Source organism: Benincasa hispida, chromosome 12 (assembly GCF_009727055.1).
Source record: "Benincasa hispida cultivar B227 chromosome 12, ASM972705v1, whole genome shotgun sequence".
Lineage (NCBI taxonomy): Eukaryota > Viridiplantae > Streptophyta > Magnoliopsida > Cucurbitales > Cucurbitaceae > Benincasa > Benincasa hispida.
The window spans coordinates 70690564-70762652 of NC_052360.1; the positions used below are offsets into that span (position 1 = coordinate 70690564).

At 32.1% G+C, this 72089-nt stretch overlaps 2 protein-coding genes across 7 annotated transcripts; one reads left to right on the plus strand and one right to left on the minus strand.

Annotated features, from left to right (window-relative positions):
* Positions 1-9576: 9576 nt before the first annotated feature.
* On the plus strand, positions 9577-25292 carry LOC120092641 (transcription factor DUO1-like). Of its 2 annotated transcripts, none has more exons than XM_039050786.1 (3): positions 9577-11673; positions 24003-24243; positions 24600-25292. In XM_039050786.1, the coding sequence occupies exons 1-3, from the start codon at positions 11639-11641 to the stop codon at positions 25092-25094; spliced, it is 771 nt and encodes a 256-aa protein (XP_038906714.1). In that variant the 5' UTR covers positions 9577-11638; the 3' UTR covers positions 25095-25292. The 2 variants fall into 2 exon arrangements, with proteins under 2 accessions (XP_038906714.1, XP_038906713.1); XM_039050785.1 differs by lacking the exon at positions 9577-11673 and adding an exon at positions 23070-23516.
* A 2726-nt stretch (positions 25293-28018) lies between these two features.
* LOC120068135 (ELMO domain-containing protein A-like) lies at positions 28019-35721 on the minus strand. 5 transcript variants are annotated; one of them, XM_039019835.1, is made up of 11 exons: positions 35494-35721; positions 34991-35219; positions 34707-34804; positions 33412-33521; positions 30555-30623; positions 30244-30359; positions 30077-30131; positions 29758-29878; positions 29255-29302; positions 28934-29028; positions 28019-28571 (listed from the first exon to the last, which is right to left on the minus strand). In XM_039019835.1, the coding sequence occupies exons 3-11, from the start codon at positions 34732-34734 to the stop codon at positions 28470-28472; spliced, it is 744 nt and encodes a 247-aa protein (XP_038875763.1). In that variant the 5' UTR covers positions 34735-34804; positions 34991-35219; positions 35494-35721; the 3' UTR covers positions 28019-28469. The 5 variants fall into 5 exon arrangements, with proteins under 5 accessions (XP_038875763.1, XP_038875762.1, XP_038875760.1 ...); XM_039019834.1 differs by having other exon boundaries at positions 34707-34807; XM_039019832.1 differs by lacking the exon at positions 34707-34804 and having other exon boundaries at positions 35494-35719.
* Between the last annotated feature and the right edge of the window lie 36368 nt (positions 35722-72089).

The following is a 72089-nucleotide window of genomic DNA, read 5'->3' on the forward strand; positions in this document are numbered from 1 at the left end:
TGACTTCGTTCAACGTTATGTCAATTTGTTGGTCACCCTAAGGAAATGAGAGGTGGTTTGTTCTATGACCCTTAAGAAAACAAGGTGTCTATATCGAAAAATGCTACATTCTTTGAGGAAGGCCACATAAGAGATCATAAACCATGGGGGAAATTAATATTAAATGAAGCTACTGAAGAGTCAACAAGAGTTGTTGTTGAATTTGGTCCATCATCAAGAGTTAATGAAAAAGCCAATAGTTCAGGTCAGTCTCGTCCTTCTCAATCGTTGAGAGTACCTCAATGCAGTGGGAGGGTTATATCACAACCTGATCATTACATGAGTTTAATTGAAACTCAGGCTGTCATACCAGATATAATGGCATTGAGGATCCATTGTCCTATAAGCAGGCAATGAACGACGTAAACAAGGACCAATGGGTCAAAGGCATGGACCTTGAAATAGAGTATATGTACTTCAATTAAGTATGGGAGCTTGTAGGTATACTTGAAGAAGTTAAAACTCATAGGGTGTAAATAGAACTATAGAAGAAAAAGAGATGTAGCTGGAAAGGTATAAACTTTCAAAGCTAGACTTTTAGCAAAGGGTTATACCTAGAGGGAATGGGTTGACTATGAGGAAACTTTTTTCCATATTGTTATGATTAAGTCTATGAGAATTCTTTTATCCATAGCCACATATTATGACTATGAGATATGACAAATGGATATCAAGACTGCCTTTCTTAATGGAAATCTTGAAGAGAGCATCTTTATATCTCAGCCCAAGGAGTTCGTAGCCTAAAGTCAAGAGCAAAAAGTTTGCAAGCTAAATCGATACATTTATAGGTTGAAGTAGGCCTGGTAATAGTCAGTAGGTACCAATCCAATCCAAGGTTAGACCATTGACTGTGGTTAAGAACATCCTCAAGTATCTTAGGAGAACGAGGGATTGGTGTAGCTAAGGATTTGATCCTTACGGGATATACCGATTCTGATTTCCAAACTGACAAGGATTCTAAGAAATCCATGTCATGATCAGTGTTCACACTGAATAGGGGAGTTATAGTATGGCGTAGCTTTAAACAATGATGCATTGCAGACTCCACTATGGAGGCTGAATATGTAGCTACTTGTGAAGCAGCAAAAGAAGTAGTTTGGCTTAGGAAGTTCCTAAGAGATTTGGAAGTCGTTCCAAACATAGACTTGTCTATCACCTTATACTATGACAACAGTGGAGAAATAGCCAATCTAAAGAGCTTCGTAGCCACAAACGAGGAAAACATATTAAGAGGAAGTATCACATGATATGGGAGACTGTAGAACGAAGAGATGTGATCATCACAAAGATCACTTTGGAGCACAACATCACTGATCTATTTACAAAGGTTGTCTCGGCTAAAGTGTTTGAGAGTCATCTAAAGAGTCTAGGTCTGTGAAACATTGACATTGTATAATCTAGAGCAAAAGGGAGATGTATAATGGGTATATGGATACCTAGTTTATTGTACTTATTTACCATTCCCGTTGTTTTGGGTTATTAATATTATGTACATCCCACTAACTAGAGTTTTAGTTCAAATTGGAGTTTGTTGGATTTTATGCTCTAGAACTCGTAGATAGTAAATGTAAATAATTGATTGTCATTAATAAAGAGTTATTAATGTTATTTCAATAAGTGTTATTGATTGTATTGTATTCATTTTTCTTAATAATTCTAAATCCAATAAACTAACATCCTAAGCTATCTTATGAGTCTTGAATTGTATGTGGAGACATATAGAGATCAATGTTCAAGATACAACCTAAAGGGTCTATAGTATAATGATAAGGCTGGGTATCTTATCTTGGTGACACAGTGATACAGCCTACTTTGTATGATACAAATGTAATGATTCAATGCATTCGTGTAAGTGACATGCGAGTAGGGGTATCTTATGCAATGAGTTTAAGTAAAATCAGATCGCAAAATAGTAACCACTAGATGTAACTTCATGAACTAGTTAGGTTCCTATTTCAATAAGATGGCCTAGGTAACTTAGTCTTAATCCTCAGTCTATTATAAACTCCTATTCACGAAGGATTATCCTTTGATTTTTATGGTTGAGACTATGTTGGAAATATCCTAAAACTCGCAATTCGTAAATAAACATATTCTATTTATCAATAAAAGTATTATTGAGTATTTCATTCAATAAATTGTTATTGATATTATATTCTGTTATGAAATCCAATAAACAAATCCATGGCTATAATATGAATACTTTAACTTTATGTGGAGACATAAAAGTGGATCAAGTTTTAGTATATAGCCAAAATGGTCTATAAGTATATGAATGAGATTGGGTACTGATGGAATGAAATATCATGCAACGGAAGACTATAGAATCAATAAGTACTTAAACTACATTTAATTTGAGTTTTGAGCATGTTGTACATATGATATTCAAAAGAGGGTTTGAAATACATATTATCTTTGAAGATTCCTCCACAAAATTAGTTGAAAAACACCAAGATCTCGCTTGAATCATCGAGAGGACTACCACCGAGATCTTCTCTATTATGCTCAAGCTAGAATATGTGGTGGAAACACTTGAATAAGTTGAGTTGATGAGGAACGAGAGTAAGGATATCAATGAAGAACTTTTCTTTTCTTTTTTTTTAAATCTCTCGTTGATCTTCATGCATGGAGCTTCAATGTATAGGTAAAAACCATGCAAATGTATTAGGTTGCATGTTGGGCAGCTCCAGCTTAGTGATTCTCCAATAAATATAATTAGTGGATTTTTCCCAAAATATGGAAAAATCTACTAACTACGAATGTTTTCAAAAAAAATTTTTATTTTAAATTAGTTTTATAAAAATCAATTCAAAATAATTAATTATATAAAACTAAAATTTTAATTTAAATATTAAATTAATACAATATCACAAATAAATCAATTTTGTATTTAAATTATAATTTAATTACTAATTGATTTTCCGATTTCGTTTAATTTCAATTAAAATAAATATTTATAATTGTATCATATATAATCAATTGAAAATCCAAAAATTCATATATCAATACTCAATTTGCTATTCTGATTTAATGGACTAGTAGAAGGACCTAATGGACCTATAGATCATGAGCTCCAACGATCTATAATTAATTCGTTAAAACTCTTTAATTGAATTAATCACTATTTGTTAACTATCAAGACACACCACTATAGCTCGATAGTTGTACTCTCCTCATTGTAGATATATTTCTATCTATATAAACTATGATCAGTAAGTCAATCCTCCACAAGTTATTCGTACTTACAACTAGGTCAAAATTACTGTTTTACCCCTGCAAATACATCTTGTTCCTTAAGTTTCCACTAACCCTCTAATTAACAATTCAATTCATAATTCTACTTATGAATCATGTCCTTCTTTATCATGAGAAGGCGGGGCCCCGATTGTTCAAGATCTGGAATCAGTACTTAGAGAACAACCTATCTGCTAACCCTAAAATGGATAGGAGTGCATTCCACCTTGCAGGGCTATGTCCCAAGTTATTCATCTGGTCTTATCCCAAAATGGAAGGCTTATTAAGCAGTGCTATTGGACTACCCTCACCCATGCAGATCAAAGGACAGTTTGAATAAACAGGAGTTCATAGCTAGCTCAGGATTAAGATCGACTTATCCTAGGTTACTTGAATATGAAATAATTAGTTTTAATAGTAACGGTTGTTATAAAGAAAAGTTACTATTTCGTGGTCTAGTCTATATGCAAACTCATTGCATAGGATGCCTCCACTCACATGTCTCTACATGAATGATTTGAGGATCACATCATTTGTATTAACTTTACAAAATGGGTCGCATCCAATAATGTTACCAAGATGAGATATCCAATTTCATCCATACTTATTAGACCATTTAGGCTATATACTATTAACTTGATCTTGTTTATGTCACCACATAAAGTTAAAGTATTCATACTATAGCCATGGATATGTTTATTGGATTTTCATAATAGAGTGCAAAATCAACAACTTTATTGAATAAAATACTCAATAATATTTTATTGATAAATAGAATATTTAACACAAACTGCGAGTTCTAGGACATTCCCAATAGGTACCTCATCTTGGTAGCACTACTGGATGCGGTTCACTTTGTATACTGATATAAATGATGTGACCCCAAAATCATTCATGTGGAGACATGCAAGTGGAGGCATCCTATGCAAATGATGTTTGTATAAGACCGGACCTCGAAATAGTCACTTTTCTTTATCACGACCATTTACTGTTAAAATTGACTATTTCAAAATTCAATGACCTGGGGTAACTCGATCTCAATCGTAAACACTCGATCTCAATCCTAAACTAACTATAAACTCTTGTTTATTCGAGATTATCCTTTAATCTGCATAGGTGAGAGTAGTCCAACAACACTGCTCAATAAGTCTCCCATTTTGGGGATAAGACCGGATAAGTAGCTGGGGAAATAGTCCTACAAGATAGAATTTACTCCTACCCGATTTAGGGTTAGCAGATAGGTTATTCTTTTAAGTATTGATTCCCGGTCTTGAACAACGAGGCCTCGCCCTCTCATGATCGATAGGATCATGGTTTATTAGTTGGACTATAAACCAATTGTTCAATAGAGGTTCAGTAGGAGCTTCAGGAGCAAGATGTATTTACAGGGGTAAAATGGTAATTTTGACCTAGCTGTATATACGAACAACCTGTGAAGGATCAACTTATTGATTATGGTTAAAGTGGACAGAAATATATCTAGAATGAGGAGAGTGCAACTATCAAGCTATAATGGTATATCTCGGTAGTTAACAAATATTGATTAATTTGGTCTAAAGAGTTTAGCCATTTAATCTAAAATCGTTGGAGCTCATGATCTGTAGGTCCATAAGATCCCTCTACTAGCTCGTAAAATTATATCTTGAATCAGTGAATTGAGCATTGAAATTATCAAATTCAAAAATTAGGGTTTTTGAATTTGAAGTTTCAAATTCAATTAAGGTTTTGATTAATTGTATTTGATACAATTAAAACGTTTACTTTTGTTAAAATTAAACGAAATCGAAGAGATTAATATATTTAAATATTGATTTAATATTAATTAACATGAATAGGATTCATGTATAAATTAGATGTTTAATTAATTCAATATTTAAATTATTTTTTGATTAGTTAATTAAATTTGTTTAATTAATTATTTAAATAAAACATTTTTTTTCATTTTTTTTAAATTGAAATTTAGATTTCATTGTTTGATTAAATTTAATTTTAGTGTAAATTAAATATTAAATTGAAAAAATGAAATTAAAAATTTGGAAAATAAGAGTTAGTGGATTAATCCAACATTATCCCTTAATAAACACCTAGCCCACTTATTATCAACTTCTTGAGGTGTCAATATGCTGAAGATTGAAGTGCTTGCATGATAAACCTGCTTAAATACATCAAATTTGATCAGATTTAAGGTTTATGCCAGTTGTAACTCCATAAATTCTGATATACTCTCTCAAACCCTTTTCACTCCCTTCACCTAATTGAGCTATTTTAGAGATTCCACCTCGCAATCCAAGTTAAAGGATAGTAGAGAAGATCCTTTTGGTGGTCTACTGTCAATTTGGAGGCTGAATTCGTGGAGAGAAGCAGAAATTTCAGAGTTTCAACAAAGGTATAACATTCTAAAACCTTTTCTCAGAAATTATTATCTTCCATGTTTTTTAAATTCAAATTAAGTGTAATTAGAGTGCTTATTCATTCTGATTTCTTCCACTGCATGTTAATTTACTCTATCAGAGTGGCCAGTACACCGACTCAATATACCTACCATTTTGGGGATAAGACTGAGTGGGGAGTTGGAGACATGATAAAACAAGATAGATTCCGCTTCTTCCTAACTATAAGGTAAGTAGATGAGTGTTCCTTAAGTGGTGTCTCTAAGACTTGAACAAAAGGCCCTAACCTCTCAATGGTCTAAGAGAGGTTTCTGTTTAATATAGACCATAAAAAGGTTGTTCATTAGAGGAGCACTGGGTTAAAGATAAAGAAGTAACCCAGGGGTAAAATGATAATTTTGACCCAGCTAGTGTTACGAACACTCGTGAAGGACTAACTTACTATCATTGGTTTATACCCGTGGACATAGAAATATATCCGCAGTGAGAAGAGTACCCATAGTTAACGAATATTGATTAATGTAGTTAATGAGTTTAGTCAATTAATCTCCTATCGTTGGAGTTTCTGATCTGTAGGTCCATGAGGTCCTCTTCCTAACTCGTAAAGGGAATTGAGGTAATTATGTCTTGAATTGAGTTCGAAATGTCCAAATTCACTTAGAAAAATAGTATAATGTATAATGATACATTATAATATAAAGTTTATATTTTAATTAAACTTTATAATATTAATTTAATTTAGGATATGATTCAAAATAATTTATGGGAGAATTAAATACTTGAACAAATTCAAATATTAATTTAATATGAATTTTATTCATATTACAACTATTGGTTAAGATTAATACATATTAGATGCACATTAAAACTATAGGTTATGAGAGAAATACAATTGAATATGATTCAAATGTAGACTAAATTAAATATTTGATATGTAATTTGGTAATTAATTAATTGGAGAATTAATTAATTATTAATTTAATTTAATTTAATTAATTTAATTAAATCAATAGGTTATGTGAGAGATATTTCATTTAAATATGATTTAAATGAAATTATTTATTAAATTATATTTAACTAATTATTAGTTTAATTAATTATTAATTATTTAAATTAAATTAAAATAAATTATTTATTTATTTGATTTTTAAATTAAATCAAATTTTAACTCCCATGTCGGGAGTTATCAGAAATGTGGGATTGCTCCCACGTTTCTCCCTCTCTCTCCATTGATTAAAAATTTGGAAAAAATTGAAGAACAAAAGGGTGTGTCTTGTTGTGCAGAAAGGTGCTGTGAACAAAACCCCTCCCAATTTTTCTCATTTTCCTTCTTCCCAATTAACATATTGGTTTCTGAAAACTGAAGGAACCCTAAGATAGGATCCTTGAGCGGAAGTGGGATCGACCCAAAATTCCCAATTTTACAGAATAACAGAAAATTATGCATTTACATAAAGAAACAGTAGTGTGCTTAAAGAAGAGGAAAAGAAAAAGGTCCAGAAGGACTTACCCATGAAGATCTCAACACTTCACATTAAAATCCCTTCTGTGAAAAAACACGTACAAATTGTAAGGCCAAATGGGCACAACCAATAGGTAACCTCAGTATTATCAGGTGAGAATCTAGGAGGTGTGGGCTCTGGTGAATTTGGATGAGAGGGAAAGGAAGAATTTTTCAGAAGAAGTGAGTAATAGGGAGTTTTCTCTAAACACTTTTGTGAGAGTTTTTACCGGAAGAAGAAGACTACCCCAAAACCACTCATCCCATTCACGTAAAAGTAGAGAGAAAAGAGGGGGGAGTTACAACTCCCTCCCTTAATTAATTTAAATAAATTTTTAATTAATATAATTAGTTTATTTAATTTAATTTAATATATGTTAATATGATAACTAACTTATCATATAATATAAATAAACTATATATTATATCAAATATAACATATAACCTATAGTTTTAATATTGTACCATATACAGTATAACCTATAGCTTTTTTTTCCTCTCATTAATGGCATTAAATATAAATAACATTTAAATTAAAATTAATTATATGATTCTAATTAATATTTAAATCATATTCAAATATTTATTTCCTCTCATAAATACTTAATATTATAATGTAACAAATACATTATAGTAATCATATCATATATAATTAATTCTCTCAATTAATTTGAACTAATCCAAAAACTGATTCTCATTTAATCTCGTTGAGCTACCGAGGGGACCTCATGAACCTATAGCTTGAAGCTCCAACGATACGTAAATAATTAATTAAACTCTTTAATTAAATTATTTACCATCTGTTAACTGTCGAGCACTCCACTAAAGACCGACGGTTGCACTCTTCGTACTACAGATATTTTTTTGTCCATTGGATATAACCAATCAACAATACGATGACCCTTCACAAATTGCTCCAGAGTACAGTTTAGTCAAAATTACCATTTTGCCCATGTAGTTATATCTAACTCCTTAAGTACCACTGTTCCCTCTAATGAACAATAAATCATAGTCCAACTATGATCAAACCCCTCTCAGACCAGGAGAAAGTGTGGCGTCACATTGTTCAAGCCCCGAATCAGCCTTTAAAGGAGCAATTTATCTACTTACCTCGATATTAGGGAAGAAATGAATTCCATCTTTTGTAGTTGTGTTCCCAGCTCCCCAATCAGACGGATCTCCAAAATGGTAGGCTTGTTGAGTCGGTGATCTGATCACTTTCACCCATACAAATCAAAGGATTGCCCTCACAGGTAGGAGTTTACAACTTACTCAAGATTTATGTCATGTTACCTATGGTCATCTTGGTGAAATGTAAGTCTCTATTATGGATGGTATTATATAATGAGACAAAACATTTTGTGGTCCAGTCTTATACAAACTCCTTTATATAAAATATTCACGCTCACATGTCCTTACATGAATGATCAGGATTTGTAACACTTAACAACAATTGTAACACCTACAAAGCGGATCATACTCGTAGTGTCACCATGATAAGATATTCAGCTTTATCCATCTACTACAGACCATTTAGGTCATCACTTAAATATGATCCACCCGTATGTCTCTACATACATATTTAAGTTATAAAATAACCTTGGATGTTAGTTTACTAGTTTGTGGTTAATGCAACTAACTTCAAAATAAAATATCAAACATTTTATTACATAAATAAAAAGTTTGTACATTACAAATACAAACTATAGAACCCTACGAGATTTAGGGCATCAACCCCAACACAAACCAGTACCATAATTCTCAAAGAATAGGGAGGTTGCCCATTTGTAGTGTTCGTGGAATCTCAAGGAGAATTGGCTCTTTCGTCTGAGTCATCAACAAGAGCAAGTTTTGTTTACCTTTCTCTGTAGGATTTTTTTTATTTTAAAGCATGCTTAACCTAGAATATAGTAGGTTTAACTTGTTTTAAGTTTATGTGATATCCTGTCTATTTCTAGTATATTGGTATTTCATAATTTCTAAATTAATTTTAAGTAAGGTCCTTATAATTCCACTGTGCTAAGGCTTTTATCTCTATAAAAATAATATATCTTGATTTTAGTTTTATATATGATGATTTTTATACTTTTATCATATAATTTAAAGAAATATAAACTATAATTTGTAATATAAACTATATAAACTATAAAATAATTAACTAATGAAATTCATATATTAGTTATCGACTCATACATATTGTGTAATATGTTAAATCATATAAATATAGTTTAAACTTACCAAATGTTGTTACCTACTTTTTATATTTAATTTTGAAATTTATCAAATACTAATCTATTTCATATAAAAGCTTTTTTTTATATATGCACAGTTGTCAACAATTATTTTAAAAGCTATAACAATCTCAAACGAAGCCTTAATGATGTATATTAGGTATCTGTTGTAAACATTACTGGTGGAATCTTATTTGTAAAGATTAGTTATATAGGTTGGTTTTAAGTGGTAATCGGCTGCCTAGGTTATCAAACCAAATTACTGGTTTAGCTGGTCACTTCTTTATGTATAAATAGGCTTACAGCCTTCCATTTAATGATATTCAGATTATTTTTCTTAAACTTGTGGTGTGTTGCATCAATTTGGTATCATATCGTTGTAATCCAAAACAAGCGTTCTCTTCATTGGATTGTTACCTCAATGAATGTGGAAGCTTCCTCATCAGCCAAAGCCTTGGAGAATAGAATGGCCTCGGTAGAATCGGCCATTGTGAACAAGAAGAATGAGATGAACGACCTTCGAGTTATGTTAGCCCAAATTCTACAACAATTGGACGTTCAAAACCCAGTAGAAGCTCAAGGACAGCAAGCTCATGGCAATCGAAAAAACAAGAATGTCATGCAAATCAATGAAAATCTTCAAAAAAGAGCACATATTGATGGAAATGGCCTAAACTTCAATAGAACAGAAGTCGGAACCCAAGAAAGAGTAAAGAACCTTTCAAGAACCAAGGAAGAACTAATCTGGGTGGACAAATTTGGGCTGACATACATAATTTCCCATAAAAAGACATAATTAGCAACAAAGATTGCGGGCCCCAGATGCTCAAATCCCAGGATACATGATGCAAGACTCAGACTCTTCATATGAGGATGATGAAAACTGCTACTTACCAATTCAAGAAAGGATAGGATTTCATAAGGCAGACCACAATACCTTCAAGAACATCAAGATTACAGGATGAAGGTGGATCTTCCTAGCTTTGATGGCAAAATGGATGTAGAAGCTTTCTTGGATTGGATCTAGAAGATTGAAATTTTTTTCAAATACGCCAATACCCTCGAAGACAAAAAGGTACAATTGATTACATTTAAGTTTCAAAGAGGAGCTTCAACTTGGTGGGATCAACTCCAAACCAACTGAAGATATTATGGCAAGCCACCAATCAAGCTTAGCCCAAACTTCTAAGACTAATGAAAAAAAGATTCCTCCCCCTCAATTATCAACAATTCATGTACAACCAATACCAACTTTGTAGGCAAGGGGACAGATCTATTGTTAATTACACCGAAGAATTTCATCGATTGGGGGCTAGAAACAATCTTCCCAAAATCGAGCAATAAATTATCTTGAGATTCATCCTTAGCTTACGAGAAGATATTAAAGAAGTTCTCAAATTATATCCAGTGGCCTATTTGGTTGACGCCATTACCTTAGCTACCACCATTGAGGAAAGTCAGGAGGCCAAATACCAAAAAACATACCAAAGAAGACAGAATTGAGAGCGGCAACAATCCTCCTTTTGTAGAACGGTAATGGAGCAATCTAAAGTAGTTGATCAAGTTTCTTCTTTAAGTCAACAAGTCAAGAAAGATGACACTACCTTCAAGCAATCGAAACCTAAACCTGTTGAGACCACTTCAAATAGGAAGAACGTAAATCTTTACAACCGGCCAACACTAGGAAAGTGCTTCCATTGTGGGCAACAAGACCATCTCTCGAAGGAGTGTACTCAACGAAGGACTTTAGCCATTCAAGAAGAAGATGATTTTGTAAGGGATGACTGTGTAAATGACAACGACAATGAATCTGCTTACATTGAACCTGAAGATGGAGATCAATTATCATGTGTTCTTCAATATGTTCTCCTCACACCTAAATCTAAAAGTTGCCTCCAATGTCACTCTCTATTCTGCACTCGTTGTACCATCAATAGTTGGGTGTACGAAGTAATTATTGACAGTGGGAGTAGTGAAAACATAGTGTCAAAAAAGTTGATTGTTGCTTTCAATCTAAAGGTAGAGATTCACTCGAATCCTAATAAAGTCAGTTGGATCAAAAAAGGGGGAGAGGCAACAGTTCAAGAAAGTTGCACAGTCCCTCTTTCAATAGGTAACATTTACCAAGATCAAATCACTTGTAATGTTTTGGAAATAGACGCCTGTCACTTGCTTTTGAGCAGACCATGGTAGTATGATAACAAGACCCTCCACACTGGCCGTGATAACACCTACGAATTTACATGGATGAGCAAGAAAGTGGTCCTCCTCCCTTTCGGTAAGAATGACAATAATAGAAAGGTATCTTCTAATCTTAAAAAGTAACTTTTTTTTCCTGAAAAATGGTAAAAAATCCATATAGAAGAATGATAATCATCCTATAGCTTATATTGTTAAGCATGATACTTTTGATACCCCCAATCCTTTCACTCTAGATCCTCGAATTTCCAAGCTTTTAAAAGACTTTCCTCCTCTAATAGAAGAACCTAAATCCTTCCCCTCCCTTTTACAATATACAACATCACATAAATCTTATTCCTAAAAGTTCATTAACAAATCTACCCCACTGCAGAATGAGCCCAAAAGAGTATGTAGCTTTATATGAACAATTTCAAACTCTTTTAGAAAAATGCCACATACAACCAAGTCTTAGTCCATGCGCCGTCCCCGCCCTTCTAGCACCAAAAAAGACGGATCTTGGAGACTATGTGTTGATAGCCGGGCCATTAATAAAATCACAATCAAATGTAGATTCCCTATACCCTATTTATCTGATCTATTAGACCAACTAGGAGGAGCTACACTTTTTTCTAAGATAGATCTTAAGAGTGGATATCATCAAATACGAATTCGGTCAGGAGATGAGTGGAATACGGCTTTTAAGACCAATAAAGGCATTTTTGAATGGTTAGTTATGTCTTTGGTCTTTTCAATGCATCTAGCACGTTTATTAGTCTTATGAATCAAATTTTGTTACCTTTTCTAAATAAGTTTGTTGTTTACTTTGATGACATCCTATTTATAGTTCTAATTATAAGGCACATTTAGAACACCTACATTCTCTTTTTATTGTTTTAAAGGAACATGTCTTATATGCTTAAAAAAAATACTCCTTTCTTCAAATTGGATTATAGATCCTAGGTTTCTTAATAAGTTTACAAGGTATTTGAGTAGATCCTAGGAAAATCTAAGCTATTGTTGATTGGCCACAACCTAAATCGATTAAAGAAATCCAAAGCTTCCTAGAATTAGCATCTTTTTACTGAAGGTTCATCAGAAATTCCAGTACACTTGCAACCCATTAACTGCTTGTTTAAAAAGTAATAAGCCTTTTACTTGGACTGATGATCAAACAAAATGTTTTTCTACAATCCCAAGCCTTGAATTTACATGGATAAGTGTTGTTTTAGGATTTCCAAACTTTATTAAATCCTTTGAAGTCATCTAGATGCATTAGGATTGGGATAGGTGTTGTTTTAAGCCAATGGGAACACTATCTTTTGGGTAGAGAATTTCATTAAATGGAACACTATCTTTTAAGTGGTAACTGGCTACCTAGGTCATCGAACCAAATTATTGGTTTAGCCAGCCACTTCTTTGTGTATAAATAGGCTTCCAGCCTTCCATTTAATGATATTCAAATTATCTCTTAAACTTGTGGTGTGTTGCATCACTAAACCCCCTTTAGTTCTCATCCAGATTTTTAAATTTCAAGGCTTGGGATTGTGACATATCATGATGAGAACAAGGATTGTATTTTGTATTTTTATTTTTCTCCTAGTTTTTTTATTTTTCTCTTAGTTTTGTATTTTGTATTTATTTAACTAGGGATTTTTTTGTATGCCTTCAATATGTTTTTAATGGTGTATTTAGCATATTTTTTCTTTTCTCCTACCCATTGCAGAGATTTATGATTTTAGTTTTGGCTTGAAAATGTTATCACTTTAATCTAGACTAGGATGCTATCACTACTTGTAAAATTTTGCATGCAAGTGAGAATTTTTTTTTTTTTTAGAAGTCTTTAATTTTTATTTTTTATTTTTTATTTCTTTTCTTGTTAATGTTTTATTATTGAGAAAATCTAAATGGATAAATCAGTTAATCTCTAATAGGAACAAAGAATTAATTGAACTTGGAATATTAGATTAATAACTTTGAAACCTCTTAGCTAATAATTTGTTGTATGTGGACTTACTTCACTAATTAATCAAAGTGGTATTTTTTTACGACAACATGGTCTAAACTCTAAAGAGAACGTATCCTCTGTTTGTTTCCATTTAGGTAGATTTTAGGTTTAGTTTAGATTATTTCATTTAAGTTTTAGGTTCTTTAGATAAAACTAGGTTTACTAACTTATTCATGCACTTCAATGAAAAGATTGATGGATAATAGCGAACTAGGCTCCACGATAAGAGGAGATACTCGTAATAGAATTGTTCATTATTCTTTGGTTAAATGGGCTTCTTCTATCGTTGAGGATAGGGGTGTGCATCGGCCGGTCGGTGTCGCCGATAACTAACCAAAAAAAGAGTGTAAAATCCGCCTGTACATCAGTTCAGTCGGTTTGGTCTATTTTCTTTCTTTCTTTTTTTTAAGAATAGTCAAGATGAATGAAAAAGAAAAATGAATTGATAATGTATCATTGTTAGGTTAATAAATTAGCAACCTTTTTAATTTTAAATCAGTCATTTTTTTATGAAAAAATTTAAATAAATCAAGTAATGGTTTGAAAATTAGGAACATAAAAAAAATAATAAATCAATATTAAAATAGTAGGCTTGGACTTGGGTTTGAGTTGGTGGTAATGGGCTTACTTTTATACTTATTTTTAAAAAAAATAGAAAAACAAATATATATATATACACATATACTATGAAGCATATATATTTCATGTGAGGCAAAGAATCCGTATCAGACACGTATCAGATACCGATATTTCCAGATATTTCTATCTGACGAGCAATTTGATGTATCTGTTTTTACGCTTACTTTTTTAAAGAAAAAGACAAACAACTCATCTAATCTTTTTCAATCTAAAACTAGACAACCTATCTTTTTAAGCAAGAGAAAATATACCTTCAATGTATCAGTATCTTCGTTTTTTAGAAATATATATTAAAATGATATAAAAAAAATGGCGTATCCTTCATCCTACCCATATCTTAGTTTTTTAGAAATCGACGAATAACCGTATCTAATCGTATCTGTATCATGTAACCGTATCCCTATATATATACGTCGGTCGGTTGGTTTTTAATTTTTTTCCAAAAAAATCGAAAACCAACCAACCAATCTTAATTCGATCAGTTTTGATCGATCGAATTGGTTTTCGGTGCTTTTATGTACACCCTAATTGTGGGATTGAATGGACCTTTAATTTACCCATGTGGCTGAGGCCGGTTATATGGCTAGCTACAAGATGTGTGCAACTCTTTAAAAAGAGGCCACAATTCACAGTTTCAAAATCAAGTCTTGAGAGTTTATTTGAAGGTAAGTGTTGAACCGAACCAAACTGTCAAATATATAAAATAATATTAAAAAAAATCAAACGAATTGCTACATACTCGGTGTCTATGTGTATACTTTTCAAGAAAAGTTGTATATAGTTCATGTATTTTTAAATATCCCATTTTAGTCAAATACTTTCTTAGTAAGTTTAGTTCTTGTATCTTCACAAATAATAAATTTAGTATTTCAAAATATTTCTTTTTTATCAAAATTGGTTAAATATAATTATAATTTTCATGCATAAAAAGATACTGTGTGAATATATTTTTTCAATTTATATAAGGATTGTTAATTATATTATGACTAGATTTAAAATTTATTGAAAATATCGGGATTAAAATTAGACATTAAAAAATAGAGAAATCAAAATGAAAGAAAAATTAAAATACATGGACCAAATTGATATTTCAACATAATCTTTTTCGTATATTGTAAAATTGATTTGAGAATGATTCACGCAAACATGTATAAGAGAATAAAACTAACATATTCAATATTGTAAAATAAAATTATAAAAACCTTTTTAATCTTTAGGTTTTGGATTTAGTTTCTATTTGATCCCTAGATTCTAAAATGTCACATTTTTAGTCACTGAATTTGAGTTTGATTTTAGTTTAGTTTCTAGGTTTCATGTTACAATTTTACCTAAGATTTGAATTTTGTTTCAATTTAGTTCCTACGTTTTAAGATTTTCACTTTTAAACTCGAATTTTTACTAAATATTCACTCTCAATCTCTAGTTCTAATGTCTATCAATTAATTTAAAAGAAGTATAATTTAGTTTCACTACTTTTTTCATCATTCATTAATTTTTAAAATTTCACTTTGTAAATATTTAAAATTAATTAATGGACATGAATGTAAAAGACTAAATAATTTTGTTGTAGCATTGAACATTTGAAAACTATACAATTCAAATCAAACTCAAATTTAAGGACTGAAAATATAACATTTTGAAGCTTATGAATCAAATAAAAACTAAACCTAAATTTTAAAGATTAAAATATAATTTTTTTTCTCTTTCTTTATTCCTGTTTTCTTATACTTATAATAGAACTACAAAATGCATTGTGTCATGGTCATGCTTGTCCAAGGCCTGTTGCCCATGGCCGCATGCCCGATCCAACTCCCTTCTAGCATACTTTCATATCATGTGTTGTATTAGCTTAGTTAGCTTGCTTTCTTTACATTTTCATTGTAAGTGACCACTCGCCCTTTTGCATATGCAAGAGTGCCAGTTGGCTTTTTGTTCAGAATGCACTATATGGGGATAAGACTAATCATCACTTCCCCATACCCGGAGTAGTACTCTATAAAGCTGTTGTTGTTCTTATTGCTTTCTAGCCTACTACAATCTTTCTTTCTTTATTCACACTCACAAAAACTTCTTACAAAAACCTTTTCTCTCCAAACCCCGTTTTTCTAAAAACCGTTTTCCCTAAAACCGAGGGTGAAGGTTGGAGAAGGCACTCGGTGTGCGCCAACCGGCAAGTTCCGTATTCGGAGTTGGCTGACTTTGTTCGTGAGAGGAACAAGTGCACGCACAATCGCTAAGAGAAGCTTTCCGAAAGAGCGATTGTGACAGTTGGTATCAACCACAGGTTGGCTCATAGAGGGAAAGATTCAAGTGATCATGTCGGCGACGAAGAATCTGAACAAGTCCCATGTGGATAGGTTGGTAGAGATGGAAGAGCAAATGCTCTACCTGAGAGAGGTCCCGGATAATATCCATTTCGCTTAGAGATCGCTACAAGAAGTTGCTGAGAAAGGCGATGGAATTGATGGCGGTAGTGGGCCGCCTAGACGGATTACCCGTCAGAGAATTGATTGATGAGAGTAGAGACCCTCGAGACCAAAACATAGCAACGGTCCCGGCATGCTTTGGAAACGCGGCGATAAGGCTCAGATCGGGCTCTGTTGCCCACGATAGAGGAGCGCGTCGAAGACTAGACGGCTCCCAAAAAGCAATACTTCAGATGGTAACCGATTGTGTCTGAGAACTTTTCGGTCAGCCCTTTGACGTCGTCAGAGCCGAGATAAGCGGATGTGAGCGCAAGGGTGAATCTCACCCATCCGAGCAGGTAGGGAACCAAGCCCCATCTAGGGGGAGCAAATGGCAGTAAGCAAAATAAAAATCCCAGAACCGAAACCTTCTGTGGGGTGCGAGAAGCAAAAGCCCTGGAAAACTTTATCTTCGACCTTGAACAAACTTCAAAGGCGACGAAACCAGTGACTGAAGAGTCGAAAGTCACACTAGCAACGATGCATCTGGTTGAAGATGCAAAACTATGGTGGAGAGATCACGAATTACATGACATACAGGAAGGACGATGCACTATTGATACTTGGGATAGATTGAAACAAGAACTTCGCTCGCAGTTCTTCCCTGAAAATGTCGAGATCTTGGCTCGACGAAATCTTCGAGAGCTGAAGCAAACAGGTAATATCAGGGACTACGTAAAACAGTTTGCAGGACTCATGTTGGACATACGAGATATGTCCGAGAAAGACAAGGTTTTTTTCTTTGTCAAAGGGCTGAAACCATGGGCGAAATCAAAATTATATGAACAAAGAGTACATGATCTCCCCTCTACCTATGCGGCAGCTAAACGGCTATACGACCTTAGCACTGACTCACAAGATGTGAGGAAGTAGTCAACTTTCTCAAATGGGGGAAACAGAAACAGTCGTTCCAGTCCTCCTAGACCTGGGGGAGGAGACAAGAACACAGGGGGGGACCGTAAACCATCCCAACCGAGATCAGGAAACAACTGGCGGGGGTCGCCGCAACAGCATAACAATTACAATTGCCTCCTGTCTTGTTTCATATGTAGAAGGCCACACAGGGCGAGCAAATGTCCAAATCGGAACGCGTTCAATGCTTTTCAAGCCACATTAGCCTCTAGTTCCGAAGACAAGGCTGAACTGGAGGAGACAGTAATCGAGCCAGCTGTAGAAATTGAGAATCCTAGGATGGGGGCATTGAAATTCTTATCTGCCCTCCAGAAGAAAATGGGAAAGGCGACGGAGCCACTAGAGAGAGGACTCGTGTATGTGGATGCTTGGGTCAACCAAAGATCGGCCAAGAGCACTATGGTCGACTTTGGGGCCACCCATAACTTCATGATTGAAACGGAAGCCCGTCGCCTGAACTTGACCTGGGAAAGAGATGCAGGGAAGATGAAAGCTATGAATTCTGTAGCCCTACCGATTACGGGGATAGCGAAGAGAACTCCGGTGAAGTTAGGAGACTAGAAGGGCCTCATTGACTTCGTGATTGTCAAGATGGATGATTTCGACGTGGTATTGGGGATGGAGTTCCTACTTGAACATAAAGTTATACCAATGCCCCTCGCCAAATGTCTAGTCATTACCGGATCTACACCTACCGTAGTTCAAGCCAGTATCAAGCAGCCAAATGGGGTGAGAATGATCTCAGCCCTCCAATTGAAGAAAGGCCTGGCCCACGACGAACCCACGTTCATGGCCATCCCGATAGAATCAGTTGAAACCACTGAAGAGAAGATCCCCCAAGACGTTCTATTTGTCTTGGAAGAGTATCGAGATGTCATGCCTAAAAGTTTGCCCAAGTCCTTACCCCCATAAAGGGGGATTGACCATGAGATTGAGTTGTTACCAGGGGCAAAGCCGCCCGCCAAGAATGCATATCGGATGGCCCCGCCAGAATTGGCCGAACTTCGAAAACAATTAGACGAATTGTTAGATGCAGGATTTATCAGACCGGCAAAGGCCCCTTACGAAGCCTCAGTACTGTTTCAGAAGAAGAAGGATGGGAGCCTCCGGTTGTGCATCGACTATCGGGCCTTGAACAAGCTCACAGTCTGCAACAAATATCCCCTTCCTATCATTACTGACTTATTTGATCGGCTTCACGACACTAAGTATTTCTCAAAGTTGGACCTACGATCGGGATATTATCAGGTCCGAATTGCTGAAGGAGACAAACCTAAGACGATCTGTGTCACGAGATATGGAGCCTTCGAATTCCTCGTGATGCCCTTTGGCCTCACCAATGCTCCAACAACTTTCTGTACCTTAATGAACCAAGTGTTTCACGAATACCTCGACAAATTCGTCGTAGTGTATCTCGATGACCTGTCTCTTATACACATCTAGATGTGTATAAGAGACAGCCCCAGTACTGTTTCAGAAGAAGAAGGATGGGAGCCTCCGGTTGTGCATCGACTATCGAGCCTTGAACAAGCTCACAGTCCGCAACAAATATCCCCTTCCTATCATTACTGATTTATTTGATCGGCTTCACGGTGCTAAGTATTTCTCGAAGCTGGACCTGCGGTCAGGATATTATCAGGTTCGAATTGCTGAATGAGACGAACCTAAGACGACTTGTGTCACGAGATACGGAGCCTTCGAATTCCTCGTGATGCCCTTTGGCCTCACCAATGCTCCAGTAACTTTCTGTACCTTAATAAACCAAGTGTTTCACGAATACCTCGACAAATTCGTCGTAGTGTATCTTGATGACATTGTAGTCTATAGTGCATCGCTGGAGGACCATCGACATCACCTCCAACTAGTCTTCGAAAAGCTGAGGAAAAATCAGTTGTATGTAAAGAGAGAGAAGTGCTCCTTTGCCCAAGAGCGCATAAATTTCCTCGGCCACGTGATTGAATGTGGTCGGATTGGTATGGAAGAGGGCAAGGTGGCCGCGATCAGAGACTGGAGGATACCATCATCCGTGACCGAACTACAATCCTTCCTTGGACTAGCCAACTACTATAGGCGGTTCGTAGAAGGATTCTCAAGAAGAACAGGGTCATTAACCGAACTGCTAAAGAAAGATAGCCAATGGAGCTGGACTCCTGAATGTCAAGCTGCCTTTGAGGGCTTGAAGAAAGTGATGATGGAGGGGCCGGTCCTCGGAATTGTCGACGTGACCAAGCCATTTGAAGTAGAGACTGATGCTTCTAACTTTGCATTGGGCGGTGTCCTCCTCCAAGACGAACACCCCATCGCGTATGAAAGTAGGAAACTAAATGATGCCGAACGGAGGTATGCCGCCTCCAAGAAAGAGATGTTAGCAGTAGTTCACTGCTTGAAGGCCTGGAGACAGTATCTCTTGGGGGCTAAGTTCGTGGTCAAGACCGACAACAACTCCATTTGCCACTTCTTCAACCAACTGAAGTTGTCGTCGAAACAGGCACGATGGCAGGAGTGTCTAGCGGAGTTCAACTTCCAATTCGAACATAGACCGGGGAAAAGTAACCAAGCGGCCGATGCTCTTAGTCGAAAGAGCGAACATGTGGCCCTGTGCATGTTCGCCCGCCTACAAGCAAGTACATTGAGTGCAACAGTACGAGAAACTGTCAAAACTCACTTGACAAATGACACAGCAGCGCAGGCCATCATACAGTTGGCCAAAGAGGGGAAGACACGCCAATTTTGGGTGGAAGACGGTCTACTATACACCAAAGGAAATCGCCTCTACATCCCCAGATCCGGGGAGTTACGAAGGTCGCTGATGAAGGAGTGTCACGACACACCGTGGGCAGGACATAATGGTTGATAAAGGACTTATGCCCTCCTAAAACAAGGCTACTACTGGCCAAGCCTTCGAGACGATGTCATGCAATTTACCAAGACTTGCCTTGTCTTCCAACAAGACAAGGTCGAAAGGGCGAAATTAGCGGGTCTGCTGGAACCCCTACCTGTGCCCTCTAGACCATGGAGAGCATGTCTCTTCGACTTCATCACCCATTTGCCCAAGGGATTGGAGAGTTCGAATCAATCCTTGTTTATCATCAACCGTTTCTCAAAAACTAATGCCACTTTCATCCCAATTGCCAAAAATGTGCACGCGTGATGACTTTCACCAGCTATTCTTCAAACCACATCAGTAGAAATATGGGCGTTCCCCGCGAGCATTGTTAGTAATCGGGACAGAAGATTCCACTGGGGACATTTTGGGACAGGAATTGTTCAAAAAATATTGGGTCAACACTTGAACCATCTCCTCTAGCTATCAATGCTCCAAAACTGATGATGACCAGACGCGCAACGCCTTCGTAATGTATGCTCAGAATATCTGCACTATTATCACTTTATCGAACACTAGTGCAGAAAGAACTTGGGTTCCAGTGTTAGATGTGGCTCAGTTACAGCTTCTAAGCAACAGAGTTCCGCGCCGAGGAAAAACGCGCCTTCGAAGTGGTGTGCGGCTAGACAAGCCACTTCATGCCACACTTGGGTGACCACCCTTATGCAGGCAAAAGTCCTCAGGAACATACACTTCACTAAAGAGTGGAACAAAACCTCTAAATAGCTCGCGCCTACCTAGAAGAGCACGAAGAAGGATGAAGAAGTGGACGCTGATAAGAAAGCAACGGGCCTCGAGTGTTGTCAAGCTGGACAAGGTCCTGATTAAGCTAATGAACGGAACAGTTTCGTTTCAGAGGGCCAGAGAAGCCAACGGCTAGTAAGAAATATGAGGTCCAGGGAGGAATTGAAAGGTCAGGAGAAACCTCTTATATAGGTTCAGTTACCCTCATGGATGAAGATTCATCCTGTCATCCATGTGAGTATACCTGAAACCCTATCATCCCGATCCCGAGGATGAACAACGAAATCATGCTAAGGCGCCCATCAGTCACGATGAAGAATTCCGCTGAGAAAGAAGTTGCACAAATCTTCAATAAACATACGCGTCGTATGGAAGACCTAGACGAAACTGACAGAGTTCTTAGTGAACATGGAAGGAATCTCCCCGATGAAGAGAATCAGTTGGGAGCGGGTCGAGAAGAATTTGAAAGAATGCACGCTCCAGCCATCGCAGATTTTTGAACAAGGTCGGTTGACGGGGACGTCAACCAATTAAGTGGGGAGAATGTCACGGTCATTGCTTGTCCAGGGCCTGTTGCCCATAGCCGCATGCCTGATCAACCTCCTTCTAGCATACCTTCATATCATGTGTTGTATTAGCCTTTAGTTAGCTTGCTTTCTTTACACTTTCATTTGTAAGTGACCACTCGCTCCTTTTGCCATATGCAAGGGTGCCAGTTGGCTTTTTGTTCAGAATGCACTATATGGGATAGACTAATCATTCACTTCCCCATTTACCCGGAGTAGTACTATATAAAGCTGTTGTTGTTGCTTATTGCTTTCTAGCCTACTACAATCTTTCTTTCTTTATTCACACTCACAAAAACTTCTTACGAAAACCTTTTCTCCAAACCCGTTTTCTAAAACCGTTTTCCCTAAAACGGGGGTGGAAGTTGCGAGAGGCACTCGGTGTGCCACCGGCAGTCCATATTCGAGTTGGCTGACTTGTTCGTGAGCGGGAACAAGTGTCGCACAATCGATAAGAAAAGCTTCCGAAAGAGCGATTGTGACACATTGCATGTACTTCTTACTAGTTTATTTCAAATATTCAAAAATCCAAATTGAATAATTTTGAAATTTAGATTAGAAGTAACATTTCAAGATTTAAAAACTAACCATTTGATTTTTTTTAGTTTTTAAAAATTAAGCCTATAAACACACATTTCACCTCATATTTTGTTTTGTTATTTATTGTTTATCCATGTTTTAAAAAACTCGGTCAAGTTTAAAAAACTAAAAAGAAAGTAGTTTTTAAAATTTTGTTTTCTAATTTTGAATTTGGCTAAGATTCAATTCTTTTACTTTGCATGAAATTGAGAGAAAATGGACTTAATTTAAAAAATTAAAAACAAAAATCAAAGAAAAATTACTTTTTTTAAGAATATATATATTTGGTTCATGTGTTTTCAAAATGTTCGTTTTTAGTCCATGAGGTTTTAAGAATATGTTTAAAAGGTTTTTGAAGTTATTTTTTAAATTTCTAATAAAATTATTATATAATGTTTTTTAAAAAATAATTTTAGATAGGAAGATAATTTTAAAAAAAAAAAAATTTAATTGAAAATGTCATATAATGATGATGATGATGTCAAAGACTAAAATAAAGAGTTAGCAAAAATCTTCATAAAACTAAATTAAATATTTTATTTTTAAGAGTTTAGAGATCAAAATAAAATAATATTCAAAGTTTAAAGACTAAAATAAATATTTCTAAAAGTTTAGAGATCAAAATATAATGTTATTGGAAGTCTAGGACCAAAATAAGATTTAAACCATAATAATAAGAATAATAATAATAATAAAAGAAAGAGAAAATGCAGAGAACGTGGGGGAAATGCTCGAGGAGGGACGTGGCCGATAACCGTCTCAACCGCCAAATCGCTTCAACAAAAACCAATTAAACAAATTAAAAAAAATGAACTCAAAATCTTCAAGCATAAATCTGCAAGAACAAACCCCTGCATGCTCAAACACTATCACAGTAACCATTTTTCTGCGAAAAGAAAAAGTTTGAAGATGGAGTCGGGGAAATTTAGTGCTCTGTGAGTGGAAAGCAACAATGGAAGAAAGAGGATCACATGAAGTTTTAAGAAAAGGGCCATGGAAACTTGAGGAAGATGAAGTACTTTTAAACCATGTTAACCGTTTCGGCCCCAGAGACTGGAGCTCCATTCGATCCAAAGGCCTTCTTCAGCGGACCGGCAAGTCTTGCCGTCTTCGTTGGGTTAATAAACTCAGACCCAACTTGAAAAAGTAACCAATTTTTGCTTGACCGCCATTAATTTCCTTTCGTTCATTTCTGCTTTAGGTTTTCTTGATGAATTTGAAGGTGTTTCATGTGGGTTGGGGGTTGAGGGTTTTCATGTTCAGTTTTTGTTGTTTGTTCTATCTCTTTTATGTACGAGTTTATTTGTGTCTGCAAACTGTTTGAGAAAATGACCGGTAGAGTAATTTCTGGATTATGCTTCTTCTGATTGTGGTATGGACCTTTTTTCGGCGAGACTCTGATTTATTTTCTTAGAATATGAACTTATGTGTTTTGTTATTCTGTGTTCCCCTAAATCCGGCAAGTGGGTTGTTTTTGTTGACTGTTTTATCTATGTGACTGCAAACTGTTTGTGAAAATGTCTAAAGAGATGTTGCAATTCATGGCTTTTTCTCACACGAGATTTGGAATTTAATTTCTTAGAATTTGCGCTTATGTGTTTGATTTTTTTGTGCTCCCTCATTTCCGGCAAGGGGGTGCAAGTTCACAGCAGAGGAGGAAAGAGTGGTGATAGAATTGCAGGCACAGTTGGGGAACAAATGGGCGAAGATAGCGACTTACTTGCCCGGCCGGACTGATAATGATGTGAAGAATTTTTGGAGTAGCAGGCAGAAGAGATTGGCTAGGCTTCTGCAGACATCAACTGCTCCATCCAAATTGCAGAGAAGCGCTAAAAAGGAAAAGCCAGTTCATTTTGATGTTCCCTCCATGGAGGTATTTTCTTTGTTAAATTAATATCTCGTTATGTCTTGGATCCAAAATTTCTTGTAGTTTTGTAGTTGGTTTTAATTTTCTCAGAGTTTTAGGACTTCTAGTTTTGATTAAGTTGCAAGAATAGTCCGGACTGAGATGCTTAATGGTCATTTCGAAGACGAAATATGAGCGCTGCTTTTTCTTGTGTTAAAATGGATTATGGTGATTAATGTTGTTGGTTTGATTTGATCTTTATCAATTTGCTAACAAGATCTTATGATCGAAGGGCATTATGACATGGCACTTCTTTTTGTTGAAGTTACTTTAGATTTTGGTGATTTGTTCAATTTCTATAACTGGTTTCTCCTACTTTCAAGGCACCAAAGCTAAGCTCTGCATCAGAGGGGGAGTCATCTTCAAGGCCAATGTCGTGTTCGTCTTCCTGTTGTGCCGACAATGCTGAAGCTGTTAATATGTTCTGCTCGTTGCCAGATCTGTACAGTCCCAAATTATTTGGTTTTGGACAAGACTTTCTTCAACCTGAATTCAACTCGTTTCAGACGACAATCAAATCCGAACCACAAACCAGTTACCCCTCAACCAATTTCCACAAACAACCACTGAGTTCAACATTCTCATCTCAAGGACTCCATGATCCCAACTTTGATGTGTTTCTTGAAGCTTTGGATGTTTCTCAATTAAATAACGAAGTTCAATTTCCATTCGGGCTACAGTTCTACGAACCGATGGGATGTTGCTCAAGTCATGATGTTGTAAGGGAGAACGTTGACAACCCAGAAAGCTTCTTCAGTGAGTTCCCTGCAGACATATTTGATCATATAGAACCACTTCCGAGCTCGCCAGATAACTGATACTTTGTCCCTTTCATTTCTGTAAAATGTTTGCAACTTTGATTTGCATCTGTATCTGTGAAATTCATGTGTAATGTTTTGTCTAATCAATTGGCCTATATTACAGAATGTGTTTGTTTTCTCATTTGAACTTGTAAAGTGAAAAGTATTCAGATTTCAGCATGTTTTTTCCTTTCAGTTGCAAGAATTTTTTAAGCAGTTAAATCTTAACAAGTATAATTATTATATCCTATTATTATTATAGTTTCTAATTTTCTCAATGGGAGAACTTGCCAAATTAATATAATGTTTAAAAGGGAGAAAAGCTTAATGTTTTATATCTAAACTTGTCAAAATTGTATTCATTTTCACCATAAACTTTCAATTTCATCCACTTAAGATCAGTATTGCAATTTTTAACATTTGTTAATTCAATTACTAGTTTTAACCAAAAAAAAAAAAAAACAAACAAACAAACAAAACAATACAAAAATCTTTATAATCTCACTAACATCAATAATATCAAGTTTTAGACAAATTTTAGTTTGATTTATCCGCATATTAACTATTTAACAACTTTACTAAAACCGTCACAACCCTACCCCAATTTACCCTACGCTGCAATTGCAAATAAAGTCTCATAAGTATATAAGTGAGAATATTTAATTGTTAAAATAAAACGCAACACTAACTAATCTAGAAAGTTCTTGAAATATATACAAAATGACGTGTAAATTAAGATTTTCTAGAATTATGTTTAGATATGTAATTGTAAATAAGTAACATAAAAATAAAGATCCAAAAATGTCCTAGGCTTCCTTTAGATTTAAGGAATTCTATAGATTTCTTTTAAGATAAGAATAAACCAAGAAATATCTAGAATATTTAAAATCCAATAATAACCTAGACAGATGCTTTTACTTGGGTTCTAAGGATCTCATGCCTATAATAAGAGGTGTGGCCCCATATGAAAGCTAGAGAGCTAGTGAAGAAAAGTGAGCGAGTGTCTTGAGAGTGAATAAGTAATTTTAAAAGGCACTAGAAGTACTTGTCGTAGAGGATTTTTCTTGGTGAAGCGGTTGCTTGTTTGAAAATACGATTGGAATGAGCTCGTATGAGTTTTGACCATTGGAAGATGAAGATCAAGGATTTCTTAACTTATGAGAAAGTCTGAAAAAGAAATTAAAAGGGATGTTAGATGAAGATTCGAATGCTCTAGATTAAAATGTAGTTGCAATCATCAGAATGTATCTATCATTGAACATGATTAGTCTTGAGACCAATGAGACTAGTATAATTAAGTTGATGGAAGTACTTACAATTATTGAAGATGAATTTTATATATGCTATTTAAATGTGCCTTTGCCTCATAGTCATAGTTGGATTACACACTCAATTTTTCAAGGGTTTGTGATTTGGCTATCATTGAGAAAATCTGTAAGAATGATAATAGTATGGAATCCTCTCTAGGATTAGTTTTAGTTATAACTTTTCTTTTTGACCAAGTAGAGGGATCAAATCTTAGACCTTGAGGTTGATAGTATAAATTAATACCAATTGAGCTATATGCTCCTTACTAAAGGTAAAAATAAACTCAATTCTGGGGGAATAGACCGAGTAGTAGTGAGGAAAATTAAAATAATAGGAATAAGGAGGTAGACTATTTTAATTGTGATTTCAAAAGTCATTTTTGGAAATTAGAAGAGGGTCAAAAAAGAGAATGGCAAATATTGTTAATATCTAACATTTTCTTCAATTCCCGAAAACTTTTGTTCAATAGAATGTTGATAATATCTAACTAACCCTAGAAAACTATTTTCCAAACTTTTTAAGATCGACACCTTTGATTTTAGAAATGTTTTCAAAATTTAAGCAAAGTTTTGAAAACTAAAAATAGTTACTTTTAAACCCTATTTGATAATTTTCAAAACTCTTAAAGAAACACTTGAATGAACTCCTCGATAAATTCTAAAAATAATAACTAAGTTTTGAAAACTACATTTTTTAGATTTCAAAACTTTACCTAGTTTTAAAAAAAATATTAGTAGCATGTAATAAAACATAGGAACTTTTAAATAAAAGTAGTGTTTTAGTTCATGTATTTTAAATTTAGTTGAGTATTCAATTATTTTCTTAGAAGAGGCGAAACCTGAGGGGGAAAACATATAATTTTCAAAAATCAAATTATTATCCAACAAAAACGTAGAAGCTTGTTAAACATGAAATAGGAGTTCACATGTCAGACACTTAAGTACAACTAAACTTGTAACCCTTTTTCTTTGTTTTAACATAAGAATAGCTTAGTGGTTGAGAAATTACTCCTCTTGAAGTCGAAAATTAAAATCTTCACTTTCCTATTGTTATACTAAACAAATAAAAAATTTTAAATTTAATATATATGTATATATATTATTAAAAAAAAGGAAAAAAAAAAAAGTCATTTTCACGTGAACAAGGATGACAGTACTGAGTCATTGGATGCAATTTGGGAATATTAATTGGCTTCCAAGGTATCCATTAGAACTAAATTTTCATATTTCAACATTTGCAACTTTATAACAAAAGAAATGAAGATCAAAGTCTAATTTTTTTTGGTGGGGGGGAAGCATTCATTATAGGAGGAGCGTCCTCAATATTTAAAGTGGGAATAACTTTATGATGACAGACTCTTTTAACAATAAACAAATCAATAAGAAGTCTTTCACCCTTCCCCGATCTAAGGTAGATCCAATTTGCAAAAATAAACTTTTCATCTTTATATCAACCACGATATCGTTCGAAGCATAGTATAGAGATATAAAACGAACACAAGAACGAGATTGATAAAACTCTAACTCAAGTTAAAATTCTTTATTGGCGAAAGTTGATAAGACCACGGGTACATTCTTTCTCATGCATTAGATCTCATATCTCATAGTTTAGATCCCAAAAAACAAAACAAAACAAAACAAACAAAAAATCATTATGATGTTTCACATTCACAAATCATCAGAGGAGGTCTTGTATGCAGAGCGAGAAATTAAAAGCTCATCCATCAAACTTAATTGCAAACAAGTCTCAACCTCAAATTCCGAGAAGAAACAAAGTGGGAAAAAAAAAAAGAAAAAAGAAAAAAAGAAAAAAGAAACCCACAATAAAGAAGAAAAAAAAGTGGAAGGAATGAAGACAGGGCTTCTCTTGGAAGAATTGAAGTGAGAATGGGTGGATATACTACTAGCCAAAGGAACAAAAGAGCAAGCCACTTGGAAAATGAAAATGGGGAAGAGACCAGAGAATAATCATGTACAAAAAAAAACACTAACTATTTAAAAGCTATGGGAGGGCGATACCGTAACTTGCTTTCTTTTTCTCACGAGCTATTTCCTTTAGAAAATGAGATGTTTGATTGTAGACGAACTATCGATTGAGAAGGCTGTATGAGGGCAGTTCTTCTAGTCTTGAAATGTCCTCGATTAGAAGCTCTTTTTCCAGCTGTCGTCGTGTCGCTTTCATTACCGTCTGTAAAATGGCAACAACAAAGGAAACACCTGCTGCTATTATAAGGGTGGAGAATTGAGTATCTAACTTCAAGGACGTCTATAATGACTTAACCAGTTCCACAATCCATGTCATGGGTGTGCATTCACACCTTAAAAAGAAGGTTTTAATTTTAAGGATCAAGATTCCCAACAATTGTATGAGCAGTGGCACAAGTTGTCAAGTTGAATGTTTCAAGGAAGTTTGATCAGATTTTATAAGTCTTAACCTATAGTTTGAGAGGATATTGATCGAATGTAATACGTAAAAACAGGGATCGAGTGCATGCATCAAACAGTGCTAAGAGAGTAAATTTGACAATTTCAAGGTTCAAGACTACATACATTAAAGTCCATATACGATGCATGCATGGCAAGCCATTCATGATCCATTAATTTGAACGTGATACAATAGAGTAGGTCAAATGCTGAATCGTTTTCTGTCAGCAAAAAGGAAATACTGGGATTAGTAAATTTAAAAAGGAGATGCTTGTTTCACATGTATAATCATCATATATCATGAAATCACCTAATAAGAAGATATATAATCAATAGCTACGCGTATTTTGTGCCATAGAAATAACAAGCAGAAAAAGCATTTCAATTGGCATATATGGCTTTCATATACTATTCGTGCAAATACTCAACAAATTAGTTGCACATTACCCGCGAGAAACTTCAAGAAAGTTGCTCCGACAAGTGTCCGTGGCTTGACTGCAAATATCATTTCATGCCATTAGTTGATAAGAGCTGTCACATTTCCGTAAGCTAGAATATCAACCCTAGAATTGAGTATAAGAGAACGCTGCTTTTCAAAAATCATGCTTAGAGGTAGAGGGTGTCTAGTTAGGTCCTCAAATCACATCGAATCAACCATGAAGCAAGTTCAGGAAGTATTTTCAGAGTGAAATGCAGGGCAAGTAAATTCGGAAAATCGAAATAAAAAACAATTGTCAACCACATCAGAAATATCATGGAATACTTTAAGGCATGCATTTGCCTCCACCCACACCCAAAAAATCATACGCGAGCGCACACAAACACAAGGAATCATGGTACATTCTAAATTGCAACGAAATTGAATTTGACGTCAAAGAGGCAGTTGAATTAAATGTGGCAATTGTACATTAAATTTCCGTTGAATACATTGATTCATAGAGACAGCAAACCTGCTTCAAGATCAAGCATTTGAATAAGCATGAATGTAATGTTCACCCCGGCTACAGCAAATGGGTATTCCCATAGAGACCGATCTCCTTCCTGCTTTCGAAGGAGATCCTGGAATGACTTCTGTAATGAATATCCAGAAACTTTAGGGTTAAAAGACAATAACTGGAAGCATATATGCATTTTCCAAGCTAAAGGTTCCTATGGTAAAATCAGTATGTTCAATTTTCATTTAATAACTTTAGCTTTTTTCTTTTTGCCAAAAGGAAACTAAATCAAGACTCCAAGGAGTTAAAAGCAAGGAAAGAGAAAGTTGCATACCGGGAAATTTCTGGCAAAGTACAACAAATTCTCCAGTGAAATAAAACCACCACCCCTAGAGATAGCACAATAAATAAGAATTAACGCAGGAATAACTTTAACGAGAAAATATAAAAGCAACTCATGTTAACTGTTAAGTATGAAGCAACAACGTAAATCTTAATTACCTAAAATCTGTTGATGGATCCTTTCCTTGCCAACCCATTTCCTTCCACTGTTCAGATATCAGACCACGAAGTTCTTCCTCTGGGAAGGCCACATTCCATAGAGTCCTTAGAGCCTCCTATCAAGAGTCCAAATCTTCATAAAGGAGAAAAACTAAACAAAAATAATCTCAGGTTCTCTCTCCACCAGACACAGAAAAAAAATGGCTTGGCAGGTTGGTAGTGAGATGTGTCCAAGCTTCATCTCCACCAGACACAGAATCTTTACATTTTACATTATATAGAAGGATAAAAACGTTGTACAGGAAACAAACCTGGTGCTCAAGGATTGAACTATCATAGGCAATATCTATGCGGTTCTGCAGTCTCAGCAAGCATTCTTCCTAGTAACAGAACCAACATGAGCTGTGATTATGAGATGCTGATTCTAACCTAAAACAGTTAAAAAAAAATAGTTTTTCTGTCGTTCTTCTAGAGATATGAAATTACAAAGGAATGCTGCAAAAGTGTCGATGACCAATCAAAGAACAATATTCCAAGTTAAAATCAATTAATAATTATCGAAGCACACTGCATATAAATTGTTAGCACCTCAAAGATTTAATTTTGCATGCACAAAAATATTTTATAGGTGAAGAACTAAGTTTAAAAAGCTGTGGATGAAGGCAATAAAGACTTTCTATGAAATTTCAAAAGTTGATCATGGGTATTCCAACTATGCAGAGAGAGAGAGAGATGTTTGTGGTTGAGGGCAAAAGCTAGTGTTAGAAATCAACTTGCAATTGCTCCACAGCATGAGAAAACATTATTCATGAAAAGGAATTCAATCGGCCTCCTCTATAAATGAAGGGATTGGTACTTGGCTATTTGACATCCATTGAAGTATGAAAATATTAAGAACATAAAGAATAGAACAGCCTTGGAGGATTTGTAGCAAATCACAGAAGAAAAGATGAAAAATGAGATGAAAACCATCAACTCAATTACACATCCATCAGGCTTTGACTTATCCAACTATGTCTACTAAAATGCTAGAATGAAGCCTTCTTAAAGTTAGTGGATGAGAGAATATAGAGGATGGTTGAAGAAAAATACTCCTCATGACATGTAAATGGATAAAACAAAATAAGGAACACGAGCTGACCAACAAAGACAAGGTCTCAATGCCATTTTCAGGCTATCTCACCCAAGGAATTCAAATGAATAGATACGTCCATATTGTAGATACAAAAATTCTAAATTTTGATGGCTCAGTTTCAAGACAAAAAAATGGAGATAGGTGAGAGGTCTCAGAAATTCTATGCTAGATTTAATAACATTGTAAACACCTCAACAAACTGGCTAGAGAATTTTAGTAAAAACAAGTGTGGATATGGAAGAAACTACTCAATGACTAAAATGTTTAAGAGTATGAAAAAAGCATTGGAAAGAGTATCAAAAGGTTACAAAATAGCTTCCATATGTTTTTACGTAATTGTACATGAAATTCAGTTATGATGTAATTTTATATTGTGCTTATATGTTTTTTTTTTTTTTTTAATAGAATTGTGAAAGAATACAAGGGCATACAAAAAAACAAGCTCACAAAAGTAACCCCCCTAAAGAAAGGGTTTCTAACTAAGTAAGATGTTACCTAGAGCATAATTACAAAAAACCTTCGAAACCGATGCCCAAAACGACATATGAAACCTCACTAAGCACCAAACCTCACAGGGTCCTTATCCAAACCTCTAAACACCCTATTGTGCTTATATGGTTGAAAATTTGAAAATTTGAGTCCAGTATCTAACATCGTGTAAATATTGCATGCCACTAACATCATGTAGATATTGCATGCCACAAAAATTTAACTTAGTATAAAATTTATCTACCTATATAATATATTATTAGCTCTAAAATTTAGCTTTGAGTCTATTACTTGAAGATATCTACATTAAAGTTTTATAAAACGCTCTTAACCTTTTTTTTTTTTGTTCCAAAAATTGGTCAAGCTCTATTATTGATTATCATTATCTAATCTATTTCCCCAGTAGATTAGCTTTTAGGCACCTTAACATGTGAAGGGCGAGAAAAAGTTTGTTAAAATGACAATAATTACAGGGGAAGAAATAAGAGAGAGAGAGAGAGATCGAAGATTGAGCTTCGTACAGTTGGCCTCTTTCATAACAAAGTCTAGGACATGATGCATTGGGTTTTATTAAGTTGGAAAAAGGTCAAAGAATTTCTAACTTGAAGATCAAAGAAAATATAGAATGGATGTGTAGTCAAGCTGAAAACAGCAATAAAAAAAACGTATATCCAAAGTCAGCAAGAAAATTTTGAGAAAGGTGAAATGTGAGAATCCAGAATTTGTCCACTTGGAAGATTCTTCTTTTCACAAGCAAAATTAAGATCAAAATAAAGCAAAAGAAGGCAGTAAACGCATAGTGAGTTAAGAAGGAAATCTATAGGTCTCTTCCAAAACACTCTATACACAAAATATCCATGTGATCACTTTCTTAGTTGAGTTGTTCCTAGCATCTGTGGCTTGTCCCTAGTGTAAAACTTTTTTCTTTATAAGAAACGAGATATTTATAATAACAAAAAGAAAAAAGAAACAACCTAATGGCCATGGGTAAGAAAGCCAACCAACTTTATTTCGTATCTAAAGGTAGACTGAAACTTCAAATTCAATTCAAATAAGCATATGCCCACAAGCTCTAAAAACTATAATCAGACCTCCATCCCGATCATGGCAAACAATGAAAGAATAACCCATTACTCTACCATATAGACAGTTTTGTGAGACACTGAGACACTCTTGTTACTTCACAAACTACTCACAAAAGAACATGCAGCAGCACAAAGAACATGGTCATAAAGGGCTATCATTTGAATACTTAACAAAGGATGACAAATATGAGCATATAATTTGTCTTGTAAAAAAGAACAAAAGAAAAAAAAAAAAAAAATTAAATAGTATTATTTTTCCTTTCCTTTCTACAAAACACACATTGCTAGACAGCTCCTTTAATAGTCCATCTAAGTGGTATGAGCTTTGAAAAAGCAAACAGCAAAATAAACCACTACCTCTTCGGCCCCCAAACACTTCAAATCAAAATAATAGTTAAAATAAGGCTCCTTCCCATTTAGCAAAATGGAAGTTAACAGTCATCAAACGCATGAAGTTACCTGTGCAGGGGTTAAGTCAAACGATGGGCGTGCATCACTTTCTCTTCTCTGTGCACAAACACAAGAAAGACCCCGGCCAAGCCATGCAGCTGATCCTGCCACAACCTCAGCTGAAATAGAACAAAAGCACATCAGCAACGAAAACTGAAGTTTTCGATCTATCAATTTCAAAGTCCCCTAATCCTGCAGACAGCTATTAAAGTGTATATGATAAAAAATATAACACACAACAATTCATGCATTCAGTATTAAACTTAATTTCCTAGCTAGTTGCTATACAACTTATTCATGGTTTCCCGAGCATGAATATACAGTAAAAGTAATGAGAAGTCCCATGAAAAGCCATAATTCATGAGAGGGCATCCAGTACAGGTTTCCGGCAACTGCCTAAGAGGATCCTAAAATTGCAAAGATATTAGATAACGATAAGGAAATGTCACTTCTACACAGCAAAGCAAAATTGAAAATGGAAACAAAAGAAAAGTAGAGAATATTGTCCTACTAACACAGGATAGGGTGGAAACATGAAGGAAGCTGTTTATGCAAAAAAGAACACGAGTTTGCAAAACAATTAATAGCACATAACACATACTGAAAGCACTAATAACAAAGGAGATTCGATCCTTACACTTCCTTTTTCCTTACTTGTGATTTGTTCATGAAATATTATTACTTTACTTCGCAATAATCTCTCTTTAGATCAGTCAAGTAAAAAACAGGGGTAAGTACTGAGTAAAAATGGGCAGAGATCTTAACTCATTCCAAACCACTAACTGTAATTGCAGAATATTTCTCCCACAAGCAAAAAATAATAATGAAATAAAATAATTTGGCACAATATAAAAGAAAAAGAATAGTATTTGCCAAATAGCACAGTAAATAATTAGACTATGCAGGAGAGTTAACGCTATCAACGAAGAAAAATACACACGCCTTCGAAGGTGTTTGAGTTATGTCAAGCAACTAAGGCAACCTTGAGTCCTGCCATCACGTTCATCCAACAATCTAACAGTGCATAGGAGAAAATAATAATCTAATCAGACTGAAACGTGGATAATTAATGAGTTTCATGATTTCTGCCAGAAAGATCTATAGTTCCCACAAATTTCAATGGACAACGTACAAATCAATAAATTTTAAAATATGTACATTATATATATAAAATGGAATCCGCAACGAACGTGAATATCAAAATCAAAAAACTTCCAGTACTTGATCACAAATATAACATAAACGAAGAGTAGAAGAGGAGATGAAAAAATAAAAAAATAGAAAATCCCACTGAGTAGACCCACCAAGACAGATTTGAATCTCAGCAAGCATGAAGCCAGTAAGAGCCTCAGTATAAGCAGAGCTTAGCGCACATTACTCAAGTTGAAGTCACAGATCTAAACTTCTAAACCAAAAAGTAAACCATAAATCAAGAATTAAGATAAAGAAAAGGAAGCAAGAGAGAAGAGAGAGAGAGAACTTTTCAGCGAAAGAAAAGCAAGGACGAAAATTCTAATTTTAATCTAAAGTAAAAGTAGTGTGAGAGAGAGACGGAGAGAGAGAAGCGGAAATTAAAGATAATATTCACCTGAAGTTGAATGGCAAGTATTTCCTCGCTCCAGACCTTGAGAAATCCTCCTCACAGCAACAAACGATCCACCACCTCTATCATCCATCTCCCCTCTCCTCTCCTCTCCTCTCCTCTCCTCACCGCTCTCTACCTTAATCCGCCATATCCCTCACCAACACCACAGCAAGTTCCCACTCCTTATCCTTACAACAAAACCTCTGGAAATTGAAATTCATCCACCACAATCCTGAAACGAAAAAACCGATCAGAATTACAGTATTAGAACGAAGCTAAATCCAAAATCGCTAAAACACTTCAAAACAGAGAAAATGCAGAACAAAAGAAACAACAAAAAAGGATCCAAAAGTAGTACATCAACAGAGCACAATTACGGCAATCAGAAACAACAAACGATACAAGTAGATGAAATCAAGGTGAGAATAGTAAAAAAAAAAAAAAAAAATTAAAAACGACAAAAAATAGAGGAATCGAATAGAATGAAAGGAAGAAGGAATTGAAACCTGGAAAGCGGCTAGGGTTGGAGCAAGATCTGAGAGTGAGAGTCCATGGAAGTTGGTTCAAAGATTGTTTGTTAATGCGAATGTGTATGGATTTGCAATTGTATTATCTTCTCCTTCTCCTTCTGCTTTTGAGAAAAGCGTTTTTTGTTTGTAGAACTGAAAGACTAAGAAGCGTTTTCTTTTTTTTTTCTTTCTTTTCTTTTTTTTTTTTTTTTTGGGAGAAGGGAAGATTATTTTAAATGCGAAGCAACTCTCGAGTATTACAGAAATGTAAAGGCAATTTTCCTTTTTGCTTGCTGTAATTAAAAAAATAAATGAGTTACTTTTTATTTATTATTTATTAATTAAATTATTTTATATATATTAAAGTTTTTTTAGATATAAATGTTGATTAACGTCTAAATTATACGTTTTTGCAGCTACAACTTTTGAAATTGTACTTAATAAATAACTTTAAACAGTTATCTAATATGAGTCGGTTACAAATATAACATTTAGTTCAAAATATCAACAGATATAGTAACACAAATAAATTTAGAGATATAGTAAAATTTAAATTCAGTGTCTCGAAATCTAGGATACTATATCCATTGTTAATAGGATTCCATAATAATAGAGTCTATCATGGATAGATTTTACAATATTTATACTTCTTTAAAATTATTGCTATACACTAATTATTAGCTCTAGGAGTGTTATCAATTACAATTATCTTATCTATGATAAGGCCAATATGTTCGAGTTTATAGTCTTGATCAGTTAGAGTTTTGTATCTTGTCACTTTTACATATCGTTAAACTTTCGAAAAGGAGAAAACAAAAGTGAACATAGCTCAATTGATATAAAATTTGTATTATCTCAAAGTCAAATATTTGATTCCCCACCTAACATATTATCAAAAAAAAAAAAACTCAAAAAAATTTACTAATATGTTTCTAAAGTTAAATTTTGTGTTAATAGATTCCTTCTTTAACTATGTCAAATAAACCTTCCGAAAAAAAAATCAATTTTGAACTCTAAAATTATCGATTTCAGTTGAAATCCTAAACTTTGTCTATATCATTGGTTTACCACAAAATCTTTAAATATTTGTGTTCATGCACATCAAAATGTTTAAATATGAATTTAATGAGTGATATCTATGAAATTCAAAATTCAAAAGCTTGTTACAATTTTTATTAGTCGAAGAACTAAAAAGAATACGACCCTTAAAATTTTAGACATCTTAACATATTTTTTAAAAGTATTGGTAGCTATACGGACACCATTCTTAGGTGTTGTTTGGTGCTCTAATTTGGAATAGATTTAGTGGGCTACAATAGTCTACTCATGTTTGGGGCATGTATTAAGAAAATCCGAGTAAGAATTATATTAACCCCTGTTTTGCAACACTATTTATAACTCAAGTGGTTAAAGAAACCAATTATAACGCCCTCCAATGTTTTCAATGACTCCACCCTCCACGTAACCACCTTCGATGACCAGCTCTGGCGACTAACTCCGAAGACCACACTCCAGTAGTCAACTCCAACAAAGAATACCTCTAACGCCCAATTTAATAGTGTTTAATAATCTTCTTTTATAGTTTTTTTATATTAATAGAAACACTTTGAGTGTATAACAAATGCAACGAATTTGTATATAAAAATACTTTTGAAAAAATGTAAACTAAATATATGAGTATTTTTACTTTAATTTTTTTTAAAAGAAAAAGTATTTAAATGAAAATGACTTTATAGAAAAACACATTTTCTAATCAATCGAAACAAAATGTCCTAATATATAACTTGTTTTATGAACTTATCCAAATTTAAATCAAGAAAATTGTGTATATGTAAAGGAAAAAAAAGGTCATTAACTAAATCCAACTAGAGATTAAGATATGAAATCTCTCGAAGGCATTATTTTGTATGGTGAGATCAAAATGTCGGGTCTCATAGGAGAATCAATCTAGTCTTCTCATATCCTTTACCCTAAGTGGTTTCAAAATTTGGTCCAAAGACATTATTTTGTAGTTCTATTTTTATTGTTTTTCTCAAAAAAGAATAAAAAATAATATTTATCTTTTACAGCTATTTTCATTTTAATTCAAATGCATATAATATAATATCTCACTTTAGTATTGTGAGATCCTCCTCGAGAGCAGATTTGATGAATCCTTTTTCTTAAACTACTTTTGAATGAAAACCTAGCATCATCTAAAAAATTGTGTGTCGTGTGGTGGCCTATATTTGAAAACTATCACTCCTAGATATACTTTTGCAGTCTCCAAATCTGAAGCTTTTTTATTTAATCAATTATTTGAATGTTTAGTCTAATCTCAAGTACTTTTTACATCCCAAAATATCTAAATAGGCGAAAATAATGTAAGTTAAAATCTAAAACACATATTTAAATGTTGGTGGAATAAATCTTTTTATTTCTATTTATAAAATATGATATTTAAGATATCGGTTTTTTTATAGAATACAAAAAAAAAATTGAAAACAACCATAAACCCTAAACTCATACTTAATAATTCCGTACTAAACAAATAGTCATTCCAAACACGTGAACCTTACACTCAGTTTAAAATAATTTACATTCCAGACATATATTTCCTAAACCTACACTAAATTACTTTACAACCCAAACATAACTATCTAAACATTTATAGACTATCTGAAATCAGACTAAAGTAGTTTGTGCCCAAATTAAGCACACTATCTAAACTTATACTAAAATATTTTGCACTCCAACACACAAATTATTCGATAAATTTACAAACTATTATAACCCACGGATTATAATAAATACATATTATTATAATCAACTATATATTCCAAATTAACCCACAAAGTTTTTAAAAATAAAATTTATATAGTTGAATCCTATACTACACTTTTTCCACTTTTTACGTTAAAATACGAATTAATCTTTCGACTTTGACAATAATTGAGTTTATTTGTTTTTCAAACTTTAAAGATTGTTTTGGTCACGTCATCAATATGTGCAATTGTTATTACAACTAACACTAATAATTAAATGATTTGTATAAGTTGTTTGTCAATGTAAATATAATATCTCAATTGATTAAAATATATTTCATCTATCAAGAGATTAAAGATTCGAATCCACCAATTAAAAGTGCATATTCATTAATATGTTACATTAATTAAGAGATACACGTAACATATCTAAAGATCAACGTCATTTATTTTTTTTATTTTTTTGCTCTGTCCTTCCTCATCGTTTTGCAAAAACAATCTTTATTTTGGACACTTCGCAAGACTACCCAAATGAAGATAGGGTCGGCAAATTTACCGTAGGTCGAGCTCGAGCCGCCCAAATTCAATGCATTTTTATATTAGTTTAAAACAATGATATTTATCTTAGTTATCAAAGTGGCTATCCACGGTGGTATGATACTTTAACCTCCCTCAATACGTCCGTGTTAGACACATAATTAAAAATTCAGAGATCTATTAAACATTTTTAAAGTTCAATGACTTATAAGATACAAAATTAAAAGTTATGAACTAAATTTATAATTTAATTTTTTTTAGAAAAATTATTTTAAATGGTAAAACTATTGAAATATTTACAATATATAGCAAAATTTTAGAATTATCAATAATAGACATTGGTAGACTTCAATCCGTGTCTATCAGTGTTAGAAGCACTGATAGAAGTACTGATAGAGTACACGGATAAAAGTCTATCAGTATCTATCAGCATCTATTATTGATAGTGCTAAAATTTTGATATATTTTGTAAATATTCTTATTTATTTTTCTATATTCAAAAGCAGTCTTTTTTTATTTTATTTATTATTATTATTTTTTTTTTGGCTAAACTTTAAACTCTCACTAAACAAAAATTCTCATCCGCCACATGATGGCCAAGAAAATGTTGTTTCTTTTCTTTCTTCCACTTCATAAAAATTTCAAAGTGCATGATCTCAACTATAGACTATATTTATAAAGTTACTAATGTTAAGTTTGAAACACTCTACATTAATTTTTTATACATCTCATAAATAAGTTAGTAACGATTCTATTTATGAATGGAGTATTAACATTATGATAACTCATTTGATTTTTTTTTTCAAGCTTTTTGAAATATGATGGAAGAATCTAATCTTGAAACATGGCATGTATCAAACTCAAACATGTGATCTATCTCGAACCATAAATGAATAAGATAAATAAAGATTCGAAATCTTTAAATTAAAAATAATATTCCATCTATTCTTTCGATGATCGAATAATAAAATTAACAACAATGTTCTTTTAAAATAGAAAGTGCTTTGTTGGAAATAGTTGCTTTTCATTAATTGCTAGGAGAAGGCTAGAAGTAAGTTTGAAGTTGGAGTGCAATGAAACACTAGAATTCAATGTGTTGTACTTGGATTTCTTTGATTCACACAACATGTTTGGTTGTGACATATTACTACTAACTTTTATTATCATCTCTATAATCTAATTTATTTAAATATTTTTGACTTTTTGTCATGGTTTATAAAAACGACCGTCACGATCACAATAATAAGTTGATAGTTAAATTATGATAATTGTTTCATAATGACATTGAGGTCTTTCATCAAAATAGTATATAACTCTTGAGACAAAATTGGATATAATTCTAAAACGTTAGAATAAAACTAATTAAAATAGCAAAGTAAAAATGAAAGGAGAAGGAAAAATATTAAATTAGAAGAAAAAATTAGGTGTACTAAGAAAAAAAAAAAACAAAAGGATTATTTTTAAATATAAGAAAATGAATCAAAATATTTGCAAATATAACAAAATTTTACTATTTATTCGCAAGATCGCGATAGACTACTATATGTATCTAAATGTGTCATGATAGGCACAGATAGTAGTCTATTGCAGTTTATCGCAGATAGATTGTGATATTTTACTATTATTTAGTATTGTTTTTAAATATAGAAAAACAAATCAAAATATTTACAAATATAACAAAATTTCACTGTCTATCGTACATAGACTGTGGTATTTTGTTATTATTTTTTAATATTTTCAATAGTTTTGTCATTTAATATAATTTATCTGAAACGCAAAAATTAGGTACTTTATTTAAGGAAGAAGATGATTAGATGGTTGATTGAGTTAGCTTCTAAATGAATGCACCTCTAAAACATTTTTCTTATCTCGATGACTTGGAATAATATGACGATATTTGGTCTCAATTTTTATTTTAAGACACATCTACATTGTTTTAGATCTTAATGTTGATCCAAACTTTTAATAGATTTCAATTCAAGTGAGAGTGGAAATGTTTGTGACCAAATAATAATATTGCGAATTCAAAGATAATAATAAGTAAACTTTTAAAAGATTATAGATAGTCTTGAAAAAGGCAAAGCTTTTATTATTTTTATATATATATAATTTAGTCTTATATAAGTAGTTTTATTTCAATGAATAATTAAATAAAAGTAGTAAGAAGAATTGTCGAGTAACCAAAACAATCAAATAAAAGTTTACATTCATTTTTTCATAATTTTTCTCTCTTTTCTAAGGTATATCTCAAAAGATCAAATTTATAAATACAACAATTTAGAGATATAAATTTTAAAAATCTATATAGCTCTAGATTAATATTTTCTATTTACTACGTATTATTATTTTAGAAAGAAACATTCTAGTCAATATTTTTTTGATTAAATTATAAATTTAGTCTCTATAGTTTAGAGAAATTAATTTAAAATTTAGCCATTAGAATTTAGTTTCTATAGTTGGTAGAATTATCATAAATAGTCCCTATTTACTACTTATGAGGTTATATCTAACCATATGGACTATATTCTAACTTTTAGAACTATAAGGACTAAATTTTAACTTTATCTAAAATATAGGGACTAAATTTATAATTTTATTTTTTTTCTTTAAACCTCACAATATTGGTATATTTTTTCTATAGCAACTTTTGTTTCTCTTTCTCTAACTAATTATTCTCTCTAATGTAGGCATATTATCCCTTAAAAAAAAGATGAAACTTTCATAAATTTGATTGATGAGGAAGTACTTGAGATAATTGTGAGTCAAATCAAATTAGACATATTGTTTTAATGAATAATCAAATTATAGATCAACTTTAGAAGGCAACTCAACACACAACATTGATTATTATTCTTGCCCATTTTCCTTATTTTATTTCTATAGGAGACTAGTTGGGTTGTTTACATTAGTATTAAAAAGAATAATTGCAATGAGTAATACTTTTAAGGATGATAATCTAGTGTATAATAACAATTTTTAAAAAATTGCAAATATAGCAAAGTCTATCAGCAATAAATTTCTATTACTTATAGACTCTTACCAATCCAGTAATATGGTCTATCGCTATCAAACTCCTACCAAAGAGATGGTCTATCGTTGATAGACCATCTAAATTTTGCCATATTTGTAATTTTTTTTACTTTATACTATATTTGTTGATACTTTAGGTCTGATGGCTATATTTACATATGTCCATGTTAAAAGGTTATCTTTGATTCATTATTCTTTAACATCTTTCTTTTGTTATATATCACTTAATTGATTAGTTAAAATAAATATAAAACATTTATCTTCCATCATTGGGAGAGTTACCTTTCATTTATTTTTAACCAACAATTAAATATGTTGGCATTGAATTTACGCTCTTGTTCTTAAAGAAAGAGTTGTATTCAAATATAAGAAAATTGACCAACTTATTTATAAATATAGCAAAATGTCACTATCTATCACACATTTTACTATATTTAAAAATATTTTCAACAATTTTGTTATTTAAAATAATTATCTTAAAGAATACGTTAGCCACAAATTAAAAAAAATTACCATCTTTCATTTTGACATATTTTTATCTATTTTGGTCCAATAATCCAGTAATGGACCAAAATTACTTAAGAAAACAACCCTAATTTAGGAGGTGATTTTTTGTCAGCTTGAAAATCATTATTTAAAATATACACTAATATTTTTCTTAATCATTTTAATCACTTTTTTTAATTATCACATTGACTTAATATTTTCAACCAAATTACCTTAGTTGGATCATTTTTTTTTTCTGAAATCACTTATTTAATAGTTATTTGATAATTTAATAAGTGATTTCAGAAAAAGTGACCAAATTACAAGTAATTTTATAGAAAATATGACCTAAGGCTATGTCTGAAATTTTTTATATATAATATCATGCATGCTATAAAAGAGACTTTATGTGCATTTTTTATTTATTTACTTTTATGCACATTTTTTTATTTATTTACTTTTATATTGTTCCTATATTTTGTCTTTATTTTTTAAGATGGAAAGATCATCTTTATTTTGAGACAGAAAAGTATTATATTTTAATAAACTATTTAATTATATCAATAACTCTTTTGGTTGTATATATTTTTATTTTTTAAAATCAAGCGAGCCTTTTAGTTGTTTTATTTGTACTTAAAAAAGAAGGGGGGAAAAAACGCCACCAATTAATTTCTGTTTTAAAGTAGTGTGATATATTATGATCATCCGTATTTGGTTTTTCTATCTTAAAATATGGCTCAATAAGCTGCTTTTTATTTATTTATTTATTTATTTTGTTTCTTTTGCCCATCCTTTAATATTTCATTTTGATTTTTTCAATTATCTAATGATTGTTTTAATTATTTTATTTTTCCAATATTTATTTAATTCATTTTATTAAACATTACTTCTAATTTAATGAAATCAATTTTATGTAAAACTTTTAAGGATATAACTATTAAAAGTTAACAATATAATTATAATATTTCTTATATTACTCTTTCTATGATTTTATTTATTACTTATTGTTATGGTTAATTTTGAATCCAAGAAAATGGTTGATATTAGACAAAGTTCAGAAGTAATTAGATCATGAAAGAGGCAAAACTAAAACTACCCCTTAGGACCAAATCAAGCTTAGAAAAACCCTCGGTATGGTTGAGGCCCTTGTTTTAGTAAATGGGACATGAATTATGCATGGCCAATCTATTCGACTCGAGAATTAACTCAATATGATTTTGAAACTCTAATAATTTAGATATCTTAAATTAAACTTTCCATATAAATACATATATCATTATAACTCTTAATAAAAGTGCGTCAAAATTTTCACCTTCAAACTCTAAAACTTCTTCACCAATTTACTGTCAAAAAGCATCACGGTGTATGATAACTACCACATCAGTGTGTATGTTTCTTTTTCTTCGTAGAACATATCCTTTCTTCTTCAAAAACACATTTATATTATTATCATGCAAATGTTAGATTCTCTGTCTAAATTTTAGCATCAATATTAATAATAGTGCAATTTTTTTTCTAATTGAAAAATATTATTTCAAAGGGAAATAATAAATTTTACTCGAAGATTAATTTTCAATAAAATGTCAAAATTATATTTACTTTCTATTTTAAAAAATTTCAATATATATATATATATAAAAGCTTATGGGGATTACAATTAATAAGCTTTTTAACAATTTTATATTTGCAATTATCTTCTATATAATGTTTTAGAATTGTAATTTATTATAGAAAATCTGAATTTGTAAATAGTTTAATAAAGAAAGTTACTCATTCAAAATCTTCTCTAAAATACTTAATATTACAAAGTCCAAAATAGAATAATACTATAGTTATGAAAATGCATACCATTATAAAAGAAAGAGATTAAATGTCTTCTAATTGTATCCTTTAGCTCCTCCGTCAAATATATATATATATATATGGTACTCTTAAAAATACGATCTTTTCTAAGGAAAAAAAAAAAACAAAAGTACTTCTACGACCTTCTACAATTTCTAGCATTAAACACATTTGTTAAAAAATTTCGTACGGAGTAAAATCAACAATAGGTTAAAATAAATATATAAAAATATGTTTAAAAAATTCATATAATGATGAATAAAATCTATAGAGAAACAAATTCAATAAATAGAAAAAGAAATTGAAATTGAAATCATCTATAATAGAGAGTTCACTTAACGACGTACAATACATTAGAGAGAATAATTGAAGGGAGAAATATAAAGAAGACCTAAAGTCATAGTAGCACATGGGATGTTGGTAAACAAAGAAGTAAAGAAAATGGATGTATTTGAGAGTTTTTTTTCTTTCATTTAATTAAAATATTGGAAACTAAAAAAGAGAAAAGAGAGAGACCTAACAAATGATAATAATAAATAATAATAATATATAATTTTGCATAATTTGGTCCTTTTGAGCAAATAAAAGGCCCTTCTCTCTTGGAAAATGAATGGTCCACTCCACATCCCCAATTAGACATTCCCAATAAAGTTGTTTTCTTGTTGCCTCTTCTTTGCTTTTCTCTTTGCTTGCCTTTCAATATAATCTTTTTTTTAAGCATGGCAACTGTCTTGTAATACTTTACTTTTTCAGTTTCACTTGCATGTGCTTCTGCCCTCACCCATAATTCTCCCAAAAAAAAAAAAAAAAACCTTCGGTGTTTCCTTAAATGCATCTATCTTGGTACATTTCAACTATTATCTAATAAAATAATGTCATGTGACATTTTTTTCCTAATTCTATTTTTATGTGATTAATAAGTGAGGAATATAACGACTAGGTGTAACCTCGTTGTTCTAATTATCTCTCTCACAAAGTTATATATGGTCCTTATTTTCAACTACGTGTTTTATTTTGTCACAAAGTAATGAAAATTTGAATGAGTAATTCATTTTCTTTAACTCTTTAATGATGAATTAACTTTAGCTTAAATATATGGTTTAAGAGTGTTCCGAATGTATTTTCAAGTTTTTAATTTAAAAAATAAATTATTTTAGAAAAAATTAGAGTGTTTGACAACTACTCAAAATACTTTTGAAAAGTATTTTCAACCATTTTTGTCAAAAATATTTAAATAAAAATTAATTTTTTGAAAAACACTTTTTTCCCATGTCAATCCAAACGGTTCTCAGTTGTTTTTGGTATTTGAGTGCATTTTTTTTATTCATGTTACTGATCTTTCGAAAATTTCAATTCTATATTATTTGAACTAAAAAAATTTAAGTATTTGTTATCGTTGATGCAAAGATGTGTATTATTAACAAGATACACAAATTCACTAGTTACACTAAGATGTGGTACTTCAGGATCAAGAAGTTCTTCATTATCATTTCGAGGTCAAAATATATCTTTCTTCACATCTAGAGAACAAACTTCCACTGAAATGTTCAATAGATGTGCTTTGTCTATATAGAACCTCTCCAAAACTTTTCATTCGTATAAGTTGACTGGTGAACAAATATTTCATATGCTAAATGCTCAATTTGCAAGTTAAGACAAAATTTTGCTCTTCCGAGATCTTCCATCTCAAATTCTTTCTTTGCCTTTGAAAGTTCTTTAGGAGTCCCAATTATATTTAAATCATCAACATATACAGTAATAAAAGCAAATCCTGATTGTGGTTTATTTATAAAAATACATGGACATATTGAATTGTTTTGGTATCATTCTTTCAATAAATATCTACTCAGGCGATTGTACCACATTCGTTCTGATTGTTTCAATCCATATAGCGATCTCTGTAACTTTGTTGAATACAATTCTCGGGAATTTGATTTATATGTTTCAGATACTTTAAATCCTTCTGGGATTCTCATATAAATATCATTATCAAGAAATCCATATAAATATGTATGACTACATCCATAAAATGTATGTCTTTATTTTCATACACAGTCAGACCAATTAAATATTGGGATTGGTGTCCTAATTCTCCCGAAATCTCGTAGTTTGTAATCTGTACACATTGTTATGAATAAAATAAGAGTTATTTTATTTGGCATTTACTCATATCCAATAAACAAAGCTTCATGGTTATTTTATGTAAACTTAAACATGTATATGAGATATACAAGTGGATCATGCTTTAAGTGATAACCTAAATAGATCTGTAGTATAAGGATTAAGGAGGGATACCTGATTCTAGTGATACTACGGATACGACCCGCTTTGTAGAGGTTTGCAAGTGTTATGAACTACTACAGATGGTAGATCCTAACCACTCATGTGGAGACATCCGAGCGGTGGTATCCTATACAAAGAGTTTGTATAAGACCGGACCACGAGATGATTCGTCTCTGTATATAACATCGTTGATACTTGAGACTTACATCTCACCTAAATGACCATAGGTGACATGACCTAAATCTTGAGTGTTTTAGGAACTCCTGCCTTTGAGGGCGGTCCTTTGATTAGTATGGGTGAGAGTGGCCAGATTGCCAACTCAACATGCCTACCTTTTTTAGGATCTGTCTGATTTAGGAGTTGGGAACTCAGTTACACAAGATGGAATTCACTCCTTCCCGGAAGCAGAGGTAAGTAGATAAATTGCTCCCTTAAAGGCTGATTCCAAATCTTGAACATAGTGGCCACAACTTCTCTTTGGAAGGACTCAGTCATAGTAGAACTATGACTTATGTTTATTAGAGGGATTAGTGGTACTTAAGCAGTTAGATGTAACTACAGGGGCATAACGGTTATTGACCCAGCTGTACTTACGAGTGATCTGTGAAGGGTTATCGCACTGTTGATTGGTTGATATAGACATATAATATATATATAATAAGGAGAGTTCAACTGTCGATCTTTAGTGAAGTGCCTGGCAGTTAACGGATTGTGGATCTCGTGACTAAAAAGTTTAGTTAGTTATTCACGTAACGTTGGAACTTCGAGCTACAGGTCCATAAGGTCCCCTTAGTAGCTTAATGGATTCAAGTTGAGAATCAGTTCTTTGTGTTGATTTGAAATGTTCAAATTGACAAGAGGTAATTTGATTATATATGATATGATCGGTGTGATATATGAGATACATCAAGTGGATGATTAATGTAAAGGAGATTTACATTAAGTACCATGAAATAGAAAAAGAACTATGGTTTATATGTTTCATGAGATGAAATATTAAAACTATAGGTTATAAATATAATATGGTAAGTTGGTTATCATATATATTTATAATAATATTAATTATCGGATAATTCTATCTTTTTCTCTAATAATCAATTGAGTGGGGGGTTACTGGTGGTTTCATGGTAACCGTGAGATAAAAGAAAAATGTTTTCCTAAATTTAGTATGAAAAAGTTTTTAGATTTTCTATTCTCAAAAAGACTCATGAAATCACTGTCAAATGAATAGGATTCACTAAATGATAGCTTGAGAGAAACTAAACGATCATGGAGTGACACTACATGATAGTTCACTTAGTTGGCCATTAGCTAAACAATCGCAGAACATTTGTTAAACGATTGGGCATTCGTCTATATGATAGACTTTTGTCATCTCCCACTTGCTCAATCGTTTACACGATTGTTTTTCCTTCGATCTCCTCCTCTAACCAAGTCCACACAGAGCCCACACTTCTGGATTCTCACACCGAGAATACCAAGGTAGCCATTGTGGTAGTGTCATACTTAACTCGATAGAGGTCGAGGTTTTTGGAGGCCGTTCGTTGAATTCATGGTGTTCGTGTGATGGTCGTTGTGATCGTGTTGTGTTGCGGTCGCTGTGTTCAAGCGTTCTTATGTTGCAGTCTTAGAGATTGAACGAGCATTCGTGATCGAGGGATTTTGAAGATAAGTCTTTAAAGGTATGATAATCTTTCCCTTGATCTTATTATAAAACATGTTGTAATTTCGTATTATTGCATGACCAGTTTGTTTCCGTTTCTTAGTTGTAATTGTTATTGTTCAAATACAAATGGAATTTGTAATGATTATTCCGCTGCTCATGGAATCATCATGTCTAATTTCCTTCATTAAATATCTTAATGTAATTGCACCACCACTGGAGAATACGCCTCCTCAAAATCAATATCAGGTCTTTGTGAAAAACCTTATGCAACTAGTCTTACTTTATATCTTGTGACCACATTATTTTCATTTTTTTTTCTCACAAATACCCATTTATATCCCACAGGTTTGACACTTTCTGGTGTTTAGACTACTGGTCTAAAAACCTGACGTTTTGAAAGTAGGTTTAATTTTGCCTCGATTTCTTCTTTCCACTGAATCCAATCTCTTCTATGTTAATATTCTTCAACAGATTTTGGTTTAGAATCCTCATTTTTAGATATAATATCAAGAGCAACATTATATGCAAAAATGTTGTCAATAATTACATGAGTTCAGTTCCATCTTTTTCCTGTCATGACATAGTTTATTGAAATCTCATTATTATCTTAGGTATTTCACCTTTCTCATTAGTCATGTCGAGGATTTCTTCATGGGTATTTATATCCCCAATCAAGTCTTTTTCACTATTAATTATTTTTTGTTTTCATTAATTTTTATCTTTGGAACACACTGGTTTACTATGCTTTTGACGTCTTCCAAACTCATTAGTGACAACTTGCTGTGTTGGGATATCAATTTTTTATGGAACATTTGCAGCTGGTATATGTGACTTAGTTACTTTCTTTGCATCTATAACTGCATCTGTTAATTGATTTGCTATATTTTGCAAATGAATTATTTTCTGAACTTCAAGTACACATTGATCTGTATGGGGATCTAAATGAGACAATAACGATGCATTCCATGTAATTTCCTTTTCCAACTTTTTAATTCCTCCCCCTAATGTTGGAAAATTTGTCTCATTAAAATGACAATCAATAAATCGTGCAGTAAATACATCACCCATCAGGGGTTCAAGATATTTAATAATTGAGGGGAATCATATCTAACATATATTCCTAACTTCCTTTAAGGACCCATTTTAGTACGTTGTGGTGAAGCAATTGGAACATATACTTGCACATCCAAAAATTCTCAGATGAAATATATTTGGCTCCTAGCTATAGGCTAATTGTAATGGCGAGTACTTACGATAAGATACTCAATGTGTACAAGTGACACTGCATACAAAATAGCATATCCCCATACAAATGTAGGAAGCTTAGCTCTCATAAGCAATGGTCTAGTAATTAACTGCAAACTTTTTATGAATGATTCTGCTAAACTATTTTGTTTATGAACATGAGCTATAAGATGTTCAATACTTATCCCATTTGACATACAATAATTATAAAAAATTTGGGATGTAAATTCATAGCATTATCAAAAAGAATGGTTTTAATTGTATAATCGATAGATTGTGCTCTTAACTTAATTATTTGAGTAAGTAATCTTGCAAATGCAAGATTTCAACTTGACAATAAGCACACGTGTGATCATTTGTTGGATGCATCTATTAGTTCCATAAAATATCTAAATTGTCCACTTGGTGGGTTAATAGATCCATATATATCACCATGAATTCCTTCTAAAAATGTAGATGATCCAATCCTCACTTTAGCTGGTGATGGTTTAATTATCAAATTTCCTTAAGAGCAAGCATCAAATGATAATTCATTAGATTGAAGAATTTCCTGACTCTTCAATGGATGTCCATTTGAATTCTCAATAATTCTTCTTATCATTATAGACCCTGGATGACCTAATATGTCATGTCAAATTGTAAATATGTATGTATTCATGAACTTCATGTTCATTGTTGCATATTTTTCAATTACTCATATATGAGTATAACAAAATCTAGAAGATAAAGCATGCAACTCTTCCAATATACTTTTTTCATTTGAGACAGTAGATATAATATATAGATATTCCACATTATTCTTACTATCAGTCTTAATATGATGACTATTACAACGTATATCTTTACAACTAAGTAGATTTCTCTTTGATGGGCTAAAGAACAATGCATTGTCAATTGTAAATTTTGTTCCTCTAGGCAAAATAATATTTGCTTTTCCAAAGCCTTCATTCAGGTTTGCAGAACCTGATATTGTATTGACTTTTGCTTCCAGTATTGTCAGTTTGGAAAAATATTTTCTACTTGTAAGTATTGTATATTTATATGTGTAGTTGCACTGTCTGCCAGACATTGATCTTCTTTATTCATTGTTTAGTCACCCAACATTGAAAATGATCAAGGTTTCTTTATCAAAAGAAAATAATTACAATAAGAAAAACAACATTTGGAATATACAAAGGTTAACATCTACTAAGAGAAGAACAAAACACATGGAAATGAATAAAAAAATCAACATTAAGTCTAGATATTTTCAAAGTCAAAAGAAACATTTGATCTTCCATCAATTCTGTCGATTTTCTCTTTAGGAGATTCAAAGAAATCCGCCACAACCAAATTTGTCATATAGGATCGGTCAAATATGTCATTATTTTAGTATGCAAAATTTGCTTCCACATTTTTCTCTTTTTCCTCCAGAGATGCTTGATAGAGATCAACAAAGTGTTTTGACGTACGATAGGTACGTGATCAATGCCCAGTCATTCTGCATCGGAAACATTTATTTTCAACACTTTTTGAACTCTTATCTTGTGGAGTTTTTCCTTTGTGATCATCATTTTGTGTAATTCTTTTGAAATTTGATTGATTAGAATGACCACCACGAAAATAATATTATTTATTCCTCTGCCACGGTCACAACTCAACCGCAACCACAATCTCGACCACTATTATTAACATTCACAATATTCACTTCAGGGAATAGTGTTGTTCCAATTGGTCGAGATTCATGATTTTTCATTGATAACTAGTTATTTTGTTTGGTCACGCGAAGACATGAAATTAGTTTAAAATACTATTTAAAATCTTTCTCTCGATATCCCTACTGCAAAAGCATATTTGAGACATAATATAGAAAATGTGTTCTCTAACATATCATCATCAGTAATTTTCTCTCCGCATAACAACAATTTCGAACTGATTTTAAATAATATAGAGTTGTAATCACTTACTGATTTGAAATCTTGTAGCCTCAAGTGCATCTACTCATAACGAGCTTGAATAACTGTTTTTTATGATCATACGTCTTTTTCAAATTTTTTCACAAGACACGGAGATCTTTTATTGAAAGATACTCCATTTTCAATCTCTAATGGAGATGATGATGAAGGAAAATCATAGTTTTTGCTTTGTCTTGACTGGATGTCGTATTTTCTTCTTTAATAGTCTTTCCAAGATTTATAGCATTCGGGTGGATTTTGGCATCAAGCATCCATGAAAAATAATTATTGACGTTAATATCAAGGACAACAAATTCTCATTTTATAAAATTTTTCATGGCAGCACTATCATAAAATTTGTATTTATATTAGAAATTTAATAGATATTAAATATACAAAATAACATTAAATTTTTTAATTATAACAAGGAGATAAAAACCAACATATCTTTAGGACCTACCTTTAGCGGAGAAAACGATAGGAGCTCGTGCTGATAACGTGATGTAAATTTGAGGAGCACAACGACACACAAAGATGGAGAAAATAATAATATTAAAATAAATAAAACATAATCTATGAATCAATTAATTAAATTAAATTAACAAAATATGAAATAAAAAAAAATCTCTAAAATCTCAACTTTTTCCAATTTTCATGGATTTTGCCCAATGTATGTGTTTCAAAACCCACCAAACACCATTATTTATAAACAATTTGGCGGTGGATTAAATGGATACTAATAATGTATAATATTGAAACACATGGTCAATAGACACTAAACATAAATATCTAATGGATATCTATTATCATAATATTTATAATAAGAAAATAAAACTTGAAACTATTTTTTTTTCCCTTGGTCGGTGGGGCTACAATGTCTCAAAAAATACGGAGTAATAAAAATATATTGTTTTGGGAATCATGGTTTCTCGTACAACTATTAATATTGCCTTTTCTTTTTTAAGATTTTCTTGAAAGGCAATCAATATTATCGGATATTTAAAGAGCTTATTCAATTATTAATCCGACAATGGTCTTGATTAACCAAAATCTAAATATAAGTAATTGGAAATTAATATTAAATCTCGTAGTTAGTCCAATGGTTTGACGATTACCTATAAGATATCAATATTTATAAACTAAAATATAAACTAATATCCAATTCCAAAAAGCAATGCAAATTTACGAGATCCAATGAGCTTTAATTTGTTATTAGAATCTTTTTTGGTCTTATATTGTATTTTAAAAATTTGTCCCTTTTAAAATTAATTAATTAAATTTAATATAGAGAAATTTTCTGTATAGTAAAAATGTCAAACTATTTATAAAAATAGCAAAAAAACATGGATGGATACTGATAGACTGATAGACTTGTTCTATCACGGGTAGTATCAATAATAGATTGTTATCAGTTTCTATCGTTAATAGACACTGATAGACTTCAATCAACCTCTATCAATTTCTATCACTGGTAAACGTTGGTAGACTTTTATTAGCATTTATCACAACTATAATTAAATTTTGTTATTTGTATAAATATTTTTCTTTATTTTTTATTTTTGAAATCCCTTTAATATAATATTTTAAACTATTTTTGAAGCGAGGGAATCAAACATTTGATCTCAAGACAAGTGTTATGTCAGGAAAACTAACTCCCTACTAAAGTTACAAAAACCACACCGCAATTAACCTTGCCGTCAATTCGTTATCGACCTGGGAGTCGGAGTTCTTTTAGACAACAAGTGATTATGAGAATTTGAACATCCAACTCTAAGAAAAGGACTACATGTTAATTACCACTAACTTATGCTTACTTCTTTATAACTTATTAGCAATCGAAGGTTTTTTAGTACAACATTTGCAGGAAAAGGGATCAAACTTTCGACCTCCAAGAGAAAGGTAATATCAATTACCGTTAAGCTAAGCTTACTTTGATTATTAGCAATTAAATTTAATTACGAAAATGTAGGAGTCGTTTGATAATCATTTTATTTTTTTATTTTTGTTTTTGAAAATTAAGTCTATATCATCCATTTTTTTTAATCATGTTTGCATCTTTCTTAAGGATAATGATTGTATTCTTAGTCAAATTCTAAAAAAAACAAAAATAACTTTTTGAAAGCTATTTTTTTTTAGTTTTCAAAATTTGACTTGGTTTTTAAAATCATTGGTGAACAAGTGGATAATAAATGAAGAAATTTGAAGGTGAAAGTAGTGTTCATGGACTTAATTTTTAAAAACAAAAATAAAAAATAAAATAGTTACTAAACGGAATTTAATAATTTTTAATGGTATAATTATAAAAACTCTAGTTTACTAAGTTTAGGGCTAGTTTGAGATTTTGAATTCCTAATTTATTAGTTGCAAATTGTAAACTTTAGTTTTGCATTTTCAACTTGTTGGAATGACCATTTCTGTTTTTAGGTTTTGGTTTTTTCCTTAAATTTGTATTCTTTCAACCATACTTATTTCATAACTAATTTTAGTTCTTTTTATTTTCTTTCAAAAATTAGAAAGATAAAAGAGATGTGGTAGAAAGATATATATATATATATATATATATATATATGGGAGAGAATTTTTTTGGGGAGAGAATTGATGAAAATTTTAGAGTAAATTTAGAGAGACAAAGGAAAGTGTTTAGAGAGACCGGTTAAAGAGCAAAGATACACGTGAGAGAATATTAACTAGAAAAGGAAAATTAACCTTTAAAGTTTTTTTCCTCTAAAGTTCAACCTTTGTCAGTTACAGAATTTAAACATCTGATTTTTTTGATCGAGAATATTCATTGTTGATGTGAAAATTCGAGCAAGAATATGCACTTGATTCACATGTTCTTCAATGGAAAGATTTGTAATTAGAAGGGGAGAGATGACTGGTAAAAAAGGAAAAACTAGACATCGATGTAGTACTTGCTACAAATACTTCGATGCTGAAGTCAGAGATTGAAAAAGTGCAATAAACTTAGAATTTTAGAGTGGACTTACTCACGATGGAGTCATAAAGATGTCTTTATATGAGAGAGTTGACTTGGGCACCCATTTTGGGTTTGAAAATTTGATCGGGATAACCCTCGAATCTCTTGTGTCGAGGGGCAAGCATTTAACATACCCATTTAGTGAAATGTTAGCAAATTGATTAGTCTCAGCCTGGTGAATCCATGCAAGTAGTGAAATTTGGGTTTTGATTCATTTGGGTTCTCGAGTGCAACTTGGATCCGAGTTACATAGGCTTTCTAATCAGGTAGTCTTTGACTGTGTTTAATCTTGATTATGCCCTTTTGACCCGAATCATCCCATAATAAGATATATTACACACAATTACCTAAAGAATTTCTTTTTTCGTTTGAAAAACATAGAGTTCAAATAACAATAAAATAAGTTCAAATATTTAAAAAATTCTTACGTTGATGCCAAAATCTAGACCCGACTTTCACATGACAACGACGGTAAATTTATTTGATAGGAGAAGAGAGTGACCTGCAGAATAGGAATACCTCATGCACACACACAAGCTTTGATGCTTAAGTTAGAGAGCAAATAAGTGCAACAAGTTAAAAGTGTGAATGGAGAATGGACTTGCCTTCGCTAGAGTTATAATAATTTATTTCTAAGAGTGGTTGATATTGGTTGTCCCAATAGGGTTTCGAAGTCGCTTTAGGATAATTTTTCATCTCACCAAGTTGAGGGGTGAGTCCCGTTTTCATGTTTAGCTAGGGTTGACAACTTGCGTTGACACCGAGTACCTTCCCGCAGACCCATTTTGACCCTAGGGTGATGCTTTGGGTCGGGCATAAACAAGACATGCCCTATTTGCTACTTTTTTAGGCTTGGCCTCGACCTAGGCCGAGACCAAGCACGTCAATTTGAGCTTCAACGAGTTAACCCTCTTCTCTAAGCTCAAAATGGGCTTCATGTGCTATTTTTGACCCGAACATTGTTATTGCTTCTATCCTTATTTTATACCACTTATACCTTTCAATTCAAAATCACCTCTAACATGTTGAGAAAAAATTTTAAACATTCAATATCATAGGTATATACCAAACGAAACCAAATCGTTTCTATATTACTTTTAAATTATAGATTAAGATTTAAACTACAAGACATTTGGTGAAAATATTGTGTGTTTTGTGAGAATTTTTTGAAAAGTACAATGCTATTTATATGATTTTAAAAAGTATCGGAAATATAAAATAATGATGATGATGATGCTTCCGAGGTGATGGGAGTTGAATTTTACAAAACACAAGCATCAATTTTATCAAAATTAGATACATTTTTAAGTTTTGTTTTCAATAAATAATATGCAAAAATAGCTTAAACATCATCTGGAAGATTTGGTAAAGATAAACCATGCTACAATCTCTAGATATCTTTCTGACTCTCTTGCTTCCCTCTCAACCTAACATCTACGTATGTAGTTAGGATAATTGTGGTGTATAGCTACAAAACTATACGAGTAATAAAAAATGTCTAAAAAATTACAATATTTACTATTTTGACTATCACGTTTTTAGGGTAGGTGAATGAATACGATTCGCACGAGGTTTTTGGAGAAACATATTGTTAAATTGAACTTGTGTTGATGTAGATGTTGATATTGAATCTTCAGGAGACTTGTGTCATCAAATGATGTGCACTTTCAGGAATTAGAGAATTCTCTCTAGGTTCTTTGGAGAGAGCTCATCTATTTATAGAATTCTCTAGTGGACTTCGTGGGTTTAGACTTGGTTGGTCTGAGCCTAGCCCTTGGGCTCAATTAACTGGATTTAGGTTTTCTTTTATAGTTGAGTCAAATTAAGCATATTGTTTATGCAATTTAACTTTAGTCCAAACTTTAATATTTAATTAGATCAAACTAATTAATTTGATCAAGATGAAAACATGGCGTCATTAGGATTTACCAATTTATGACTTAAATTTCAATTCATAATACATGTCAACTTTTAATTAGTCTCATATTCAATGAAATTTCGTCATTAATTTAATGAATAGTATGATAATTTATAATTGGTCCAAAATTTAGAGATTTCTTTCTACCGATACCTCCGATATATCAATATTTACAGCTACACCCCAACTGCAATATTTATGTAAGGCGTCATTTACCATTTTTGAAAATATAATTAAATGTGCATAAGGGGTCCAAACCTAATAATGAGTTTCTTTAAAATAATGGCAGCTAATGATTGAACTGACTTGACCTTTTCCCTCAATTAATGTAACAAAAAAAAAAGTGTTTTTCAAATCTTGTAATGCTGATCATTTGGGATTCACTGGTTAGGGTTATTAGATTTCATGTTAAATAATGAAGTTATATATTATGGGTATATACTTATATTTAAATTTACATTTATATAGTATACGTGTAATTCCCAATATATACACATATTGAAAATTTATTTAGGATATCATTTTAATTCGTAAACGAGATAAGCTCATATCTAAATTTTGTCCACATAATTGTATATGATGGGACTGAGAATGTCATTCCCTATCCCCATCCCTACTCTTCATTTTATTCCTCATGTCCGTGAAATTTTCCACGGAGATTGGGATGGGATTCCGGGTAGGAATTGAAAACTTTCTCGTTAATTAATTTAAATCACTAATATAGATCGATTTTAATTAAATAATTAACTCTATCACTAAATTATTTATTATGGTTAATTTGACGACAATTTAAATTTAAAGATAAATTCTCAAGTTGTGACCAAAAAGATTAATCAAGTTTTATAGTGGAAAGAAATAAATATAAATCAAATCATTTCAATATATAATTTAAAGTCTACATATTCAATTTAAACATATTAATTATCTTGACCAATAATCAATCAAATAATATTTATATAATAATAATAATAACATAACATTAAATAATTATACTAAACGAGCCTTAATAATTTATTAGAAACAAAAAGAATAAGAAACTTAATTAATATACTCAATTCAAAAAGTCTACCCGTGTTCATCTTTTTGTTAGCAATCTTCACGATGATATCTATGCTGGAAAAAAATTCATGAAAAGTTTCATGATTATTGCACAGAATAATCAATATTTAGATTTAAATATGAATGAAAATTTAAAATAAGATTATCTGAAACTTAGATTATAACCTAGAATCGTAATCTTTCTTAATTATGCAACTCAAATCGTAATAGACGAGTCCTCACTATGAGAATAGAAGATTGAAGAGTCATAGTATTTTTTAAGTTGATTATAGGGTTCTCATAATTCTTCAGAACCGACCTGCTTTGGTACTATTTAAATCATCAATTAATCCAAAAGTTCAAGTTAATAGATGAAAGTAAATTTAATATATCATATTGATTTATTTTCCTATTTTTTGAAAAAATGTAGCAAAATATTGACTAAAATATAAATATATTTGTTCTTTAATATATATATTCGAATTTTGCTCTTTATTTTACATTTATTCTTTCAAAAGTTTGAAAACTACCATGAGAGTAAAAAGCTTTTAGAACTTGAAACTAATTATTATTGCTTGAGATCAATGATTCAATAGGCTTATTAGTACGATAATGTATAGCAATAGTATACCAACTTTTTGAATGGCACATGGTGCCCATGTGACTACTAATATAATTATAGGCATTACGTTACTCTCAGCAACCAAACAATCTAATGCATATATGTTTTTATTCTATTGCAATCGAGTCAAATCAGAAAATATTTTGGTGCATTTCGAGTAACATTTATTGTTATCAGTATTTTCACAAACATATTTCTTTGGCCATCATAAAAGCTTGACGTGACTATATCCTCTATCCTTCACAATTCTTGTCTAGATAATATTACAAAAGAATCAAATTAAAAATTAGGCAAATATTAGTTTTATACTTCTAAACTTAAACTTTGACGATTGTTAACTAAAACTTCATATTAATAATTGTATATGGTATGAAATCCCGAAGGTTTGGATCTAACAGCCTTGCTAATAAACAAGACCGACCCAGAGAATTCAACTCGAAAACTTCAAAACTAGTTTGAAATCAACCCAAAGAAAGTAACAATTAATTGTAAGATCAGTATGACAACCCTAGAGGAGGGTGAATAGGGTTTATTTAACTTAATAAAAACCTTTTACTAATGTGAGCCCAATTTAAAAAACTAAGACTTTTTGCTAACAAGTAATTTGAACAATAATTTCATGCAAAATAATTCAACTCAAAATAATTAAGAAGTTAATAATACTACTTTAAAATACCCAAATTGGTTCTCATAATAAAATTGATAATGGATATAGAAATTCAAGAACAACCAATCAAAATAATCCAATATGAACAATTAATTTTAAGAAAAAAATTGCAATTAATTTCAAGCAATAAAATATAATAACAAATTAATTACAAAACTAAAGAGGAGAGGGATAGAGAAATTGGCACAAAGAATTTTATAGTGGTTCAGTACACAACTGGCCTACATCCACTTCCCAATCTTCTCTTGGATATTTCACTACGAACTTGACTTTTTCCACGACTTAAAGTCGAACCGCTACAACATTCTTTTTTCAGGAGCAAGAATGAACTCGATCCTTTCCATGCACTACTACAGAAATTGGATACTTGACGTTTTTCCAATGTCAAGTAAAGGGTATACCTGATGCTTATAAAAGCGTCGAGTATTCGACTGTCAAGTAGAGTGTGATAACTTGACTCCGAAAAAACATCAAGACAAAGGTTTCTTGATACAATTTTCGTGTCAAGATAAATAATACACTTGATATTGGTGATATGTTAAGTTTTTTTTATTCTCAACATTGATTACGTATCATATATGATAACTCTTGACGTTTTTTATTTGTCAAGTATATGTCTTTTTTTTTTTCAAATTAAATGCCCCAATTGATATTCTCATTTTCTGTCTTGTATTCTAACAATACAATTACATCAACTAAATAAACATTATACATTTAAGATCTATCAACTCAATATATTCACTAAAAATTAGATATGTTCAACTATGACCTTTCATATGAACACTCCTCACAAATTACAACAATATTTCTCGTTCACATGTACATGCACAAAATAAAATCTCAACTATTGCTTTTGTATACAAAACTCAACATTCAACAAACACAAAGTGACAAATTGTTTAATAAATAACCTCTCTACAAAGTACATTATTTAATCTATACATTTAGCTTTGAAGTCTAAAGATCGAGAACTAAGGGTCAGACAAGCCATGTTTAAGCAAGTCAAGCTGCAAAATAGAATAAAGGGCGATAACATCAAATTTCAAAATATAGAAATAAGTGTTAAGATACAACAATGACAAAAAGTCACACAGAAGGAAAAATGTACATGATTTACTTACTTTATGCAATGAAAAAAAATATTATACTCGAGGCTTAAAAAATATCTACAACTTAAAGTTAATGACTTACTAGAATTTCATTCATTCTCTTTTGACCATATCCAGCTTTAGGAGGAACAATTACCTTGCGATGCAAAACAAAAGAATGTGGGAGAGATTTGAGAAAATATAATAAAGAGGAAGAAGAATATTAACAAATCAAGCATATGAAAAAAAAAAATAAAATAGAAGAATGCAGATACCTTTCCCCTAACTTTCACAAGTTACCTTATCTACAAACAATAAAAAAAAATAAAGAATATTGGAAGTCCAATCTTATCTACAAAATTTCATTCAAAACTACAAAATATTAGAAGCCCAATTCTTCAAAATTTCGTTCACCAAAATAACCGATTAACTCCAAATAGATTACCCAAAGTGTGGCTTGATTCGAATGTCACTTCAAAACTACAACAAAGTAAACCAACTAGGAAAAGTTCAATAATAATGGTTACAAAATGCAAATTCCAACAACTATGTAACAATTCCAAAAGAGTTTCAAGGCCTTAATACCTATCAAAACGTTCAAATATCGTTAATTTTTCTGGACAATAGCTCCAATCCCTTGAAATCTTTGAATTAAACATCAAAAATTAAAAATAACTCAATTATTAGATCAATACTTCAATGGGTAACAAAGAACTATTAATATTAACCTCCAAACTTACCAAAACCTTGCCAAGATCGGTCTCAAATCTATTGGATAACAACTCAACTCCTTCCAACACTTCAAAATCAATTTCATCATCAAATATTCAAACAAGCAAATCATTATAGAAGATGCTACATTATAACCCAAATCACAAATTCATTCCAATACATCCAAAACACTTATCCGAAGTGTTTGCTCAAATTGACACTTCACTCGAGCCTCGACCAACTTGCCTGAAAAGAAAAATAAAAGAGGAACAAGAACACTCATAAAACTCTAAGAAGCTCTTACTTAACAGGGGCAACGCAGCTGTACAACGAATCTCGTGGAGGATTGACCGAATCTGGTGGAGGACTGACCGGATCTGGCGCGAGGCTATGCTGGGCAACTAGCATAGATCTGGTGGAGGACTGACCGGTGGGCATTGTACGGTGGCTAACCGGTGGGCGTCTAGTGCGGATCCGATGGCGTCTGGCGCAGATTCAGTAGTGGACTAATCAAATCTGGCATGACTCCAAATGAGGTTGGGCGTCTGGTGCGAGGCTAGGTTAGGTGTCTGGCATAGATCCGGTGGAGGTTGTACGGTGGCTGACCAGTAGGCATCTGACGTGGATCTGGTGGTATTTGGTACGAATGTGGTGTTGGAAGGTACCAATGTGTAGCGGAAGAAACCAGGATCCATAAGCACTCTAATTCATTAATTGACAGAAAAGAAAACATGCTTCAACAGAAATTAAATGGGTTTCATGACATATCTTTGAAGAACTTCCTCTAAGCTTTGATTCAGCTACAAATCTCCACAGAATCTTATAGTAGACCACCCCAAGATCTTCCCTACTATCCTCTTGGAGCTCAAGATTGAGTAGTGGGACTCAAAATAAGCTGGAATTAAGGGAATTTGGAGAAGCTCATAGCAACAATGAAGTAGAAGAACAATATTCTTCTCTCAAATTTTTCTAAAAAATTTTGTTCGACTGCCATCCCCTTAAGACAATCCAATTTCTTCAATATATTGCAAACATTCATGCAAAGAAATTTGCTGCATGAGATGCAGCTCATGCTTAGAGTTAATGAAGAGTTAATGTGGGTTATTGGTGAGCTAGTAGAAGAAGACAAGGGAAAATCTATTTTTCAATTTTTTGTGTTTTTTTTTTTCTTTTTCAATTTTATCTAAATTGATTTCATAAATCAATTTTAATAAAATTGAAAATATTATTAATTTTACAAAATTAATTTTCTTAATAAAGTTAATAAATAATTATTTAAACAATTTAAATAATTCTAATTAATTTAATATCAAATATTAAATTAATTTTTAACACAATTCCATCTTCAAATATTTCAATCATATTTAAATATTATTTCTCCAAATTCATTTAATTCTAATTTGAACACTTCAAATTAACTTATCACGCTATTCTAGAGCTTATCCATTTACGAGCTAGTAGGGGACCTCACGGACCTACAGATCATAGGTTCCAATGATCCGAGATTAACCGGCTAAACTCATTAGACCGATCTAACCCACATTCATTAACTAATAGGTGATTCCACTAAAGCCCATAGCTGAACTCCCCTAATTGTAGATATATTATGTCCAGACGATATAACCATGATTAGTAAGTTAACCCTTCACAGGTTGCTTGTAATAACGACTGAGTCAAATCTCTGTTTTACCCCGAAATTACCTCTTGTTCCTTAAGTTCCACTGATCCCCTAAAGAACAATTGATTTCTGATCCAATCAAAAAATCAAATCTCTCTTAGGCAAATGAAAGGGTGAGGCTTCTTGTTCAAGACCCAGAATTAGTACTTAAAGAGAACAACACCAATCGGGTAGGAGTGAATTCCCTCTTGCACCCTATGTTCCCAGCTATTCATCTGGTCTTATCCCCAAAATGGTAAGTTTATTAAGTAGAGGCAATTGGTCTACTCTCACCATTTGCAGATCAAAGGATAATCCCGAACAAACAGAAGTTCATAGTTAGCTCAGGATTAAGGTCAAGTTACCTAGGTCATCACTTTGAAATAGTTAGTCTTAAACAGTAAACAGCGTTAGAAAGTAAGAGTGACTGGTTTTATGGTCCGATCTTGCACAAAACTCATTTGCACAGGACACCCACACTCCTCATGTCCCAACATGAACGAATTAGGATCACTTCGTTTGTAGCACTTTACAACTTTTTGTAACAACTACAGAGTAGGTCGCATCCAATAGTGTTACCAGAATAAGGTACCCAACCTTATTCATATACTATAGATCATTTTGACTATTTACTCAAACCTAATCCACTTGTATGTCTCCACATAAAGTTCAAGTACTCATATAATAGTCAAAGGACTTAGGTTTATTGGATTTCTAAAAAAACAATATATTCAATAACAACTTTATTGAATTCTCAGAATAAGTTTTAATGCCACGAGTTTTAGGACATAAAACCCAACATATGGTGGGCATCTAGCACGGATCCAGTGGAGGACTGATCGGTGGAGGCTGTACGGTGGCTGACCAGTGCTGCGAAGAGAGGGTTTCAGGGGAGTTTACGAGAGAGAAAACGAGAAAGGGGGAAGTTTTATTTGATAATTATATTTTACTTATTTAAAATAATAAATTAATTATTTTTTATATTTTATTTGATAATTTTGGTAAGAGGAAAAGCAAAGGGGGGAAATGAAAATGTGGGAGGGAGGGAAACAAAAAAATAAAGATTAAAAAAATATATTATTTTAAATATTTTACTTGACATGAAAAATATGTCAAGTAAGAGCTTCTTATACTTGATACAAAAAACGTGTCAAACAAAACCTTATATTACTTTACATGAAAGACGTGTCAAGTAATGGTTCGCGTGAGAATATCTTAAACATTCCATCAATCTCTGCTTTCTTAATCTTTTTACTTAACATTTTCTTTTCTAAAAGGTCATTACTTGACCTTTTTTTTTCAAAGAATCGTCAAGTAATTAAAAACTACAAGTGTCAAGTAATGTAGACTTTGTAGTAGTGACGGTTGAGGATCAAACCATCGCAACAACTTTTTTTTCGGGATCAAGAGCAACCTTTCCAAAATGTTTGTAAAAATAAAGGGCACAATTACAATTCCTTCAATAGAGTGGATTTACAAGTTGTAGCACTCAATGAATCAATCCTCACAACATAAAATATCTCTCTGAAGAAGAAGATGAAAAGAAGAAAATTGAAGCTTGGAGAGAGAGTAACAATGGTGGCTTAATGAGTTATGGAGGATTGACAATGATAAAAATTGTGACGTTAATTTAGAGAAGAAGGTATGTTTAAATAGAGAAGAAAAATGTTGAAAACCACATTTAATTTGGGTCATTAGATCTTGGAAAAGAAAAATCAATAGTGAAAATTTTAAACCCAACTAGCCATTAGACACAAACTAAAAATAATATAATAATATATATCCTTTAAAATCATTTCTTTTAAAACCAACAAAAACCACATGGCTACCACTTGTCCAAAACTAACCCTTAGAACAAACATAAAATAATATTAAATTCATTTTTCTTTTAAATTCATTTTGTTGGCTTTTGGCCCTTAATCTCAAATTAATTAATTAATCAATGTTTTGATGATAACAAACTCAATTTTTAATTACTAAAAATCTTAGTGTTTTAATATGTCCATAGCGTAGAGCTCGAAACAACGATTCCAACACCTCTTGAATCACTCAAATCGGAGCTAAAACGAAGACGATATGACCGAAACAAGTCTATAGCGAAAATACCGTGGTGAATGACGTGGCATAACCAGACCATTTGCATGTAGACATGTGGCAGCATATTGGTTGAATGGTGGATCATTAAGAGATTAACATATGATGAACTTTTGATTTTTGAATTGTTTTAAAATTAAAAAAAATTGAAATTTAAAAGAAATTTAAAAGGAAAATAAATTTAATATTATTTTATGTTTGTGTCTAACGGCTAGTTTTTTACGCATAGTATGTTTTTTATTTTCGGATTAACTTTAAAGAGAATGGATTTAAAAGGAAAATGAATTAAATATTATTTTATGTTTGTGGCTAACGGCTAGTTTTTTACCGGGTATGTTTTTTTATTTTTTAGATTAATTTTTTAAAAAATGAATTTCAAAAGAAAAGGAATTTAATATTATATTTTTGTTTGTATCTAATGACTAGTTTAGTTTAAAATCTCCACCATTGATTTTTCTTTTCCAAAATCCAATGGTCCAAATTAATTGTGGTTTCTAAAAATTTTTCCATCTCTATATAAACCATCTTCCTCTCCAAATTTTAAACCAACAAAATTCATAATCCTCCAAAACTTAAAAGTTCCATTGTTGCTCTTTAAGTTCCCAATTTTTTTTCTTTTCATCTTATTCTTGAGAGAGCGCTATTGTATTGTGAGGATAAACTTGTTAGAGTGCTTAAACTTGTAAATCCACTCTAGTGAGAGTTGTATTGTGTTATTCAAAAATTCCAACATTGTAACGGTTTGATCCTAAATCGTGGAAAGGATCGGGTTTGCTCTTGAACCCGTAAAAGGAGCGGTGGTGTAACGGTTGGCCTCTAATTCGTGAAAGAGTCGGAAAAATTTTATTCAAATTCCCAAAAGGCACTTGGGAAGTGGAGTAGGTCGAGTTTGACCGAACCAAGGTGTCTTCTTCTCTAACTCTTTCCTTTTTATTTTTGCAATTAATTTAAGCAATTTATTGTATGTTTTAGTTTGTTCTTATTTATTTGCTAAAATTTGATAGAATTAAATTATCACATTTTTCATCTTATTTGTTGCATAATTTGAATTTTTCTTATTATTTATAAAAAAAATATATAAATTAATTAGTTTAATTTGGTTAATTTAGAAAAAAAAAATTAATTAAACTCTATTCACCCCTCTAGGGTTGTCATATCGATCCAACACATTTTCCTTTTAAAACAATCCAAAGATCAAAAGCCTACCATGTGCCACTCATCCATTGCTCCAAATGGCACCTTTCAATTTATCCATTACGATGAGAAAACTTATGTCACGTCATTAGCTCGGGATTTTTCTGTTAAGTTTGTTTCGTCTATATCTTCTTCATTTGAGCTTCGATTTGGACTATTCAAGTTAGGTTGGAATCGTTTTCCGAGCTCTATGCAATAGACACTTCAAAACACTTAAAATTGTCAATAAATAAAAGCAGGTTTGTTATCATCAAAATATTAACTAATTAATTAATTTGAGGTTAAAGGCAAAAAAGCCAACATTAATCAAATACCTCATAGGTAAGGAAAATATTGTTTGTTGTTTGAGATTTTAATCACTCTACAAGCAAGATCGATTAAGTTAAATTTGAATGATTACAACCATACAACTTAAACTACAATAAAAGTGGGCAAATTACCAAAAAAAAAAAAAAAAGTTACCTCTAAGCTAAAAGAAAGCTCGAAAGCTCTTCTAATTACTTCAATCTCAATCTCAACTTAAGGGTTAGTAGCTCCCAATTACAACAAATGTTGTAACACCCACTATAGAACTCTAAAGTTATCTAAAAACGTAATAGAAGGTTTAAAACTAAAATTATACTAAAATCAATCATAAATCCGAGATTGAAGTTCACAACTCATTAACCAAAGGATTTGAATCCTCTTATGTCAATTCTTTAAAATCAGAAAAATTATACATAGTAGGAATAAACATTAAATTACATATAAGTATGCTTTTGTATACAAAGAGGAAGGGAATAAGAATTTGCATGCCCTTGTAGAATAACATTCTCCATGATGTTCTGTCCAATGTCACGATTACAGCCCTCTACGAACACAACAAGAAAAAACCTTTGAATACTACCACGAAGATCTTCTTTGCTATTCTCTAGATAAGAATCAGAAGGAGTTGTGGGCTCTTTAAAATTTTGGTGAGGGCATTCAGATAGTTTTTTTTTTTTTTTAAACAATTCTTGGGAGGTGGATTTTTTCAGAACAATTTCACGTTATCTGTAATCGGTAAAAACTCCCCTTTCTTTCTTTTTTTTTTTTTTTTTTCTTTTATGTGAAAGAGATAAGGGGCCTCCATCATCACATTGAATAACTCCAGAGATGTTCCACTTTTAAACCAATTTAAACACATAAATATAATTTAATGTAAATTAATTTTATTTAACTATATATATTAAATCATATTTAATATATAATTAAATAAATAAAATAACAATTAATTAATTAAATATCACACATTTGAATCATATTCAAATAATATTCTCTCACATAACTTGTAATTTTTTAATATGAATCTTATTCATATTAATTTTAATTTATAATTTTATATGAATAACATTCATATAATTAATATTTGAATCCTATTTAAATATTTATTTTTCTCATCAAACTTTATATTGTAATGCATTCATATACATTATATTAATTGTTTCTCATACAATTAATTATCTTAATTAATTTTCACAATTCAAATTAATCCTAAATTAATTGATTCTTATTAACTCTAATGAGCTAGCAAGTGGACCTTATGTACCTACAGATTAGAAACTCCAATGATATGAGATTAATTAATTAAACTCTTTAATCAAATTAATCAATATTCATTAACTATCGGGTATTCCACTAAAAACCAACAGTTGCACTCTTCGCATCGTAGACATATTCCTATGTTTATGGATTTAACCAATCAACAGTAAGCTGACAATATTAGAAATTGTTCATAACAGCTAAGTCAAATTACTGTTTTACCCATGTAATTACATTTAACTTCTTAAGTGTCACCGATTTCTCTAATGAACAATTAGTTATAGTCTAATTATAAACTAGACCCCTCTCTGGCAACTAAGAAGGTGAGATGCCTCATTGTTCAAGACTTGGAATCAACCCTTAAGGGAGCAATTCATCTACTTTCAAAACGGGAATGGGTGAATTTCATCTTGTGAAGTTGTGTTCCCAACTCCTTGTTCAGACGAGTCCCTAAAATGATAGACATATTGAGTCAACGAATCTGGCTATTCTAACCCATACAGATCAAAGGACTGCCCTCATAAGTAGGAGTTCACAACTCACTTAGGATTAAAGTTAAGTTACTTATGGTCATCCTATTGAAATATAAGTCTCTTCAAGTAATGGTGTTATAAAGAGAGACTAATCATTTCACTGTCTGGTCTTATACAAATTCTTTACATGAGATATCCCACTCACAAGCCTCCACATCAACGATTAGGATCAGATCATTTATAACACTTTACAACTTTTATAACAATTACAAAATAGGTTACGTATCCATAGTGTTACCAACCTTATCCATATACTACAGACTATTCATGTTATTACTGATCCATTTGTATGTCAACTACATACATGTTTAAATTACATAAAATAACCTTGAATTTTAGTTTATTGAATTGGGTTAATACAAACTAAATGTCGAAATAAAATAATACTTTATTTTATTAAATAAATAAATTTTATACAGATAATTTACAAACTACGAAATCCACGAGATTTAGGGCATCAACCCCAACATTAACCAATAAAAACAACTTATGAAAAATCCTAACAAGAAAACTACAAGATTAAAAAAGGATAAAGAAAACTCTTGAAGGACACATGTCATACTCGCTTCTGACATGAAATCTACGATCTTGAGCCTTGAATTCCTTCTTTAGCTCTCAAGAATGCTCTCTTGACCTTTCAAAATTCAGCATGAATCGAATATGGACCTTTTCCTCTTTAATTTGTGTGGTATATTTGTAAATGTAACAACCAATTTCGCCACTAATAAGTCTCATTTATCAAACTTATTTAGCTCTAAAAACCTAATTTATTGAACTATTTTGATATATTTTTGGCTTAAATTAGGAAAGAAACTTGTGAAATTGAAAAGATTTCGTGTGAGCATGTTAAATATGGTTGATATACTTCGATTCTTTGAGTTTTTCCTTATAATTTATGTGTTTTTGTGAAGGGTATTGATGAAATTGCATGCAATTGCAATCTTGGACTTGCATAAAAGAAAAAAAGAAATATCAAATATCAAATATCAAATATCAGCCCCAAAACAAGACCTTGAAGAAACTGTAGCATGAAGGTTATAAATAGGACATGAAGGCCACAGTTTTGTTCTCCATTTATTTTTCTGCACTTTTTTTTTCCATGGTTCTTGTTATCGTCTTTTTCGGATCACCATTCTCGACAGAATTAGAGTGTTAAGACCCGACTCTCCTTTTCGGTTTACACTGTATCTTAATTCAATCTCTATTTTTCAGTTGTCTACACTTTTTCAATCAAATTCCATCACTATTTTGGTTTATTTATTTTGTGTTTAATTATCTTCATCTATCTTTACGGTTTTACTTAGTGTACAAGTTTTCTTCAATTTCTAGTTTTGTACTTTCATTCCTTTAGTTTAATATAAGTTTTTCATTAATATTTTCATCTTTTTTTTTCTTTTTCTTTTTTTATCTTTCTTCAATGTATTTTTCTTTTTATTTATTGCTGAGCTAAACCGTTTCTTAGGATTTAAATATGTAAATATCAACCTTTCATGCAGAAAAAAAAAAATTCTCATTCAATAGTATGGTTTCCTTTTATTGAGTTTATTTTTGTTTAGATTAATCACCTAGATTAGGTAAAACTTGGTTTTCAAAAGCAATTTAGGAAAAGAGTTTAGACATCAGCCTTTAATTTGTTTTTTTAACCTTTAGACATAAGGCGGAAATTTTAGAACCTCGGATTTTGTTCTTATTCATTTAAGTTCTTAATTATTAACCATAGATATAGTTTTAATGGTTTTAGACTCCTAAAGATACTTTATAGAAAGTCGAATAGGTTTTGAATCCGGTCCATCTTGTTTAAGCTTGAGTCAAAATTGCAACGGCATGACATGTGAAATTCTCTTTCAATTATGCGTATATGATCCAAGTTTAGAGACGAACAAAAACTTTAGAGAGAAACCTTTAAAGATAAAATAAATTTAAAATTTAGAGAAATAAAGCTCTGAAGGTAAGATACAATCAGAAATAAAAAAAAATTAGTAGAATTGATGAGATTGGATAAAAAAAAAAGTATTAAAATTTTCAAATATAAAAAAGGAACAAAAGTTTAAAAGAGACAATTTTAGAGAGAAACAAAGTTAGATGGAGAATGGAAGATTTTAGAGTGAAAAAAAACAAATATTAAAGAAAAACTTTTTTTTGAATAAAAAGATTAGAAAAGGGGAAAAATAGAGAAAAAAAGAATAACCTAGAGAAACGAACAAAATTGAGTTATTTTTATATGTACTGTTTTAATTTTCTTAATCGCATCAAATCCTACTTATAATATTCGACATTGATTATGGGTATATTTGAAATTTAGAATGCTTATAGTTATAGCATAAATAATTTATGAATTCGTTTTTGTTTTGATTATTACATTGTAATTTTGGAAAATAAGATATTTATATTTGTTATATCATATATTTGCACTAGAATTTTTTTTCTTTAGACAACTAAATACTACTTTAAAGCTTTAAATTAAAACTTTGTCATTTTCACATACATTACACGTATTTATTAGTAGTATATAAATGGACGATGTAGGAGAATCTTTTGTTTTCTCCTTACCACCTACTTTTTTTAATAAATTCGTGTTTTACCCTTTCTAGGTAGGGCACAATTTTTCGAGTGTAGGTGTGTGTTGAGTCTAATAGGTGCAATTGATGTGGACATGCTATACTTCTTCAAAATGGGACATGATTCATCGAATGTATGTGTCTGTTGAGTTCAATAGATACAATTGATATCAATAGTGTTGTCCTAGATGACAAGATCTTCACGTTCACAATCACAAAACACTCAGATATAACGGTCAATAACAATTCAAAAGTCAGGGGAGGTAGTATGCTGAGGCTTGAAAATCTTCTATCGTTTATCAAATGGCAGCTCTATCGTATAGACGATGCTTCAAGAACTAAACGATAGTTCAATTATGTAAACGATTGGATGAAGCGCTAGACGATCGTGTAGACGACAACTGAGGAGCTAAACGATCGTATAGATGATTGGACGTTGAGCTAAACGATTGAGTACACAATGCGATAGGAACTACACGATCGTGTAAATGATACTTTAGTAAATTCTAAACGAACGTAGAGTTAGGAAGAAAAGACATGGGAGTTTAAGTGGTTCAGCCAAAGGCCTACGTCCACTGTACAAATCGGGAGGTTCTCTTTTATTACTTCTTCAAAGTATTATAGAATGAATGCATTGCTCTCTCATTTTTTTTATTCACTCTTAATTAATCTCACATTCGTTTTCCTTTATATATGCAGATGTAATGGTCAACAATGAAGCCCTGGTGGTTACAACACATAACAGAAAGATGTCAACAACGATTCAACTGCCTGAAGTGATGTTCTTCTTGATTTCGAGTCTTTCTGTAATAATCTCCACCTTTATAAGCATCTAGAGTACCTTTAACTCTTTACTTTATTGAGCTGACTTGAGCTAACCTTTTTCAGGTAGCTCGAACCCGAGAAGATCCAAGCATCTGCCAAGCTTGTTTAATGGAATGGTTTTGATTAGCATATCAGCTGCATTATCTGAGGTATGAATCTTCACTACCTCGACTTCCCCTTTCTCAATATCTTGTCTGATGAAATGATATTTAATATTAATGTGTTTGGTTCTGTTGTGAAACTATTGGTTCTTAGATAGGTATATTGTGCTCTGGTTATCACAATAGATTCTGACCTTTGTTTGTGTTATGCCGAAATCGTTTAATAAACCTTTCAGCCACAAACCTTCCTTCACAGGTTCAGATAATGCGATGAACTCGGCCTCTGTTGTAGAAAGGACCACAACAAGCTACAAAGTAGCTTTCCAATTGATCAAATTGTTCCCCCATAGAAAAACATAGCATGATAGAGAACATCTTCTGTCCAAATCCCCTGCATAATATGCATCTACATAACCATATACTTCATAATTGGATGGCTTATTCTGTCTATATAAGACTCTTGCATCCTTGGATGAACATAGATACCTTAGTATTCACTTGACTGCCTCTCAATGTCTTCTACTAGGATTTGTCATGTACCTACTGACCATACTTGTTGCATAGGACAGGTCTGGTCTTGTAGAAGTTATAAGGTACATCAGTGATCCCACTGCTTGGGAATAAGGAACAGCCTTCATATGGTTCAAATACTCTTCATCTATGCTCTTTGGACTATTTGCAGCTAAAAGCTTGAAGTGAGGTGCAAGAGGAGTGTCAACTAGCTTAGCACTTTCCATTTTGAACCTTTAAAGTATCTTGTCACAATATTCAGATTGACTAACTAACAATCTGCCCTGTTTTCTATATCTTTCAATCTCAATGCCTAGAATCCTTCTTGACTCCCCTAGGTCTTTCATATCAAAGTCTCTCTTAAGAAGCATTTTCACTTGCTTCAATTCTTCTTTGGATCTCCCAACCAGCAGCATGTCATCTACATAAAAAAGTATATAGATCGGTTCCTTGAAGCTACTAGAGTTTGTGTAGACACATCAATCATATGAGCTTCTTTTGAACCTCATCTTGGTGACTGTTTGAGGCCATATATGGACTTGTTCAACAAACACACTAGGTCTTCTTCTCCCCTTTTCACATAACCTTGAGGTTGTCTCATGTAAATTTTCTCATTCAATAGCCCATGTAGAAAGGTTATTTTTACATTCAATTGGTCTAGCTCCAAATCATTTTGCACAACTAAGGAAATGAGCAGCCTAATAGAAGTATGCTTCAGTACTGGAGAAAAGTCCTCATTGTAGTTAATACCTTCTTTTTTAGTGACCCCTTAG

Excerpts from the sequence above, each read along its gene's own strand:
- LOC120092641 (XM_039050785.1), top strand. The coding sequence starts at position 23,323 with ATGGAAGAAAGAGGATCACATGAAGTTTTAAGAAAAGGGCCATGGAAA. Across the intron at positions 23,517-24,002 it reads CTCAGACCCAACTTGAAAAA|GGGGTGCAAGTTCACAGCAG; the intron begins GTAACCAATTTT and ends ATTTCCGGCAAG. Across the intron at positions 24,244-24,599 it reads TTGATGTTCCCTCCATGGAG|GCACCAAAGCTAAGCTCTGC; the intron begins GTATTTTCTTTG and ends CCTACTTTCAAG.
- LOC120068135 (XM_039019832.1), bottom strand. The coding sequence starts at position 35,078 with ATGGATGATAGAGGTGGTGGATCGTTTGTTGCTGTGAGGAGGATTTCT. Across the intron at positions 30,624-33,411 it reads TTGACTTAACCCCTGCACAG|GAAGAATGCTTGCTGAGACT; the intron begins GTAACTTCATGC and ends TTCTGTTACTAG. Across the intron at positions 28,572-28,933 it reads CATCGTATATGGACTTTAAT|ACGGTAATGAAAGCGACACG; the intron begins GTATGTAGTCTT and ends GCCATTTTACAG.